General features: G+C 33.2%; 4 protein-coding genes across 7 annotated transcripts in view; 3 read left to right on the top strand and 1 right to left on the bottom strand.

Moving 5' to 3' along the window:
* LOC143057188 (uncharacterized) overlaps window positions 1–2,987 on the top strand; it is a 5,381-nt gene extending 2,394 nt beyond the window's left edge. Inside the window, exons 2-3 of one of the 2 annotated variants that reach the window (XR_012972662.1) lie at window positions 1–2,727; window positions 2,939–2,987. The exon at window positions 1–2,727 is cut by the window's left edge and continues 1,948 nt beyond it. Coding sequence is in view for 1 of the 2 variants with exons in the window: in XM_076230445.1 (XP_076086560.1) it covers window positions 1–2,303 (2,303 nt within the window). In the remaining variant the exon portion in view is untranslated. The other variant, XM_076230445.1, reaches the window with a different exon arrangement.
* Window positions 2,988–15,953: 12,966 nt separating this feature from the next.
* On the top strand, window positions 15,954–49,602 carry LOC143056699 (basic phospholipase A2 S6-45-like). Of its 3 annotated transcripts, none has more exons than XM_076229844.1 (5): window positions 15,954–16,045; window positions 22,784–22,850; window positions 23,598–23,739; window positions 25,264–25,367; window positions 25,712–26,710. In XM_076229844.1, the coding sequence occupies exons 1-5, from the start codon at window positions 16,043–16,045 to the stop codon at window positions 25,828–25,830; spliced, it is 435 nt and encodes a 144-aa protein (XP_076085959.1). In that variant the 5' UTR covers window positions 15,954–16,042; the 3' UTR covers window positions 25,831–26,710. The 3 variants fall into 3 exon arrangements, with proteins under 3 accessions (XP_076085959.1, XP_076085960.1, XP_076085961.1); XM_076229845.1 differs by lacking the exon at window positions 15,954–16,045 and adding an exon at window positions 16,066–16,090; XM_076229846.1 differs by lacking the exons at window positions 15,954–16,045; window positions 22,784–22,850; window positions 23,598–23,739; window positions 25,264–25,367; window positions 25,712–26,710 and adding exons at window positions 44,698–44,844; window positions 47,815–47,918; window positions 48,386–49,602.
* A 2,872-nt stretch (window positions 49,603–52,474) lies between these two features.
* LOC143057063 (acetylcholine receptor subunit alpha-1-A-like) lies at window positions 52,475–54,154 on the bottom strand. Its single transcript, XM_076230293.1, has one exon. The coding sequence runs from the start codon at window positions 53,865–53,867 to the stop codon at window positions 52,497–52,499; it is 1,371 nt and encodes a 456-aa protein (XP_076086408.1). The 5' UTR covers window positions 53,868–54,154; the 3' UTR covers window positions 52,475–52,496.
* A 3,019-nt stretch (window positions 54,155–57,173) lies between these two features.
* Window positions 57,174–59,199, top strand: LOC143056765 (acetylcholine receptor subunit alpha-1-B-like). The gene has a single exon (XM_076229914.1). It carries the CDS (start codon window positions 57,250–57,252, stop codon window positions 58,657–58,659), a length of 1,410 nt encoding a protein of 469 aa, XP_076086029.1. The 5' UTR covers window positions 57,174–57,249; the 3' UTR covers window positions 58,660–59,199.
* Window positions 59,200–72,089: the final 12,890 nt, after the last annotated feature.

The following is a 72,089-nucleotide window of genomic DNA, read 5'->3' as shown; positions in this document are numbered from 1 at the left end:
ACGTCATAGACGAACTACAAGTTTCAGACTCGGAACAGATAGACCTACTTATTAAATGGCTTGGACCAGAGTCTAGTAAACATGCCATGAGTATAAGGGCATCAAATGCCAACAACCCAACAAGAGGCCTACACAGACTATGGGAAAGACTGGACGATCGATATGGTGCTCCAATAATGTTACAGACGTCTCTCGTCAACAAACTTGACAACTTTCCAACACTAACAAATAAAGACAACTCACTCCTTTACGATTTGTCAGACATCATCTCAGAAATAGAATATCACAAAGAAAATCCCAAGCTGGGATGTTTGCTAGCTTACTTCGACTCTTCGAAGGGGGTAAATCCTATTGTGGAAAAACTGCCATACGGACTCCAAGAAAAGTGGATAACAAGGGCTTCAAGATACAAGTCCAAATATGAAGTTGCATTTCCACCCTTCACAGAATTCTCTGCCTTCATCAGGGAAATCAGCAAAATAAAGAACGATCCTGGGTTCATCTTTGGGTCAAAAGTCACGCCTAATACAAAAGGCTCTACGCCAAGGTTCACACCTCAGACGTACTCTAAAGTCAACGTCCATAAGATGGCTGTTGAACAGCAAACTGAAGACAGCAGTCAACAGCAAAATCAGTGTATCCTACACAAGACAAAGCATACCTTGAATGAATGCCGAGCATTCCGAGCTAAACCAATCGAGGAACGCAAGGAACTGTTAAGACAAAACAATGTGTGCTACAAGTGTTGTGAGTCAACCACACACAGAAGTCGGGACTGCAACGCAAGTATCAGTTGTAACGAGTGTGGAAGTGAACGACATAACACAGCACTTCACATCACTAGACCACAACAATCTGAAACTTCCCAGTTTAGCTCACCCAGACAAGCCTACGGCGGGGAGCAGACAGAGTCAGCTGAAACAAAGTTAACCTCTGTAAGTTCGATCTGCACAGAGATCTACAAAGATCATAAGAGCGAGAAATCTTATGCCAAGATATTACCTGTGGACGTGTACCACAAGGACAAGACAGACAAAATTATCAGGATGTACGCCATTATTGACGACCAAAGCAACCGGTCTCTTGCCTCGCCTGAATTCTTCAGTCTGTTCAACGTTCGGGAGAAACCTGAAAACTACTCTCTTACGACATGCTCCGGCAGAGTAGCTACTTCCGGGAAAAGAGGAAAAGATTTCGTCATAAAATCTGTACATAGTGACGTACAATTTGATCTGCCTACATTAATTGAATGTAATAATATTCCCAATAATCGAGACGAAATTCCTACTCCTGAAGTTGCAATGCATCATCCTCATCTGACAGAACTCAGAGGAAGTATTACACCACTAGAGGAACGTTGTCAAATTCTACTCCTAATTGGAAGGGACCTTATAGAGGCACACCACGTCCTTGAACAACGCCTAGGACCATCCCGAACTCCATTTGCCCAAAAGTTGAGACTTGGTTGGGTCATAATTGGAAATACATACATTGACAAGCAAACTGTTCCTATTGAAGTCAACACAAAGATAACTTACGTTTCAATCACGGAATCAAAACAACGTCTTGCCTCAAGACCGGAAATAGCCGTTAAGGACAATAATCCAATTGTTGTTCAGTCTAACAACAAAAACTTTCATTCGAATGCCAAGGTCGCTAAATCGCATTCAATACAATCCCTTGAATGTACAGGACCTAGTACCAAGCCTGGTAAACGCACAAATTCATCTAAAGGGACATCACTCGCGTCACTAAAAGCAAAATCTGTAACTTCTATAGAAAAATCTATAGATAAAGAAAGTTTCAATCCGAAATCAACAGAACCTAAAGTTCATGGAGAGGAAATCAATAGTATTCACAAACCTATTCCGAAAGAAGGACCTATTGCCAAATCTGACTTGAATATAAGTGAAAAGGAACCAGTAGTCTTATCTGGACATCATCACAAAGTAACACCTATTCTTGGACATTACTACAACAAAATCAAACATAGAGGACCCCACTTCACAGATAAAACTGCAAGATCAGCAGGATTGAACATTAAGACGAAACGCTTAATTTCGCCTGATACTAAAGAAGATGGAGCTTTTCGCCAAACCGGAAGAGGATCAAATGTTAACTCTCGTCATACCCATCGGAGGACCACCTTTAACCGTCGTCGCCGTCTCACAACGTTGGAGAAAACAGTTCCTACTATCTCAACAACAGCTATAGAACATTCTACAAATCACAGCGATCTCATTGGAGAGATCCTTCTTCATAGGACAAGAAACTGTGCCAAACCCAGTTTTGCGTGGAATTAATCTATTCTGGAAACTTTATAGTGAAATGTCGTAAGTTGAGACGTGATAGTTCTCACACGACCAATAGTGGACATTTCACCTGTATATATTCAATTCATATTGGGATTAATTCATTTGTGTAAATCTTGCATATTCGAAAAATTTATGGAATAGTGATATCAGATAGACATCAGACGGGGAGTATTCTGTTACACCGTTCTGTAATTTATATAGTTCGTTTGATTATATTCTTAATCTGTTTATGTGTTCCAGTCTAGGAGGATTATTCATCTTTAACCTTATAAGAACATTTAAACATTGTATCATCGCTACCTTTCCCCTGCTCACACGGATCTCAAACCGAACATTGCAAGGTCATACCAGTTCTGGAGAACTTTTCAAAGGACAAACGTCATCTAGGACACAATTCGTGGCTAACCACAGAGTGAGTTAATTCTACAACATTGTATTTGAACCCTTCAAATTGCTCTCTACATATTTGAACCTTTTCTCCGTGAAATACCTGGAATTTATCTGTTCTTGAAAGTACAACATTTTCTCGCATTCAACAGACTGCTATCAATTACCTTTGACATTTCGTTATAATAACATTAATTGAACATATTGTAAAATTGTATTTTATTTATATTTTTCAGCTTTTTACCATATGTCAGATTGGTTCATAATTAAAGTATCAGCACCTGATAGTCTTTTCTCCTTGAGCCCAATCGTCGGTTATACTTAATGGTCAGGCCATTACAACAGCAAATATATCAGGTCATCTACCAAAACCAGAATTCACAAAAAAAGAATACAAACAAAGTAAAAAGGAGCATCACGTGAATCGGCTAACTTAAAAACAACATGTGTTCCGGATAACCCGAAATAACACGTGGCCCTCCCTAACTAAAACAACACGAAGTCCGGATAACCTGGAACAACGCGTGGTCCGGATAACAAAGAACAGCGCGTAATCCGAAAAACCCGGAACAACACGTGATCAAGATATCCTGGAACAACACATGATCTAGCTTTAGATAACCTAGAACAACACGTAGCCCTGATAAGTCGGAACAAAACGTGACCCGGATAACCCGGAACAACACATTGTCCAGATAACTTGAAAAAACACGTTGTCCGAATAACCTCGAAGAACACATTTCTGGATAACCTGGATCAATGTTCTCTAACGAAATTTGTTTTTACGCTTAAATTTGAATTATTTTTTCAATTAAATTTTCAAGCTATGAGAGATCACATCCAATTTTGCTTGTATTTAGTATTCCATAGGGATGAACACTTAAATACACTGGAAGTATCCGTCATTGATGTTGAGCTTTGTTTATACTAACTTCTTTAACTACTAATTGTGTATTGATTATAACAAATGTTCAATCTAAATACAGTTTCAGTGGCGGATCCAGGGGGGGGGGGGGGGGGGGGGGGTCCGGGGGTGCGCACCCCCCCCTTTATTTTTGCCGATCAATGCATTTGTATCGGGACATATGTTTTGCACCCCCCTTTGCCCTGGGTGCCCTGGGTTAGCACCCCCCCTTTCGAAAATTCCTGCATCCGCCCCTGAGTTTAACATAGAATATGAAGATCTGGTACATAAATGATAGAACTAATCATCAGAGACCCAATGACAACTCATACATGTTATTAACTTTCTTCATATGAATGCCATTTGCTTTCTACTTATATATTCCTTAAACATTTAGAAAAAATAAGTCAAACTTAAAGAATTCAGAAAAATGAAACATTAAAGTATAAAGAACAGAGAATAATTTGCAATTTTTTTATTTTTATAAAGAACAGAAAAATGCGGCTTAAAACGGAAAGAATTCAGTATTGATCGACCTTCAATCAGACCTTCTTATATATGTATATATAACATGTAATTTGCAAGTGTGAATATATGTTACGAACTATATTTAAACTGTCCTATATCTTGGCTTGATCGCTTTACAAATATAACATTTATACTGTATATAGTTGAACAAGAAAGACGATCGATTTAAAAATAAACTCAATAGTACTAGTTTATCATAAAACTCCCTCTTTGCATCTCCCACGCTTAATGCTTAAAGGCATAAATGGTTGCTTAATTTTAAATTTGAGAGAGAGAAGTCAAAATATTAATAGATACGGATTATAGTCTTCTCGAAAATTATGATGGCATGAAACTAAACCATTACGGAAGGCGTTGTGCTTGATTTTCCTATGTGAAAGACACAGAAGGTCTCCAGCTGGGATGTTAAGTATCAATCATTTGTAATTTTGCTTATAGTTTCTTCTGTAAACTATTCAGATCTTACTACAATTAAACTGAGTTTTACTGAGCACTACATTCTTTTTATAAATCACATTGGCTAGAGATATAAGAGAGGGTTTTAGATCTCACAAAACGTGGTTGACCGACCTCCGCATTTTTGCCCCTGTTTTAATCATGAAACTGAAGCCTGTGTTAGTCGTGTGCGTGTTTTTTTTTTTTTTTTTTTTTTTTATTTAGGTTCATTTATATGCTTAGGAGTTGAGTAATGCTTCCATTTCACTGATTTGTAATACATTATTGCTTAGAGGGCAGATATGGAGCCTGACTCCAGGTGCGGCCGGGATTTTCTCACTGTTTGAAGAACCATTAGTGGCTTTTAGTTGTTTCTTTTCTTTACAGACGGGTATTGTGTCAATGTCATATTCGAAATTTCCATTCTCTATTCTATTGTTAGTAATAGGGATACAAATCTATCTTAACCTTTTTATTTCATAGTATATGATTTGATAAAATGAAAAAGATACAATTATCCCCGATATACATATACATTGTAGTAATAGTAATAGCTACCTATTAAACAGTAATAAAAGGTATAAGCTATGATATTTTGATACGCAAGACGCGTTATATTTACTTACATATCATATCAAATATACGGTCAATATTGAAAGGTCTTGCAAACATAAACATTCAAAATAGTTATACACACTCTGTCCTTACCTAAGGTTATCAATAAAAACTAGAAATAAATGTTGTCAAAAATCTTACGTTTATTTTTGATTATCTCCCTTTGGTCAGTGGTTTGCATTATTTACAACCTCGTTGTTGTTCTCATGTTTTATACGAGTTGGCTTTCATTGTGTATTTTAAAGTAAAAACACACATTATACATGGTATATGCGTAAACGTTTAAAAACGTACTGATTTTGGAGAGAGACAAAATCGTTCCTAGAAAAAAAACTTGTATCTGTTTTGTGCCTGATATTATCTTTTTTTTCAGAAAAGTTTAACAAAGATTCCCGCCAAATTGTAAATGGCAAAGGGAAACATTCCGGAAATAAACAATAAAAAAACCTTAAAATGAAAATAAAACAATATTATTGTTATCCGAATGGCAAGTTTGTGAAATGAGTTGTTTTCAGATATTTTATTTTTCAAGACGTCATCATACACAAAACTAGAAATAAAACGGGAAATTGAATGTGTATTTTAGCGTAAACATTTATTTCCATGAAACCTTTTATTACGATCGGATAAATGGAGTTATGGTGTTTTCTTTAAAGAGTTATTTAGCCACGATAATAGTTTTGCTACCTTTATATTTTCCCATTGAAAAAGTAAAGAATGAGTTGTTCTTGAGTAAAAAAAAATTGACACTGAATACGGTGCAACAGTATCCTTCTAGTAAGAGCATTTTTATTTTGAATTTCTTTGCATTTTATGGAAGGATGTGTCTATTGATTGGCTGCTGGAATATTCATGCATTTATTATTAACGTTTTCAATCAGCCTTTTTTTGTGTATGTTCAGAGTAGCACGTTCACAAATCCGACTAAAAGTGTCTTTCTAATACAGCACACTCAGGGTACATATAACGTGTTGTCGTTCTCATATGCACATAATGTTTGTCACTGGACGTTAATCCTAATTCGTCAGAATCATCCAACTGATTCTTTTCTTCTATTACTTAATCATATGTTGTTTAAAAATCATTCTAAAGAAGTAAATGGAAAGGAGCGAATGCAGCTATACATAAGGTTATCCTAAGTTTTAACTCATTTCATTCCATTTCTAGTTCCTTTCTACATAAGTGCAGAAGAGAACTACACATGTAAACTTCTAGAGCATTTGTCACCAATATGAGTACATCACAATCCGTTACTGTTTCAACACTCAGGGGTTTCATATCTGTACTCTTAAAAAAAATATTATTTGTTCTATCTTTTTTAGCAATGCATCAGCCTCTACTGTTCTTATCTATTATTCTATATTCTGCGTCTCTATCCAGATTCTCGTGTATACCACGAGGGTCCGGATCGGGGTGTTGTTTATTTCTGTGCTATTTAAATTGTTATGTCACGTTTCTTTAAATTTTATTGATCTTACTCATTATTCTTTCTCTATTCTTTATATTTTAGCATCTCAATATATGTAACTTACTGGTGTTGAGTTACATTACGACGTTTATCTCTGATTTATATACTAGTTACCAATGTAGATGACAAATTGGTCGCATTCATGACAATTAAACACAATCCACATGATATATGCGATCATTTTTGAATGAAATTAATATTAATACAATATTACACTTTTTGAAACCATTTTTATCAATTTTCATTTTCCATTGTCTTAATTGTTCATGATTGTTCATGTGTTGTTTCCGTATATTTTATGTTTCATTGCCCATGTGCTGTTTCCGTATATTTTAGCCGCTCGTCTTGAGCCTACCCATTTGATTCGATCACACCCAATATAGCAATAAAATTATACTTTATTGCAATTCATTACTCTTAACAGACCGGGTTTTATACATCCGACCCATTAACAGACCAGGTTTTAAATAAAGATTGATTTATGTTACGAAAATACAGATTTTCGTGTAGATTTTTCACACAATGATATCAATATGGTTAACAAACATAATGCCTGTCTTTTTTCGATGTTCAAATTATTGCATGTAAGTAAGTTCAACCAACGTGTCATTTTGTGTACCTTATGTGTGTGTAAAATGTGTATAAATTTATTGATGAGTAACCCGCCTTTTCATTTTATAGATCGTACATTGAAGCTAGAAAAATAATAATTACACCACTGCATTTAGCACATTGAATTGTTTTGTTAGACATGAATAATTTTTATGATAACAATATATTTAAAAAGTTATACAATGAAACATGCTGAACTTTCAATGATTTTCTCGATAACACCTGATTAACAGACCAACCGCCGATATAGCCGCATACTCAATTTAGATTAACCGACCAATCTCTAGGTTAGCCGAGTGTCGGCCGTGTATTCGACTCGAATAAAAAGAATTCGTTATCAAATGTCCTGATTATTGCATGAGGAGAAATTGTGACTTTTGTACAAAACACTAGTCTAATAATTATTCACTTACGACATGGGGATAAGTATAATGTAGTATAACGAAATCGGAGAGAGAGATCTATTTTATATAAATTGAAAAACTTTGCAGTTTACACCCATAGCAGGAATACAGATACATTGTACCATAATGATTACAGTTGTTTTGTATCTTACTTTTAGATTAAAAAAAAAAGTAGGAAAAATCTTTATTCTTTTTATTCGAGTCGAATAGCAATGTCCTACATTTTGTCCACTTCAAGCCATCTGAAAAAGTGCATTTTAATTAATGATCATGATCGGTACTAAGGTGATATTAAATAAATCAAGAATTAAAAAATTATACTATTAGCTGGAAGAACATTTAGTTAAGGATCAAAATAAGCTAAAAATATTGATGGTTATGGAGCTCCTTTTCGGGATATTTGAATTTTCGAATATGTCGGGAAAAGGCTGACTCGGACTTTCACCAACCCATGGTATTATTTGGGTCTCTACAATCAAAAGAAAGAAAATCAAGAAATCATGAATCTGCTTTATTTGTGCTAAATGACATTTTATGAGCTATGAAAAAAATGGGTGTAATGTACATTGTATCGTAGCGAAAAACACCAAGGAGGTCTACGCACAAAAAAAAATAAAAACATTTAATAATTTTATGAACGTTTTTCGTCGATTATATGTGTTTCCTATACAAAATGTTTATCTCTTATGAAAGAGTTCAAACTGTAATATTTCAGAAAATAAAAGAGATAAAGGCATTTTTTTCAGTTTTTTCGGATGGAAGTCAACGAGCAATTTTTTTTTATAGTTTTAGCGAGCTACCATTTGATTTTTTCACTCTATTCGGTCCTGCCTTATTTTTATTAGTTTATCCTGACTTTTTTTACCTAAATTGTCATCCTACCTATTTTTTTGCAAAGTGTCTCATCCTGCCTTTTTTTTTTACTCAAAACTCCTGTCCTGCCTATTTTTTTTCAAATTTCATCCTAGCCCCCCCCCCCTAAAAAATCAAATGGTAGCTCCCTTATGCAAAATTTTCCCAAAATCTATGATATGGCTTATTTCCTATTCTTAAATGTCATAGTAGCTATTTAGCAGAATATTACAGCTAATATTAGTATAATACTATATATTGAGAGTACTTTATTTACTACCATTTACATAATCATTCAAACATTCATTCATACTTTCATTCATTCACTTACTGACTTTCAGCTTGAAAAGACTTCAGTCTATGTTCTACTCTGCACGAATTTATAATGCTTGCAAACCCGCCTTTTTTGGTACTATATATACGATGTACTCGTGTTAATGTGAGATTGACACTTTCACTGGGGTAAAGCTGATGACCGTAACTGCATTCACGGTCATCCCAAGATGTCGGATGAAAAATTGGGTCAGTTTCTGTATTGTCTGTTAAAGTGTTTCTATATCATTTTCTTTACAAATCATACATCGAAACGATGTAAATTTATAAAAGAATCAGTGGCGGATTCAGAGGGGGGCGTAGAGGGCGTACGCCCCCCCTTTGCGCGGACTTTTTTTTTTTTTTTGGGAAAATTATTAATCAGACTAGACTTAGTGAACTTTGCCATTTCCCGAGTATTTAATTTTTATACGACAATTCTTTATTATCAATATATTTTTCGCTGGTATTTACTGATTGTCAAAGTCATGTGATTTGCGTTGAAAAAACGGCACACGGTCATTTTGAAATTCAAATTACAGTAATACACATTGCTTAGGCTGAGGATGTCATGACAATCAGGAAATCTTCAAAGCGTCACAGGATTGAGCAAGAACGTATTGACTTCTATTTCACTATTCTACCAAACAGAAAGTAATATTAAATACTCTATAGACTATTACACTTTCATGAAAAAGAAGTTCCACAAAATTATTTACCTACGAAAACATGTTTAACCCCAAATGCCCCAGCTTATTTTAGAAATAAAAAAGTTGAATAATGATCCCCAGTCACCCCGCTGCATTTTTGCGCCTGTTCCAAGTCAGGAGCCTCTGGCCTCTGTTACTCTTGTATTATTTTATTTTTAGTTTCTTGTGTACAATTTGGAAATTAGCATGGCGTTCATTATCACTGAACTAGTATATATTTGTTTAAGGGCCACGGAAGGACGCCTCCGGGTGCGGGAGTTTCTCGCTACATTGAAGACCTGTTTGTGACCTTCTGCTGTTGTTTTTTCTATGGTCGGGTTGTTGTCTCTTTGACACATTCCCAATTTCCATTCTCAATTTTAGTATAAGCTCTAGAAAAATTTCAAGTCTCAGGTACGAAATCATTTGATTTGAGGAGGCATTCTGAGATATTTGAGAGAGAAAAAATTGACTCTGATTCTTGCCTAAAACAAAAATTCTGGCCGTATCTGGATTGAAAACAATAGTCTTATCCACTTTTTTCCTATTAAAAACGAAAATTTCCGACAAAATTATTAAGCATGAAATGAACATGATCAATAAAAACGGACGTAGTTTTTTTTTGGCCGGGGTTTGCATGTCTTACTGGAATGTCTGTTTCACCGGACTGATATATATTGCATACTTTTTCAAGACCAGACTGTAACCTGCCTACTGGGTGTGACCTTTATGTCTCCATTTGTGGACCGTCATTCTAACTTCGTTGTCATTTCAGACACTTTCGTTATCTTTTGTGGATTTGGAACCCCTCACTTCGGTTCTCTATGTTATGTTGGGTGAAACATATCAATCAAACATTTGGATAAAAACTGCTTGTTTGTCTTTTTTAACTCGTGTCGGTCGTATTGTAAATTGAGTCGAATTTTTTACTGACAAGTCCTACATCAAATATATCAGTACATAGCTTTGGATTTATACTATCATTTTATGATAGGCAATTAATAGGGAGAATACAGCATAAAAAATGTCAAATCCTTACACTTTACAGCAACTATAAAATATACATGCCCCAAGCACTTATTTTATGTTTTTTAGCCCAAAAAGAGTCCCAAAAATTTTTCGCCTCGCTCCGCTCGGCGATCTTTTAAATCTTCGCCCCCCCTTTCCAAAATCCTGGATCCGCCCCTGCAGAATCACTCGGAAATCACTAATTACTTCTGAGAAATGTGCATGAAACGGGAAATTCGATTTGAAAAAATCGCCAAGATGACCGTAAATCACAATCGAGATGACCGTAACAGAATCAGCGATTCATAACAAGGCTGACCGTAACTGCTTTTAAGATGACCGTAATTTGTAAATGATGACCGTAACTTTTAAAGGATGACCCTCAATTCTAAGAAATATCCGTAATTATATAACTATCTTTTTGTATCAAATGATTGCCAAAAGACATGCAAATGAACAGGAAGGGAAAACACGCCACAAAAGCGCGATAAAATGACACCTTACAAGCATAATAAAAAAAAATGGGGTGCACAGCCTTCAACTGCTCGACAAAAGATTTTTGTTTGTTTCTGGGATTCCTTTTAATGACATATAATAAATACACATTTTTAAAAATGCCAAAAAATTGCATGTACACCCATTGATATTATATCGTCTTTCATTTTGTCGTGCAAATAAAATAACAGAAATATTTTGAAAATATCATTCGAATAAACTAGTGAAGGTGAGCTCCAGCAAAGTAGATCCTTAAAATAGTATTGTACGAAAAGCGTATCACAAGGCGGAACGTTGTCAATTTGTATATATACAGAAATGTTATTCATACAGTCAGGATTCTACTTCTTCAAAATTATCTCCCCATTACGCAAGTTCATGCTCACAATCGTAGAAATGGAAGCCATTGTAGGGATGACGCTCTGCCAATTTTGCTCTTGAAAACTGATAAATTTATCCACATAGCACCATTACGATCGGTCGTTATATGTCAGTTATATTTTAAAAGACAAATGTATCTACTAGCTAATGAGCATTAGTTAATGATCTTGTCTGCATTGATTCAACTTAAAAATATTGTCTGTTCGGATGTCAGATGGAATTTTTGAAAATTCTTAAGCATTTAAAAAAATTCTAATTAAATATTTCGTGGAAGGGCAGACTAAACATTTTCAGTGGTTGAAGATTATAAACCCTAGTTATCACACACAAGAAAATCATATTTTTTCGAAGATATCCATTTTCATCATCCAAATTAAAAGACTGTCGTCAAGTACTTTTAGAAAAAACAGCTATTCGAACACACCTACTCTGTTTTTGTAATTCATTAGATAGGTATCTCACTTGACCCATATATTTCATCTTTTCGTACTGTCATTTTTTTACGTTATAAAGTCAACCTGTAGCTTTGATATATAATAATGATAGAATCTGAACACACCTACTCTGTTTTTGTAATTCATTAGATAGGTATCTCACTTGACCCATATATTTCATCTTTTCGTACTGTCATTTTTTTACGTTATAAAGTCAACCTGTAGCTTTGATATATAATAATGATAGAATCTGAAGCGAGATGCTATATAAAATACTCTTGCTTTGTACGTTTTAAAGACAAAATATACACCCCAAACATGCCCTCGATTTTTCTCTTTTCGATACAATCGTTACCTGTTTTGGGGCATTTTTTCTTGATCCACATAATGGAAGGGCAGACACGAAAATTTCTGAACTAAAAGATTGATATGTTCTCCGTCCGTGATAAAAAAAAATCAGAGGTTATGCATTTTCTACATCCAACTTTAGATACTACATATAAAAAAGAAGATGTGGTATTATTGCCAATGAGACAACTATCCAGAAAAGACCAAAATGACACAAACATTAACAACTATAGGTAACCGTAAGGCCTTCAACAATGAGCAAAGCCCATACCGCATAGTCAGCTATAAAAGGCCCCGATAAGAACCATGTCGTCGACTTGATATCTTATTGTTTTGCATTACTATGTAATAGATACATTGAAAACTTATACAAATGGTGTTTTTAAAATAAGAAAATTGTCGTTTTATTTGTTTCTATTAACTTTTTAAAATTTTGTTACTATATCAAACATTACAGTTAACATTTATCGCTTTCTCGATAAACACAGAGCTTCGATTCTTTTGTTCTATTTGAATTTTCAAAAGTGTTTCCGCCTGCATATATCAAGACAAATTAAGATTTTAATCTGCTTCCTCTGGAAACATACACATGGGCTCGATTACCAAATATTCGTATGTATTATTAATGTTTTTAATGCTCCATTTATTGGCATTATGTTTTTCTGGTCTGTGCGTACGTTCGTCCGTTCGTCTGTTTGTTTGTCCGTTTGTCCAGCTTCAAGTTAAATAAAATTGAAACTTAGTACACATTTTCCCTATGGTATGATCTTTTTAATTCTAAAGCCAAATTACAGTTTTATCCCATTTTCATAGTCCACTAAAAATAGAAAATGATAGTGTAGATGGGGCATCCGTGTACTAGGGATACATTCATGTTTCTTCAAATTTTCGTCGTATCGCTGTCAATTTGTGTTAAAATTTTAACGTCGATATCAATAAATATTTCGTTGTTTACGAGAAATATGCAATTTACTATCATTTTTATAAATCCTAAATATGGCCAATTATATTATAGTTCAAAACAAGAGGCTGTCACAACGACAGCAAACCGGATTTAATAATATTTATTTGTGTCCTGGCAATATCACAAGAACCATTACTGATGAATGGTGAAAGTGAAAATCGTCAATATCAAATTTAACCTCCATTTTGTCATCAGTATCAACATCTTAAAATTTGAAAAGCTTAGATTGAATGGTTCATGAGTAAATGCAACAACGTGAATGGAAACGCCATTTCACAATCTTTCAAGAACCATAGCTCCTGAACGGTAAAAGTCAAAATCGTCATTATTGAACTTGACCTCTGATTTGCCATCAGTAACAACATATAAAAATTTCAAAAGCTTTGGTTGAATGGTTCATGAGAAAATGCACGGACACGACTGGAAACACCATTTTTTCAATCTTTCAAGAACCATAACTCCTGAACGGTAAAAGTCAAAATCGTCATTATTGAACTTGACCTCCATTTTGTCATCAGTAACAACATATTAAAATTTGGGAAGCTAAGGTAGAACATTTCATGCGTAAATGCACGGACACGACTGGAAACTCCATTTTTCAATCTTTCAAGAACCATAACTCCTGAACGGTAAAAGTCAAAATCGCCATTATTGATCTTGACCTCCATTTTGTCATCAGTAACAACATATTAAAATTTGGGAAGCTTAAGTAGAACAGTGCATGCGTAAATGCACGGACACGACTGGAAACTCCATTTTTCAATCTTTCAAGAACCATAACTCCTGAACGGTAAAAGTCAAAATCGCCATTATTGAACTTGACCTTCATTTAGTTGTTAGTAACAACATATTAAAATTTTAAAAGCTTTGGTAGAACGGTTCATGAGTTAATGCACGGACAACATTTGATTGCCGCCCGCCCGCCCGCCCGCCCGCCCGCCGTACATCCCCAAATCAATTACCGACATTTTTGTCACAAAAATCCGGTTAAAAAGAAATTTATGAAACATATTTATATCCGCTAACCGAGCCCTTATTGAGATCGACAAACTCAACAAAAAAGCTTTGAATACAATACGGATATTTCTTAGAATTGATGGTCATCCTATAAAAGTTACGGTCGTCCTATATAAATTACAGTCAGTCTTTACAAATTACGGTCATCCTTTACAAGTTACGGTCATCTTTTTACCAATCACGGTCATCCTTGTTTTATGTTACGGTCATCTTGAAAATATTTTGATTATGATTTACGGTCATCTTAACGATTTTTTCAAATCGAATTTCCCGTTTCATGCACATTTCTCGGAAGTAATTAGTGATTTTCGAGTGATTCTTTTATAAATTTACATCGTTTTAATGTATGATTTGTAAAGAAAATATATAGAAACACTTTAACAGACAATACAGAAACTGACCTAATTTTTCATCCGACATCTTGGGATGACCGTGAATGCAGTTACGGTCATCAGCTTTACCCCAGTGACTTGAACACGCACGAGCTACATGGGATATATAACCTTTTCCCTATTTTCAGGTAAGAACATTTACTTTTGTAGGCCTTATAATGCATGTACTTCTTTCAAATTCACATTTCATTTGAAAAGTAAACCCCAAGTTAACATTTGAAATTACAGCCGACTGCATTGAGTGTGTAGCTAAAGGTAATATCTTTGGTTAGCTTGCTTGCTAGCTGGACAATGAAGTTTTTATTAAGTTAGATAAACATTACTACCCTCCTTTAAGAGTAGATTAATTCGACAGGTTACCAATCTGTCTGTCTGTGGGACTAGCTAGGCCACTTCGAAAGGAGAGTAGTATACCTTACCTAATAATGACTTCACGGTTCAGCTAGTAATTCAAACAAGCTAACCACAGATATTACCTTCAGCTACACACTCAATGCAATCAGCTGTAATGTTTATTATTATAATATATATAGTCCGTGACATAAATCGTTTGCTACTGTTTTTTCGTCGCTGTATATCATCTACAAGAAACCAAGTGGTCAGTTAACCAGTGACAAATGGCCTTAAAGTGTCGTTTTTTTAACATGTAGCCAATCTGTTACCTAGTGAAAAAGATTTAACATTGTCATGATTGTGTTGTTGGTCTTTTGAACATAAAACACTGCTTTCAATGAAGCATAAAATAAAAAAATAAAAAAAGTCAGTAACTATAATTCGGCGTTTAAGAATCTAATGAATTATGGGAAATAATTTCACAAATGTACGACACTGGCTAAAACGATGTGATTGGCTTACAACGTTCTAAACAAAGAGAATATAACAAATGATGTAACTTAGTTAACGTCTATTTCTTCTGGAACTCAAACATTTCCAAACTTGTTTCAAAAAGAAGGGATAATGTGACATGGCATATGTACTCTTTTATTAAGGGGACCTCGGTGGTAAAGTTCTAATATACCATATTTTTACTCTATGCATGTTTACAATCAACGTGAATCTCGACTATATGTAGTGTCTATGAGTAAGCCAAACATTACGGACTTTTAACTGTTTTTGAGGTAAAGTCACATGTCGAACATTACGGATCTTAGTTAAAAGACTAATGACATTGTCTCCTTTTTTTTGGCAATGAAACAGATTCCATCCCTACATTGTACATGTGTTTTTTAAATGTTGTTCATTTTTCTACTTGGTTTTCAAATAATATGCATTTACATGGTTATTAAATATAATTATTATGTTCCAGTTTAAAAAAATAAGATCAAAGAATTTAAATGTTCATTACAAAATTTTATTTCTGTAAAGTGATTTCAGGGTTTTCAAAATATTTTTAGAATGTAAACAAACTAGCTGCAATAAACCCGTCAGCAGTAAACCAGTCAGCAGACATTTGTAATTAATAGTAACTTGCTGTACACCAAAATGGTAAGATATATACGTTATACATGTTGTAATTGAAACACCAAAATGGTAAGATATATACGTTATACATGTTGTAATTGAAACGCACTTTTCTACGTGTACATAATTTCAAACTTAACTATGTATATCATACTTATTACTGGTAGTTCCAGTTTAAAAAAAATAAGATCAAAGAATTATTTTTGTCATGGCGTCCATAAAATAAACTTGCAATTGTTATGTTGTGACCAAACCGGTTCTTGGGGTGAACACTCAATTTTCAAAAAAAATATGGAGGCCTGCGAGACGACTTAATTTGTTTAAAATTGGTATGAACGAATACTGTTATATCTTATGCAGGGCAAGCTCATGTTAATTATTCAGAAAATGTATTATTTTTCGAGTTTCAGTTAATTTCATGTATCTAGGTGAACGAATATCGAAGGTACCATACAGAAATTGGACAAATATGCCATTAAAACATATGTATGTGACAATACACATATCCTCAGTGATTGATATAATCTTGCATCCAGTTCATGTTAAGTTATGGGCATAGAAAACTCTAGAGGAAAGAACCGAATACAAGATAATATCTATACGTTTCAGAAACCAAAATGTGGACTACTATGCACAATGCAATGCACAAGAGCTCACTGGATAAAGTGCGCAGTTGTTTCTTATACAACTACTCTGGAGCTCATAAACTTAAGCATTATAATCAACATTATTATCATCCGAGATATATAATCTTATTTTTACCATTGTAATGAAAAAGTAAGCACAGACATACCAATACACTTGATTGTTATACGATGATGATTGATGTACCCATATTTTGACTTTTATTTATTGTGTCTGTTTAGTTTACGCATCAATGTAAATATAACGGAATTTGATGAGACTGTCATCAAAGTGGGAGGGTTAGCGCTATAAAACCAGGTTTAATCCACCATTTTTTACAATTGAAAATGCCTGTACTAAGTCAGGAATATGACAGTTCTTGTCCATTCGTTTTTGATGCGTTTTTATTTGATTTTGCTATGTGATTATGGACTTGCCGAATTGATTTTCCTCTAAGTTCGGTATTTTTGTGATCTTACTTTTTGACCTATTTGACCTTTCCCTTAAAAATCGATAAAGCGAAGGAGTGTTCCATCAACATGATCCCATGGTAATGCTTATGGTTTTTTTTTAATGTTTTCTCGTACTCATCAACCCAAAATGCATACATGTAATACCAATATTAAAATATGAATATAAAAAACAAATCCACATTTTGGTACTTATGGGTGGGAGAGGGGGGGAACTTATCAAGATTCTCATCAACCCAAACAGGCAATAGGCAATATGTATTGCCTGACCAAACATAGCCCTTAAACCAACCACCACTTGGCAATGAGGTTATACACATATCCTCAGTGATTGATATAATCTTGCATCCAGTTCATGTTAAGTTATGGGCATATAAAACTCTATAGTCCATACAGCATATTTGCAGGCCAATCTCAAATTACACCACTAGCAAGGCTTTCCCCGAAGTAATAGTATTCCCAATACTCAAAACAAAAATATCTTTTAACACTTTTATTAAATACTATTCCTTAATTACTTTAAAACACTTCTAAAAATTTCAAGATACATGTACACAGTTCTGTATAAATACTTCATAATCCAATAAATTCTCATGAATTTGACCACATAGACTTATAAAGTTCGAGTTAAGGCAATGAAATCATATCAAAATGAACATTGTCATTTTTAATAACATCTTCGGCATATGGAAAGCTTGTAAGCAAAGGGACTTCACCTCCAAGTGTAACCTATGCTGGCTTGTCTCTTTCTTTACTGCTGTTGAATCAAACACACATTTTACTTCCTAATCAGGAACATTGACAATTGTATTTCCACTTGATTCTTCACAACTCTGCTGAAAATATATTAACCAATAACAAGCTGTTTATTTGTACTTAAGACAGCATTAGTCACACTTCGAAAAGGAAAAATCCCTTTGCCTACAATCCACGTGGAAAAACCACTAGGGAATCAGTGTCCCTCGAACTGTAGACAAAGAAATTTAAATTAAAAAATTTAACCATAAATAAAATTTCAGTATACATTTGTACTAGTATACAAAATCATTCAACATATATATTTATTAAACAAAACAAAAAATAGTACAATCATTATTTAATCTGCCAAGACAACAGATTTATGTGACACATTTTAACACATCAATGCAATTATATACCACATCCACATGAAATTACGGACAAATTATTAGAATTACTTAAAAGGTTCATTTGACCATAAAGCTGCTTCCATCAATTATTATTATTATTATTATTTTTTTTAATACCGTGCCATATTGACTTCTTTTGCCTTTCTCAACACAGACATACATAATTTAGTGTTAATATATCCGTATTTTTCCCATTCATTCTAATCAATTTTATGAACAAACAAACAGACCGCTGAACGCGGACCTCGACGAAGACACCTCAATTCAATACACATCACTCCGGTAAATAACAATACACATCACTCCGGTAAATAACAATATCAAGTGACATGTCACACTAAATTATTTCACTTTCTCAATATTACTTTTCTTTTCTAACAAAGTCTTTAAAGAGCATTTTTATCAGTATGTACGATGTAATTATCAATGAAAAGTGCACAACACTCAAAAGAAACAAAAGAAACTATTTACGCTATCAACAATTTATTATTCTCCTTTCAATTACAGGTTCCCAAAATGGCCAGAACCCCCACTTCCACATATATTTTATATAGCGATAGCACTTTGTCCTGCGTTTACGGCATAACAAATATCTGACCACCTGGGTTGATAATAACTACCGGCCAAGGTCCAAATCCCAAAACATTTTGCCACCAAGGTCAAACATTACTATCTAGTTCTATCAAGAAGCCGTCAAGACAAATATAAATGACCACCAAGGTCTTGACGCCCCAAAGGCTAGTATTTTTAATTTAATATTGGCATCAAGGCAAATGTAAAAAATTATAAAAATGACCACCTAGGTCTATTGCCACAAAGGCATATAAAAATGACCACCTAGGTCTATTGCCACCAAGGCATTTATAAATGACCACCTAGGTCTCTTGCCACCAAGGCATATATAAATGACCACCAAGGTCTTAAAGCCACCAAGGCTATATTGCCACCAAGGCAAATGAAAGTAAAAGTTAAAGAATATAGTTACTTTGCCGACAACACGTGGAGCACGACCTTCCCACAGCTTGGATATTGAAAGAATGAGGATGTATCACATGTACTTCCGCCAATGATATCAACCAATGAGGTTAATCAACATGAGCTTGCCCTGCATTACATGTAACAGTATTCGTCCATACCAATTTTAAGCAAATTAGGTCGTCTCGCAGGCCTCCAGATTTTTTTGAAAATTTAGTGTTCACCCCAAGAACCGGTTTGGCCACAACATAACAATTTCAAGTTTATTTACAATTTACAAAGTGTGTATATGTTAACTTAGGCCTATATGTTAAGTATGTTTAAATGAACATATGTTCTCCTGGTTTAGGACTTTATTCATAATAGGTTGAAAAATACAGGAAAAGTTTAGAGGTTTATGAAATGTCCTATATTTTGACTTTAGTGGAACCTTAATTTAGTAAAGAGAATTACGATAGGTGATCAATCCATCAATCAATTGAAGTATGTGTGTATTTGATATGACCCAATAAAAAGTTGCATAACGAACTTGTAAAATATTTACATTAGCTTAGAGTTTAAAAGGTTATTGACAAAATAATCTTACATGTTTCAGATGTAAACAAATATTTCGGACATGTAAATTCATAGCAAATTTGGAGATCATTATTAGATCATTATTAGTATTGAATAAATTGAATATGCCTGCTGCATACGAAATGTACATAATAGAAATCAATATAATTAGACGGTTTGAAATATAAAATTTAGTGCCAAAATAACGTGTGACACTTCTTTCAAATTAACTCCAAGTTAACATTTGAAATTACATCCGATTGCATTGAGTGTGTAGCTAAAGGTAATATCTTTGATTAGCTTGCTTGCTAGCTGGACCATGAAGTCATTATTGGGTTAGATAAACTACCCTCCTGTAAGAGTAGACTAATTCGACAGGTTACCAATCTATCGTCTGTGGGACTAGCTAGGCCACTTCGAAAGGAGGGTAGTATACCTTACCTAATAATGACTTCAAGGTTCAGCTAGCAATGTAAACAAGCTAACGACAGATATTACCTTCAGCTTCACACTCAATGCAATCAGCTGTAATGTTTATTATTATAATATATATAGTCCGTGCCATAAATCGTTTGCTACTGTTTTTTCGTCGCTGTATATCATCTATAAGAAACCAAGTGGTTGGTTAACCAGTGACAAATGGCCGTTTTTTTTAAACATGTAGCCAATCTGTTACCTAGTGAAAAAGATTTAACATTGTCATGATTGTGTTGTTGGTCTTTTGAACATAAAACACTGCTTTCAATTAAGCATAAAATAAAAAAAAAAAGAATTAGTAACTACAATTCGGCGTTTAAGTATCTAATGAATTATGGGAAATAATTTCACAAATGTACGACACTGGCTAAAACACCCTAAAACGATGTGATTGGCTTACAACGTTCTAAACAAAGAGAATATAACAAATGATGTAACTTAGTTAACGTCTATTTCTTCTGGAACTCAAACATTTCCAAACTTGTTTCAAAAAGAAGGGATTATGTGACAGGGCATATGTACTCTTATTAAGGGGACCTCGGTGGCAAAGTGCTCTTAGTAGTTCTACTTCTGTAAATACAAGCCAGTCAACACAGTCGTTGCGAGTTCGAACCCGGTTGCATTCGACTCCAATCTTTATTTACTAGGGTTGTCAGTTTTACTATCGAAGTTCGCTGGTTTTCCCCCGTGTACTCCAGATTAGCCCAAACGTAGTGCTTAAGGTTCACCATAAGTAATTAAAAAATACGCCCGTTTACACCATGAAATTTACTATCAGTACCATAGGTGCTCGAGGACAGGATCCTGTTTTGAGCCCCTCTCCCCTTTTAGTCACTCCCCTAATTATCATAAATCGCAGAATTTTCAATATTTATCGCTTATTTGTAACCATATATAAACCATATTTTTACTCTAATTATGCATGTTTACAATCAACGTGAATCTCGACTATACAGTGTCTATGAGTAAACCAAACATTACGGATTTTTAACTGATTTTGAGGTAAAGTCACATGTCGAACATTACGGATCTTAGTTAAAAGACTAATAACATTGTCTCCTTTTTTTGGCAATGAAACAGATTCTATCCCTACATTGTATATATGTGTTTTTGAAATGCTGTTAATTTTTCTACTTGGTTTACAAATAACAATGTATGCATTTACATGGTTATTAAATATAATTATTATGTTCTATGGGGCTATGGTTTTTTTTACTGTACAAACTTTTTTTTTTCGCCTGCGGCGAAAAACAAACTATTTTTTTCGCGACGAGTCGAAAACAATTTTTTTCTTTCAATTTTTAGCATTACATATAGTGGCAGCTGAGGCAGACTTTTCTTTTCTTTTTTGTTTAGTTTTTAATTTATCATTTTTGTTAATTTACCGGTGTATTTGGACTAGGTAGATAGACTTCCTTTTTTTTTACTCTCAAAAACGGTTTTTATTTATGTATATCAAATCCTATTTTATAATTCCAATATTCTTTACTTTCTTGTTAAGCCCGCGGTGTTTGAGAGTTAGAGAAAAATCAGGATCGCAGTGCCAGTAATGTGTATATTAAGTAGGGTGACATGTCTAGTAAATGCAGGGTTCATACATCATCTTGACGTGAAAGTGCTCTTCTCCTGATATGTAAGTAATATGTGTCACTGACCGGTTACCAATCACCGTCATCTAATATTCAGAAAATCTCCATATGCTGTGAAGTATGTATTCAGATTAGGGTGAAGTTTGGTACTTATTAATTGTTTGCACCTGTCCTAAGTCAGGAATCGGATGTTCAGTGGTTGTCGTCTGTTTAAGTGGTTCATACATGTAAGTGTTTCTCGTAGATAAGATCGTTGGGTTACCGCTTTGAATGGTTTTACACTAGTAATTTTAAGGCCCTTTATAGCTTGCTAATTGGTGTCAGCCAACTTGAAGGCTCATTGTTGAAGACTGTACATTGACCTATAATGGTTTACGTTTATAAATTGTAATTTGGATGGAGAGTTGTCTCAGGCACTCATGCTACACTTTCTTATATCTATTAGAGTACTTGTATTTCTTATTACAAAGTAGATAGCAATTCTTGATTTGAGCATCGTCAAGCGTTCTATTAAGCGATTTTATCATTTGTTATTTACCTTGTATTAGTGGGTATTTTTTTAAACATGATACGGGCATCATATAGTTATATATATATGTAAAAGAGGGGCGAAAGATATCAGAGGGACAGTCACACTCATAGATCGAAAATAAACAGACAACGCAATGGTTATAAATGAAATAGACAAACAAAGAAAAGTACATATGAATAAACATAGAAAACTAAAGACTATGCAAAACAAACCCAAACAAATACTGGGGGGTGATCTTAGGTGCTCCGGAAGGGTAAGCAGATCCTGCTCCACATGGGGCACCCGTTGTGTTTGTATAAATGAGCAAACCGTATCTTCCTTTGGCAAGATAACAAAATTAATATATACTGTTCATCAAAATATTGAAAATAATTGTTTTATTTTTTTTACAGGATTGTTATACAAAATCGGTTATAATTTCAGTCATTGTACTTTCCTTGATATGCCCATCGCAATCACGTAAGCATGATTTAAAAATTTAAGTTTGATATAATGTATGAAATATTCATAGAAATTAAAAAAAAAATTTACATAAAATTTTGAATGGAAATTGGGAATGTGTCAAAGAGACAACAACCCGACCATAGTCAATAGAGCAGACAACAGCCGAAGGCCACCAATGGGATCTAATGCAGCGATAAACTCCTGTAAATACTTATCAATTATGGACCTTTAGACAAAGTCAATACGTTAAATATGGACTACTGATCAGATTATAGTGACCTAAGACAAAGTCCGAGTTTCAATATATTTTAACAGGTCCATATAACGCATTGACTAAGTAAAAGGCTTGAATTTTTATATGAAATATGCAAATAATGTATTAGAGATGAACTTCAATGTTCTTTCTGCGTATCTGTAAGTTAACTACGTAAACAAGAAAACAACGTCCTAGCTACATGTACGAAAAAAAAAAACAATACACAAAAAATAAAAATCTGACAGACAACAACCAACAATTAGCACTGACCATATGCCTAATACTTAGACAAGGCACGCACATAATCTGGTGGGGTCAAACATATTTGCTTGCACTCAACCATCCTAACGTTTTTATGTAAAAACGTTCTTTTTTGTGATTATGACACACAATAAATACAGCAAGTAATTATAATTTTTAGACCAAACATTTTAAATTAAAAAAAAAAGGTGAAATTCATGTACATGTACATGTATGTTATCATTACAGAATACTATTTTCTTTAGGTAACGTTATGAAACGAAATTTAGGGCAGTTCGCTTATGAAATGGTACATTACTGTGGATGGGTACAGGGTTATGAACTAATGGATTATGGATGTTATTGTGGTAAAGGTGGCTATGGAGAACCTATGGACAACTTAGATAGGTAAATGGTATAGAACAACTGTTTACAAACACGATTAAAAGAAATCAACTGTATTAGTTTTAAAAACAGTTGTTATTGCCTCCTTTTTAAATCATATTGCATGGTTTCTGTTTTTTTCTTCTTAAATCACTAATTTTGAATAAGAATAACGGGTTTAAGGTTACATGTATACGTTTACTAGACACTAACACCAGGAACCCACCAAGCAAGTTATCAGGGATCAGCGTAAGATAGATCAAACCACTAGCTATTTGAGTTATTATTTCAGGTTTATACAAAACTTTCATTGTAATGTAACAACACTTCTAATGTATGACTAATGTTATTACATCTCTCATGTATGACCAATGTTATTAAATCTCTATAGTATGACTAATGTTATCACACCTTACACGTATGGGTTATTTATTCACACCTCTTATGTATGATTAATGTTGTCACACCTTTTATATATGACTAATTTTATCACCTCCCTCATGTATGACTAATGTTATCACACCTCTTATATATGACTAATTTTATCACATCCTTCATATATGACTTATGTTATCACACCTCTAATGTATGACTGATATTACCACATCTCTCAGGAATGTCTAATGTTATAACACCTCTTATATATGACTATTGTTATAACACCTCTCATATATGACTAATGTTTCTACACACCTAATGTATGACCACTGTTATCACATCGCTCATGTATAACTAGTTTTATCATATCATGAATGACTAACGTTATCCATCTCATATGTAGGACTAATGTTATCCTACCTCACATGTATGTGTAATGTTATCACACCTCTTATGTATGACTAATGTTATAACCCTTCTAAAGATGGACTTATGGTATCACCTGTGATGTGTGACTACTGTTATCGCATCTCTCATGTATAACTAATGTTATCACACTTCTCATGTATGACTAATGTTATCACACCTCTCATGTTTGACTAATGTTATCACACCCCTCATGTATGTCTAATGTTATCATACCTCTCATGTATGCCTAATGTTATCACACCTCTCATGTATGACTAATGTTATCACACCACTCATGTATGACTAATATTGTTACACCTCTCATGTATGACTAATGTCATAACACCTCTCATGTACATGTATGACTTATGTTATCACATCTCTCCTGTATGACTAATGTTTCCACACACCTAATGTATGATTAATGTTATCTCACTTCTCCTGTATGACCTAATGTTATCACACCTCTCATATATGCCTTATTTTGGTACACACCTCGTACATGACTACTGTTATCACACCTCTCATGTGTAACATGTTATCACACCTCACATGTATGACTGAGGTTAATACACCTATCATGTACTAATGTTATCACATCTCTCATATATGACCAATGCATGTTGTTACACACCTCATGTATGACGAATGTTATCACACCTCTCATGTATGACTATTGTTATCACATCTTTCATGTATGACTAATGTAATCACACAAAGAGTCATTTTATTCTAAAGGAAGGGTTCCTCTTTATTTTAAAGGTGTTGTAAAGCCCATGATGACTGTTATGGTGAATTGGAATCAAAACATTATTATGCTGATTGGTACAAGTATAAGTTTAAGAAGAATACTATAGAATGTGATGGTGAGTTCATCATTTATAAAAACAACCTCAGCGACATTAACAAGTATAAATATGTAATGATCAACATCCAACTCCTATCCCGCTGAAACACGATTTACAAATTAACAAAACATGTTTTTTTCCCGGGATAAATATTTAATTTTCAAGATTTATTTCAAAGTCATATTTTTGTTTACTTAATGTTAATGACAACCTTTCCATTACCTTTCAGACACAAATATCTATTATAAGTTTCTGCAAAAATTGTAAAAACGTGTAAAATTCTTCATTCGATTACAATACTTCCTAAGAGCCTTTAATTGAAAGTTCTCAATGTAACTAACTTTTGATGTCTTTTATTTCAGATGATTTTGGAACAGACCACAGAAAGTTGTGCGAGTGTGATAAGATTATACTTGAATGTGTTCTACGGAGTGAATACCATAGTGAGAATCACAAAAACTGCTCAGCGGACAAAAAGTAAATACCATAGTGAGAATCACAAGAACTGCTCAGCGGACAAAAAGTAAATACCATAGTGAAAATCACAAACTGCTCAGCGGACAAAAAGTAAATACCATAGTGAGAATCGCAAAAACTGCTCAGCGGACAAAAAGTAAAATGATATAAATTTTGACAAAATTGTTATTTACATTTAATCTATTACTTGTATTCCTTTTTCATGTAGGCTATATATGGGTTATTTGATATATGATATGCAAATAGTAATCGCATATCTTTGTGTTATATTTTACTGTTAGTTTTGGTTTGACAAGACCTATTTATGTTTAAGAATTGACATTTTTTTCTTTGTAAAATACTCGGATTGTATCAAACATTTGTCTGAAATCTCAATGCATGTACATTAAAATAATGTGTTAATTTTTAATTCCTTGGCTACTGTAGCGATATGTAGACGTGTTTTTTACTAGACTGTAGGCTTCAAAATAGGTTCCAGCTCTTTTCTCTTCTTTGAAACACATTCATTTTTAATATTCAATTGACCTTCATGTCATTTGGAAAACTTTGGTATAAACAATGCGATATGCCTGTTCCAGTTTGAACAAATATTGTGTACCTTTATTACGCTAGGAATAAATGCTGTATTTTTTGTTCTTGTGTAAATAATAAATGAGAATATGTTTTCCACATGGACTTTTGAAGGAACTTTTCAGGACATCAGGACAAATGTGTACCATAATGGACAATTACTATTGAAAGTCTAACAGTGTCAATATTTTTTTCATTATGTATACATTTGATGATTTATGCTGTAATATATCTTGTCTGTATGTTGTGTGTTTTAATGTTGTGTTTATGTTATTTTATATTCGGTAAACAACTCGTAAGAGCTTATGTTTGTATTGTTATATGTGAACTGAATCAAAATAAAACGTTCGTATTCGTATTCGTATGCTTTCCAATTGTCATCTTCTAATTTTGCAACATACCCCGTCCTATCGTAGGGCGTTTATATGCATATTTCTCTAATTTTCATCCTATTTTCACCTTTCCTGACCGGTGTGAGAAAAATATTTCTAATCTCTAGTGAAAAATTTGTTCTCAGCAAATGATTGGTCGATATTTTATTGTGACGTTAAATTTTCTTTGTTTCTTCTGAATTTTCCTATTGTGACGTCATGAAAAAAGGCGACCATGCCTGATGACGTCACATAAAAAGTACACAACTTTCTTCAAATCTTTGAAAAAGAAGGATAAAAATCATTAGAAAAACAGATTCCACCACTATAACTCGTGTATTATGATATGTGCTCTTTACTAAAAAATGTCCCCAACAATAGTTTGAGAAAGACGGATCGAAATGAACGTTACATACATACAGTCCACCAAAAGTTATGCGCCACATATTTTATTGAAATGAAAAAAGAATTAGTTACTCCTCTAAAAGATTTAGCGAACATATACCATAAACAAACCACAAACCTTAGTTTTGTCACTTATGCAGGTTCTATGAATTTAAATTTTGCGTTCATAGTAGTAGTGACGTTGCGCACGATATTGGTGTCACTTTGGAAATATGGGTTAGAAGGCGGGTTATTCAAATCCAAGCTCTTATCCTATACAATAAATATCCATGTTATGCATAATCATTCGAAAGGAAATAAACCACAGAAATCAATAACATAGATGATTTTGTGCTTTGTCTATTTTTTAATGAAAAACTTTGCTCATTTCGATGCCTATAACGTCATTTCAAGGGTGTCCCGCTGTTACAATTTTGTTTTATGTGAGTCTTTAAAATCCCAGTGCGGATTCATTAGTAAGTAGAATGGTTAAAAATTTTGCAATTGTTTTGTATACATTTAACCTAAAATGAAGTAACAGACGTTTTTGATTTTAAGAGAAGGAAGGTCGTCAAAAGAGTTTAAATAAAAAAGAGAAAAAATGTCGCAATTAGCTGCTCAACCGGTAAATTTTTTTTCTGTCTTCACTTTCATAAGATATTATGGACGAAAATGGATTTTAATAATATCAGAAAAATTATACATGTCCCGAAGAAGCTATCTGAAGTCATCATTTAATTTAAGTAACTGCGGTCTTATTTTAAAAACATTGTCATTTTTCCCGTGTCCAATAAAATGTCCCGATGGACAAAATAACACAAAGAATAATTCAGAGGCTTTTATCAAACGAAATTCTACTATATCTCAATTTTTTAACACCTGTTTACTGATATGAATGGAAAATACATTTAATTTCCTTTAAAATGATATGATATTTACTTTTGTTTGAGTTGCTGTTAGAAAATCCGAAACGATCTAAGATGTCCAATGAAATGTCCCCGTAACCGTAATTTGACGTTCGCGTTATAATAACGTTAAACTGTATACGAATTTTCTTGCATATTTGGCTATTATAACATAATTTCATGATATTGTATGATCTATATAAAATAAAGTTCTCGTTTAATATGCATTAAAATATAGACCTGCATTGTTTCAAGGATATAAGATGTCGAAATATTTAACTCGGATACGTCATAAAGACAAGGCCCCGGAGGTATAACAAAGAGATAACTTACTAATGACCACACTCCCACTTTATAAAAGCAAGATACATTGAAAAAGAAAATGCGATCAAAAGTGAAATCCTCCTAAGCCAGATAGTATCTGTAATTCGAAGCTATACACATGAATGAAAATTCTCACAAAAATTGTATGAGAAAAAGTACACCTTAGTCGTGAACATTTCAGTAAAACGTGCAATAATTTTTTTTGTCACATCGACTCATTTAACAAAACGTTTTATCAGAGAAATACTTGTATGTGATAAACATTTCAGAATAGCTAACGATAATTTTTTATCTACTGTGAGTAGAACAATTCCTAGTCATCTACCTAGCAATATGTGTTTGAAAAATAAGGTTATTACGCTTAGGAGTAGTGTGGCAGAATGAAGATTATTTTCTCGAATCTCCAACAAAATTGTCTGGTACATAGGCATGTGATGAAACTACATTGTAGTATATTGAAATTTGAAACTTTTCTTTTACCATGATTTGAGAAAGAACGAAAGAGAGAGAGAGTGAGAGAGTAGTTGTCCGACATATATGATGGATGGCACAGAAACATGTAGCAGCTAGCTCCAAGGTATTAATTTACAGACACTCCCAACTCATTCTAGAAAAAAAATCAACCAATCAATCTGCGGTGTAAAGTAGATCTTTTTTTTATCTTCGCAGAACGCCACAAAACATAGCTTGAATTTTAATTTTTACATCGCGATGACCGTGAGGGCATTCCGATGTATTGTTGACATAGAGATTTGACTTTCGTTTTTGACTGGTAACCGATCGTATAAATACGCGGATATCACCGAGTGCAAAATAACATTTCTTATCGCTTGTTATAAATTCACTTCTTCAATGAATACTCATAAGAACAGAAATTTATAATACGAAAATATTATGTCTTTACAAATATTTATATGCATTAAAAAATGCACACGTACAGAAAAATTGTGTTAACTCATGCGGAAGAATATCAGAAAAAAGTTTTTTTGGAAAAATATGAATGTCTACTCAAATCCAATCTATTGGAAAAATCGAATTGTTATAGAAGAGTGAGTGTCCACCATGCACTTGTACTGCACTTTTATTAGAATCGTAGAATACAACATTTGATATACAATTGGATGAAAATTATACATACATGTAACTGCTATATACAATTATAAATATAATATATAACAACAAACCAGAGTATACGTATTTGTATCGCCACAATATAATAGATATTAAAGCAGTGAAGTTGAATTCCTTGTCATTTATTCATCATCCACGCACGAACTTGTCTCAGAAAAAATATATCTCTGTACATAAGCCTCCGTTTTCCGGTATAGAAATGTGACTTTTTTCTGAGACAAGTGCTTGTGACCATCCACAAGAACTTCCGGTCATCCGAGGTTCAGTACTTCAGTACTTTGATTATACTTTTAAAACAATGTAAAAACGAAACCAAAAAGATTGAAACCAAAAAGATTGAAACCGAAAACATAAAAATAATCAGATGAATGTCAAAGAAGATTTTTAGTAAACCGATACTCAGTTATATGTTGAAAATGGAAGCGCGGAACCAAAAATATTGTTGAGTATAAAAAATGCATGAAATGCATTCCTGACGGTCCATAGTTGTTCGCTTGAGAAAACACTGAACTATGTAAACATGCACATATAGCAGTTGCTTAAAAAAAATCACATCTAGTTAAAAAAATAATTGTATTATTCAAAATCGGATGTCGACCTGCTGGTAATCTGTGATGTAGGTATTGGTCTGTGTAAAAGTTTTCCATACTTTGCCAAATTCTATAATTTCAAATATTAAAAAAAAAGTATTGATTGACGACCCTTTTTTGAAGCTTGAGTTTGTGAAAAAATATCAGATGAAAGGATAGCTTGCTAAATATGTTTCCGAAAGCAAAAACAAAACAATACAGAATCACGGTTCTCATTTTCACAATTAGGTAGAAGATGCGGCCGTGTAAGACCAATTAATAATTTCTATATGCAAACAACAATGAGCAAAACCCTTACCTGATAGTCAGCTATGAAAAGCCCCGAAATGACAAATGTAAAACAATTCAAACGAGAAAACTAACGGCCTGATTTATGTGCAAAATGTGTAAATTCCTACATAACATGAATTTTCTTAATTATTTGCCTGGTAAAACAATTCTGATTTAAAAAAAATTAATCAATGAAAACGTTTTCTTTTCAAAAAAAATAATCTAGACCCCGACCAACTTTAAATCATTGAAAGTTGGCAACGGCAACATAAGAGCACGTATTTCTTTTTCAAACATGATGCACATTTTGTAAAGTTTTTTTGTTAGAGATTTTTGAAATAATGATATAGTAAACATTTTCCATAAAATCGGGATTGATGTTAAGATTGTGGACTTACTTATACGTAAAAATAAATAATATGAATTGTAATGTAATTATAAGTCACTGTTTAAGAAAAAATAAATAAAACCAAATTCTTGGAATTTTATATTAACGTTAGTATAATAGTCTCAGGATTAAAGTGTTGATAAAATAAGATTATGAAAAGAAAAATAGCTTGCGATATACTACCTACATCTTTCACATAATCAAAAACAAATCAAGAAGCATTTGAATATTTATTGAGGGAGCGAAATTACCAAATTACAACAAACATATGCAAACGTGTAATTGGGGAAAATAGACAGAAACAAGAAACGAAATATTTACAATTTCACTAGCAAAGATAGGAGACGTCTTCTGGCATAGAGAGCATTGTTTAATTTTAAGAAATAGAAGAAACTGATTGTTGAAGGCCGTATGTAGTGACCTATAGTTGTTAATTTCTGTGTCATTTTGATCTCTTCTTTTTATATATTTAAATCATTTTACAAGACATCAAATTGTCATTTTGTGCTATTGTTGCAGACAATTCTTCGCAAAAATAAAAAAATGTTCATGTATCTAAAATTTTGTTTTAATTCAATGGAATTTTGCATTTGCACCGGCTTGAAAAAATAAAACCATATAAAGAAGCAACTTCGGACATCTCTTTACTTTAAGTGGCATTTTCAAATGAGTAGAATATAAGGTCAACGTTTGAAACTTTCCGTGTAACAACGTCAAAATCGTCGTTTTATTAGGAACGTCGTGTAACGCTGAGTGGCACCAATACCGTGCGTAACGTCAGTGCAAATTACACAAATATTAACAGGATTGAAGCTTCACTGTGATTTTTTTCAACAATTAATTGCCCAATATCTTTAAAGTTTTCTACAAATTATCTTTGAAATGTTCGGCAACTTTACAGTCAATATTTGAGTCAATTGGATGTGTAATCACATCTCTTCCGGTACTGTTCTATAACACGGCGTTTCTTACTGTGGCAATCATACCACTTTTTATATTGTACAATGAGACAAATCTCCACAAGAGACCAAAATGACAAAGAAATTAACAACTATTGGTCACCGTGCGGCCTTCAACAATGAGCAAAGCCCAAACCATATAGTTAGCCCCGAAATGACAACGTTAAACTAACGGAATAATTTATGTACAAAAAATGAACGTATAACAAAATATGTCACACATAAAAAAAAACGACAACCACTTGAATAACAGGCTCCTGACGTGGGACAGGCACATACATACAGAATGTGGTGGGTTTAAAGCCTTCTGAACTTTAGTTGAGGAAATATTTTCAATTCATCAACAATAGCAACTCTTAAATCAGCAAGATTTTGATAACTAAAGGTGGATCTCTGCGATTGAGATTTCTAATAATAACAAACCAAAAATGTCCAATAGGGTTCATGTCTGGAGATATAGAAGGCAAAAATATAGTGTCAATAGCTTCTTACTCTTTGTCCTCGGTTACAATCCGTGCCCTTTGCGATCCAGCGTTGTCGTCTATGTACAAGGGACTTGATGCAAATGAAAGAGGGTCGAAAGATACCAGAGGAACGTTAAACTCGGAGATCGTAAATAAAACTGACAGCGCCATGGCTAAAAAATAAAAAGACAAACACAAAAAATAGTACAAAAGACACAACATAGAAACCTAAAATTACGAAGGGTTTGATTCAACTTCACCATTTGGAACTCTTGGTTGAATATCTTCCTTGTGAGCAGCAACCCTCTATCAAGGAAATCATGATGGGAAATACAAGCCCTGGAACATCGTATCCATTGGGAGATATACACTCCGTATGCAGGCGCTGCTGGAATGTTGCTACATAGTAATTGAAAGTTCACAATTGTGAAGCTGAAATCATATTTTTTGTCGTATAGTTTTGTTTTCAACCTATCCTCATTTTTGATTTCTAGATATAAGTCAAGATAGGAAGCAGACTTAACTGTAAATGAGGGATTATCAAAATGAGGCACTCCAATATTTCTAAACACCAAATGCCTGTTTGCCTGTCCGTGCATGTTACCCTGCAAAATATGCGTACACAGCTTTCAACGGTATGAGAAGCAACCCTATACCGAATGCAGTCGTTGGGCAAATGTTGTTTTGGTCATGGCAAACAGTTTTATTTTCCAGCCAAATTTGTATTCTGCCGTTTACTAGTCGTAACAGAAACCGGCTCTCATCTGACCAATGCTTTTGCAAGCTTCTCATGTTCCAGCCGGTCGACGGCCATTAGCCCTTTTTTACAGTGTCTGGCTGGTAGGGGAGATCTCTTGACAACACAACGTGCTCTTAGGTTGCCTCTGTGAAGTAAACGGACCAATGTTCGTACAAATACTCGACCACATGGAGACCAGTGGTGTCTAAGCTGTGGCGTACGAGTAAATAGACTTGGCTTTAGAACGACGAAAACGCAGTCTAACTTTACGAAGAGTTGTTTAACGGTTTCTTCCAGACCTCAATCTATCATTCACAGTTATTGAAAAAGATATCTCTTTGAATATATTATACAAAAAGTAATAAAATATATAGGCTAGGTTTATATTTTGATTCGCCAAAAGTGTTATTTTTACTTAAACAAATATCAAATCAGGTATACGCCCAATCAATAGCAAAAGTGAAAGGCCTTGAAAATTAACATTCAAAATTATAATACACAGTATGTTCTTATCTAACTAAAGGTTGATATCTTATCAATAAAAAAAACTCGAAATAAATGTTATCAACAAAACTTCCTTTATGATGTTTGATAATCTCCCTTTGGTCAGTGATTTGCATTATTTGGTGTTGTGATTTTTTTATTTGTTTTTATTAGTTAAATTTGTATCATTAGTGAATTTATAAAGTTGTGAAATGTACCTATAACCCTATGTGATTATCATATATATTTTGCAGATCGAGATGCATTCTTTGACAATAGTAAGATTTTTATTGGTATAATTTGCATTATTAGTTGATTTTGTTTAAAATCTCTGATTATATGAATTTCGAAAAATCAGTGTTTTTTTGTTCTCATTTCAAAACTGGATTGAGTTTTTGTTTTTCAAGCCAATCAGAAGATGGTTACATTTTTGGGAAAGTTTTTTAAGCATTATTTTTTTGGCATTGTTCTTTTTTAAACGACTTCTCTTTCATTGTATATTTTGAAGTGAAACACACAGTATACAAATGTTCATGATGGTATATGCATGCTAACATAATAATTTGTGAGAGAGACAAATTAGTTTCTAAAAAAAATCTTTTGTCTTTTTTATTTTGCGGGCAATCTTATCTTTCTTTCGACAAAGTTAAACGACGATTCCGCCAAATTGTAAATGCCATGGCAAAGGGTAACATTTCCGAAAATAAACAATAAATTGACAACAACAGAACCTTGTCTTTTTATTTATAAGTGAAAATATAGTATTGTTATTTATCCGAATGACAAGTTAAGAAATAAAACGGGAAAATAAATGTCTGTTATTGCGTAAGCATTAATTTCCCTGAAACCTTTTATTTCTATCGACGAATTCCACTGTTAAACATTGATAAATGGAAGTGTGGTGTATAGTCTTCTACAAGAAACAAAAACCCAACGACACTACAGTTTATGCATCCTACGTCTCAAGGTAAGAATATTTTTTCTCTCTTTCATTTTTTATCTAAAGGTAAGATACAAAACAATTGTAATGGTATCTGTATTACTGCTATGGATGGTAATGGTTTTACGCAAAACTTTATCAAAGTCTGTGACATCGCTTATTTTAGGTATACCCTTATTTTACCTGTAGCCAACGACGTATATGTTAGTTTTACGTAGCCAAGGACGACGTACATGTTAGTTATACGTCCTTGATACGTCATTGATATAGCCAATCTGTTACCTACACAGCTACTTTTTCATAGGTACTATTTCTGTACTAAAAATATGTAGTACTGGAAATTTACTTTTAATATTCAATACTATTTTGTTACTCTAAAATTATTGTAATATTTAGGTACCTGTATTTTACAGTACTTTATTTGTACTTGAAATTTAGGTACTACCGATTTTTGGTTACTACCGTTACATTTTCAGCATTTTGAAAGTTTTTCTATTTTAAATCTCTTAAAGTTATGATTTTCTAACATGGAATATTGTATTATTTCTGTACCAAAACATTTAGTACAAATCAAGTACTGTAAAATACAAGTACCTAAATATTACAATAGTTTTAAAGTAAAGAAATAGTACTAAAAATTAAAAGTAAATTTTTTAGTACTGCATTTTTTTAGTACAGAAATAGTACCTATGCAAAAGTAGCTGTGTAGTGAAAAACATTTAACATTGACATGTTGTTGTTTCTTCAACATAATCACTACTTTGAATGATGAATACAATAAAAAAAATGAAGTCTGTAACTATAATTAGCCGTTTTAGAATCTAATGAATTCTGGGAAATAATTTCACAATCGTACACTAAAACAAGGTGATTGGCTTACAATGTTTCTAAAGAAAGAAAATCTAACCAATGACGTGACATAGCCAATTTCATTCTTTTCATAACTTTTTTTATATATCATCATGGTATTTCTGATGAGTTTTTGTATGTATCTATTTGGTTTTTTATTATATTTAAAGTAAGCCAATTTGAAATATTATGCATTTTATACCGATTTTGAGATAAAGTCACATGTCGAATATTCCTACCTAGAAAGGGTCGTAGTCAAGACTGATAATTACATTGTCTCTCTTTCTTTCTTTTTTTTTTTTGCAATGCAACAATTTTTCTATTCTGATGTGGTATTTTTTTTTTAAATGCAATGATCTAATCTTACTCGTTTTCAAATCACAACTTATGAATTCACATGCATATTGAATATATTTAACTATGATGAATATATACTTATAATTATGACGAGTTTAAAATTCAGTAACTTATTGTTGGCAGTTCCAGTTTAACAAATAAGAACAAAGAATTTAAATGTTCATTACAAAACTTTATTTCTGTAGTGATTCCTTCAGGGTTTTCCAAATATTTTTAGAATGTATGCAACTAGCAGTAGCAAACCAGTAACCCGAATTTTGTAATAAGCAACTTACAGTACCATTACATCAAAATGGTAAGATAATCATTATACATGTACTAGTATACGTTATTTAGTATGTTATGATATTGTAATTATTATGTTTATTTATGTTGGCCTAATTTGTGTTGTATGGCCTGATAGTTGTTTACCAAATAATCTTATAACTGTGCAGTTTAGGAATCACTGGAACAATCACAGAATGATTGGAACTTTCTAGAATGATCCTTATAAAAGATGCGTAATTTAAACTTCTACGTTATTCCAGAAACTTCCGTTGTAACTTTCCAGGATTTTCCACAATGTTCCATTATAGAGTGTTCCAGAATTTTCCATGACAACACTATATATACAGACACTAAAGTTAAACTCTCATAATTAAACTTGGACATAGACATTGATAGACATTAGTATTCACAGCATTTGGATTGACACTTTTGTTCTACAAACAACATCATACTGGATTGTGACATTAGTAGTGATCGTAATATTCAAATTGGATTCCGAAAGATTTCCGGATACAGATAAAGATAACAGATTGGACTCATATTTTGACAGTTAAGTTAACAGTAATATTTGTGTAATACCTTTTGTAAACATTTGTATAATAAATCTTGTTAATTTTTATAATTGATTTGTGTCTTTTGTTGGCTACAATTTAAAGGCGATTTCTGGCCGTAACAGAAATTGGGGGCTCGTCCGGGATACTGAAAATATATTATTCAAAATTTTTTCAATATTTTTTATTATAACCAGCCAACAAAATTCTACAAAATGGCATTTGATGCCGGTAAATTTTTGAAAACGCCAGACCTGGAGAGTTTTGATAATTTAAAGAAAGACGAATTAGTGTTGCTTGCTAAACATCTGCAGTTAAATTTTAAAGTATCTATGAGAAAACAAATTATAAAAAATTTGGTTATAGACAAATTAGTTGACGCAGAAATTTTAGGTGAAGAGGCTCTTGAACTTAAGGTCGAAAATGTAGATGCCTTTAAATTAAAACAGCTTGAATTAGAACATGAATTTAAATTAAAACAAGCAGAACTGGAAATGAAGGAAAGGTTAGAAATGGAAAAGAAAGAAAAAGAAGATGAATTTAAATTAAAAGAACTGGAAATGAAGGAGAGGGAGAAAATAAAAGAACTTGAAATGAGAGAAAGGCTAGAGATGGAAAAACTGAAAATTGAAATAATTAAAGAAGAAAGCAACTCTAAAGTCCTATCAAAATCAGATTATTTTGATGCAGCAAAAAATATACGTTTGGTTCCCAGATTTTGTGAAAAAACAGTTGATAAATATTTTCCACAGTTTGAGAAAATTGCTCGTAATTTGAATTGGCCAAAGCCGTATTGGACTACAATGCTACAAAGTGTTTTCGAGGGTAAAGCCGCTGAAATATACTCTGCACTTCCATCAGAAAAAAGTTCCGATTATGACACGGTGAAACAGGAAGTTTTGAAAGCTTATGAGCTAGTACCAGAAGCATATAGACAGAAATTTAGATCTTATAAAAAGTTTGATTCACAAACCTATGTGGAATTTGCTCAGGAAAAAGAAGATCTATTTGATAAATGGCTTACTTCAAAGAAAACAGATAACAATTTTGATAACCTAAGACAATTGATGTTATTAGAAGAGTTCAAACAATGTGTTCATTTAGACTTAAAAACACATTTAGACGACAAAACTGTTGGGACAATACATGATGCAGCTGTAATTTCAGATAATTATACTCTTTCACATAAAAGAAGTTTCAAGGGTCAAAATGTTAATACTTCCAGTGGAAATTACAAAAATCAAAGCACTGAGCATACTGATAGTAAGCCTGTTCCACAGAATAAGAGTCAGTCCAGTTATAATATGTCTAGTCCAAAATTTGATACTTTTGAGAAGAAGTCACTGACTTGTGCTTATTGTAAGAAGATTGGTCACCTGATGGCTGATTGTTTTAGACTCCAGAAGAAGAATGAACGAGATAATAAGCCGAAGTCCAGTGCGTGTACGACACCTTATATTACCAGTACGTTGGAATGTCCTGCGAGTCAGGCTTTTAAGTCCAGTTTTTGTGATTACATGGAGGAATATAAACCCTTTATGTCTGATGGGTTTATTTCTATTGTTGATGATACCACTCTTCAGCCTATTAAGATTTTACGGGACACGGGAGCTTCTCAGTCTTTATTGTTAGAAGGTGTGTTGCCTTTGTCCGAGAAGACTTCTGTTGGTGCCTCCGTTTTGTTACAAGGTGTAGAGTTAGGTTGTATAGATGTTCCTCTCCATCGTATTTATCTGAAGTCAGATTTGATAACTGGACCAGTTATTGTGGGTGTTCGTCCTAATCTCCCCGTTGAGGGTGTTACATTATTGCTAGGAAATGATCTAGCTAGGAACAAAGTGGTTGCTGAACCAATTGTTACCAGTGAACCAGTGGTGGATGTTAAATCACCTGAAGATGATGCTGAATTGTATCCAGCTTGTGTTGTAACTAGGGCAATGGCTAGAAAACAACAAGATGAGGATTTGCAAGAGAACCAGTTTGATTACATGGACCTTTCTGACACTTTCCTAGCCGACATTGAAGGTCCTGGTAGCTCAGAAAAGGCCATAATAAGACCACCTAATGTTAATAAGAATGTAATTATGCCATGGCCAGACGTAAACAGCCATTCATTAAACAGAAAGAACCTTTTGGAAGAACAAAATAAAGACCCTGAGGTTCTTCAGCTCAACCAGCGGGCTCAACCACAGGAGGAAGCAGACAAAGTGGCCGAATGCTATTACCATCAGGACGGCATTTTAATGAGGAAGTGGAGGCCTCCTGATGCTACCCCAGAAGAGGAATGGAGAGTGGTACACCAAGTGGTGGTGCCTAAAGTTTATAGGCAAGAAATTATTGGTCTTGCCCATGACACCCCCTTGGCTGGACACTTAGGTATAAGAAAGACTTGCCGTAAGATCTTGCAGCATTTCTACTGGCCAAGACTTAGAAATGATGTTGCAGAATACTGCAAATCCTGTCATATATGCCAGGTTGTTGGTAAGCCTAACCAGAAAATACCACCAGCACCACTTCTGCCTATTCCAGCCTTTGACGAACCTTTCAGCAGAGTTCTAATTGACTGCGTTGGACCTTTACCAAAGACCAAAACTGGAAATGCGTATTTATTGACAATCATGTGTACATCCACTCGCTTTCCTGAGGCTATTCCGCTAAGAAATATCAAGACACCTACTATTGTCAAAGCACTTATCAAATTTTTCACATTAGTAGGACTTCCTAAGTCTATACAGTCCGACCAGGGATCAAATTTCATGTCAGGTTTATTTCAGCAAGTCGTGTACCAGCTAGGAATTGCTCAGTATAGATCAAGTGCGTACCATCCAGAATCTCAAGGTGCCTTAGAACGTTTTCATCAAACATTGAAGAACATGATTAGAACTTTTTGTCTTCAATTTGACAGAGACTGGGATGATGGAGTTCACTTTCTACTTTTTGCAGTCCGAGAGGCTGTTCAAGAATCCCTTGGATTTAGTCCCTTTGAGTTGGTATTTGGCCATACTGTAAGGGGACCGTTAAAATTGATTAAGGAAAAGTGGCTTACTGAACATACTGACTTGAATCTTTTAGACTATGTATCTAGATTTAAAGAAAAATTGTATACTGCTTGTCAAATTGCTCAGAAAAACTTAAAAAATGTACAGAACAAGATGAAAATATGGTATGATAAAGATGCCAGGGACAGAGTTTTTGAGCCTGGTGATAGGGTACTTGTATTTTTGCCAGTCCCTGGACATCCTTTACAGGCTAAATATTGTGGTCCTTATACAATAGAGAGTAAAATTAATGATTTGAATTATATTGTAAAAACTCCAGGTCGGCGCAAACAAAATAGAGTGTGTCATATTAATATGTTAAAACCATATTTTGAGCGTACTAATGTTCTATGTGATAGTAAACCAGTTGCCAATTTAGGCATGGTTAAATTTGAGAACAATCATGACAAACCAGATGTAATTGAACCACCTTTTAGTTCTAAAACTTTGGAAGAGACAGTTAGATTGAAAAATTCAGAAATTTTGTCAAATTTAGACTCAAAACTTGCACATCTGTCTTTTGATCATAGAGAAGAAATAAAAACTTTGGTATTTTCTTTTAAAAATCTTTTTCCAGATGTGCCAAACAAAACCACTGCTGTTTGTCATGATGTTGATGTAGGAGATGCTTCTCCAATTAAGCAACATCCTTACAGGCTCAATCCACTCAAACTTGAAGTTATGAGAAAAGAAATTAAATATATGCTTGACAATGATATTATTGAGCCGAGTAACAGTGAATGGAGCTCTCCTTGTCTCCTTGTGCCAAAACCAGATAAAACTTTTCGTTTCGTGACTGATTTCAGAAAAGTAAATTCAGTCTCAAAATCTGATTCCTATCCGATTCCAAGGATAGACGATTGTATTGACAATATTGGTCAAGCAAAATTTGTGAGCAAATTTGATTTATTGAAAGGTTATTGGCAAGTTCCATTGACACAGAGAGCTCGTGAAATATCAGCTTTTGTTACACCAGATGGCTTATTTCAATATACTGTAATGCCATTTGGCATGAAAAGTGCTCCAGCTACATTTCAAAGAATGATCAATAATGTTATAAAAGATTTAGACTGTTGTTATGCTTATATTGATGATCTTATTGTATGTAGTGATAGCTGGGAACAGCATTTAACACATTTGTATGATACTTTTGATAGATTGTCACATTCAAATTTGACTGTTAATCTTGGTAAAAGTGAATTTTGTCAGGCCACTGTTGATTATTTAGGGCATACAGTTGGCCAAGGTCAAGTAAAACCTATTATGGCTAAAGTGGAAGCTATTTCCAAATTTCCACCTCCTACAAATAGAAAACAACTTATGAGATATTTAGGCATGATAGGATTTTACAGGAAATTCTGTTCAAATTTTGCTACTGTTGTTCAACCATTGACTCATCTTTTACGAAAAGATTCTAAATTTATCTGGAGTGAAAATTGTCAAAAAGCTTTTGAAAATAGCAAATCACTTTTAATTAATAGTCCAGTTCTGATTACTCCAGACTTTGAAAAACAATTTAAACTTGCCGTTGATGCAAGCGATGTAGGAATTGGAGCTGTTTTGTATCAAGAGACAGATGATAATGTTGAAAAACCTATATCATATTTTTCTAAGAAATTAGATAAACATCAGAAAAATTATTCAACTATTGAAAAAGAGTGTTTTGCAATGTTGTCAGCACTTCAACATTTTGATGTATATTTGAATCCCACTGTATATCCTATTCTTGTTTATACTGATCATAATCCTCTCACCTTCATGCATAAAATGAGAAACAAGAATCAGAGGTTGACTAGGTGGAGTTTATTGTTTCAGGAATATGATGTAATTATAAAACATATTAAGGGTAAAGATAATGTAATAGCTGATGCTTTATCTAGAGCTTATTAAATCACTTTGTATATATTATGTATTTTTGTTCATATTATTCATGATAAGTTTTTGTTACACTAAAACTTCTTTTAAGGGGGGAGGTGTTATGATATTGTAATTATTATGTTTATTTATGTTGGCCTAATTTGTGTTGTATGGCCTGATAGTTGTTTACCAAATAATCTTATAACTGTGCAGTTTAGGAATCACTGGAACAATCACAGAATGATTGGAACTTTCTAGAATGATCCTTATAAAAGATGCGTAATTTAAACTTCTACGTTATTCCAGAAACTTCCGTTGTAACTTTCCAGGATTTTCCACAATGTTCCATTATAGAGTGTTCCAGAATTTTCCATGACAACACTATATATACAGACACTAAAGTTAAACTCTCATAATTAAACTTGGACATAGACATTGATAGACATTAGTATTCACAGCATTTGGATTGACACTTTTGTTCTACAAACAACATCATACTGGATTGTGACATTAGTAGTGAACGTAATATTCAAATTGGATTCCGAAAGATTTCCGGATACAGATAAAGATAACAGATTGGACTCATATTTTGACAGTTAAGTTAACAGTAATATTTGTGTAATACCTTTTGTAAACATTTGTATAATAAATCTTGTTAATTTTTATAATTGATTTGTGTCTTTTGTTGGCTACAATTTAAAGGCGATTTCTGGCCGTAACAAGTAAATGAAATGCACTAATCTTTGTGATTCTCAATTTGTTAATTTACATATAGAATGAAATTCAAAACAGTGAGGCTGTGGCCATTGATTGACACATTAAATTCATCCATTGACTGGGACAATTTACGTGAACGTTTGTCTGTAACGACCACTTTTCACGACGTACCTACGATAGACATTTAAACTGTGGGGTCACCAAGGTTTCTTAACGCCTTTTATTATAAAATAATTCGAAAAATTAATCAGAAATAACCTTTATGTTTTGATTTATATAATTGATATAAATCAAAACGTCGTGTTATTTCTGATTAATTTTTTCGAATTACTTTATTAGAGTGTTGAAAATCTTTGGTGACCCCATAGTTTAAGTGTCTTTAAAAAGTACACAGTGAGCAATGGTCGTTACATACAAACGTTCACCTAAATTGTCCCAGTCAATGGATGAATTTAATTTGTCAATCAATGGCCACAGCCACACTGTTTTGAATTTCATTCTTTCTACATTTTGTATCATAATGCTTTAAATATTCTGACATGGTAGATTCGCTTCTTTTTTTTAATTCTTTATTTTTGTTTTTATGTATATATCAAATTACATTTTATAACTTCCATTTTCATGAACCGCTGCTCTGATAAGCGCGTGATCCAATGGATAAAATCTGTTGTAAAGTCGTCACTGGTTCAGACGTACATGTACTTATATATGTATATATATAATCATATACGTCTAAGCAACTCTAAGGCAGATGCATGGGTGATACACGACTGAAAACACAATTTATAACTACTCTAAATCAATTTATTGGAAATTATTGTAACAGTTGTTTTCTTTTTTTCTTTCACAGGTTAGAAATGCAGCACCAATAATAATTTCAGTCATTGTACTTATCTTGATATGCCCATCGCATGTATGTTCGGGTGAGTATGGTTTTAGTCTCAGCAATCATTTATTGATCTACCATAATATCTTCTGATTTTATAAAACGAAAAAACATTATGGGTTAAATTTCATCGAAAGGGGAGTTAACAACACAAGTTTACAAAAGAGTAAAAGAGTTCTAAAGGTCACATAGGAGCTTTGTAACGCATTAGGTGCAATGAGATAAAAACTGAAATGTTAAATTAAAAAAAACTATTTTGGAATATATCGGCTTTTTTTTTATTATAGTTAAACAAACTTAAGTACCAATATCTTCTACATTTTCTTAAGTTTTACCAAGTTATGCTTTACAACAGAGGTTACGATATACTAGAAGTATTTGATAAAATCGTGTATAGATATTTAGGCTTAAAGATTAAAACATGCAGTATGAATAAAGACGAGTCAAAAATGTGTGGTGACATAACTTTTTATCATGCATCCAATCAGATAAAAGAAACCAGTTATTTTACACTAGATCTTTAAAATTTTATGGATTTATGATTTATTTTCCTAAACAAAATATTTCAGCTCATACGTAAATAAAATTCATGGTTCAATGAATCTTAGATGTGTAGGTGCTTTTGTGATGTACAGAAAACCTGTACATTTGGGTATCTACAGTATGGAGATTTAAAAATTTATAAATAGATTGCAAATAAAGCAGAAAATGATGCTCTGATATCAATGATACTTCTCACCTTCAGAATCTTGTTAAAGTCAGACAATATTTTTTGTCAAATTACATGAGAAAAATAATATTTAATGAATAAGTCTTAGAGTCTTGTCCGCACCTATTTTAACCTTCAAATCTAGAGACTTTTTGTTTATATAAAAAATAATTCCCCAACTTTGATTGGATGAAATCAAGAAAGTAGATCTGAATTTGGACTTCTGATTTGGCCCATATGTGAAGGAAATTCCTTACCATTGTATTATCTACTTACTTATTTTACAGTAGTACAATACCCTAGAATTTACATTTATTTGTTTTTACGGTCATCGTAATGCAATCTTCTAGTACACCAAAACTGGTACATGTATACCTGCTATCACAATAGCTGCACCTACCGTAATTAGCTCTCTGTAGTACCAAGACTACCCCTACCTTAGCAAATTTCCTGAAGAAGCGAGCATTCATTTTCAAATTATTTACCGTTTTCTATTTTTATTTTCGTGTTAACATCTGCTCAATTGCGCACTATTTTGACCTAGCACCAATTCCGACTGTTTTCATGGTGTGCCATTCATTTTGCTTATTTTTATTTAAAGAGAGACTTTTTTAGGAGTAGTCGGTTGTTGATGTCTGATGAAGTTTGTTGCACTGTGCGATGATCTACATCGTCAGACATGGAACAGGCACACACATTGTACGGTGTGGTTAAAAATGTTTGCTTGGCTGCGCTGTTAAGACATCCCCACATTTTTATTTAAACAGCATTGCATACAATAGAGAAGTTTTTTTTTTAAACCGAGATTAGATAACAAAAATATTTGCTGTTTTTATGCCCCATTTATGGGCATTATGTTTTCTGGTCTCTGCCTCCGTTCGTCCGTTCGTCCCGCTTCAGGTTAAAGTTTTTGGTCGAGGTAGTGTTTGATGAAGTTGAAGTCTAATCAACTTGAAACTTAGTACACATGTTCCCTATGATATGATCTTTCTAATTTGTATGCCATATTAGAGGTTTTCCCCCATTTTCACGGACAACTGAACATAGAAAATGATAGTCCGTGTACTGGGGACACATTCTTGTGCGAGCATGTTTTATTTACAGAATTACATTTTCTTTAGGTAAACATACAATTGTGAAACGGAATTTAGGGCAGTTAACGTATGAAATAATACATTATTGTGGATGGGTTCAAGGTTATGAACTGATGGATTATGGGTGTTATTGTGGACAAGGTGGCTATGGAGAACCTATGGACAACTTAGATAGGTAAATGGTATAGAACTACTGTTTACACACATGATTAAAAGAAATCAACTGAATAAGTTTAAAAAAATAGTGGTTATTGCTTCCTTTTTAAATAATATTACATGGTTTCTGTTTTTTTTCTTCTTAAATCACTAATTTTGAATAAGAATAAGAACAATATAGCCCTATATGTTACATGTATACGTTTACGAGACACAAACACCAGAAACCCACCAAACAAGTAACCATGGGGTTAGCATAAGATATTGGACAAAGCACAAGTGTACGTGGTATACATCAAGCCTAGCTATTTGAGTTATTATTACTTAAACAGAAACAACAAAAAATATGCAGTCAACTATAACTTACGATTTAAATTTAGGATATACATTCGATATTAAGAAAAAATAATAATTCATATCGCACTATGCTGTATTTTCGGCAACTGTCTGGTTTTACTCTTATATATGACCAATGTTATTACACCTCTCATGTTTGACTAATGTTATCACACCTCTCATGTTTGACTAATGTTATCACACCTCTCATGCATTACTAATGTTATCACATCTCCCATGTATGACTAATGTTATCACACCTCTCATGTATGACTAATGTTATCACATCTCTCATATATGACCAATGTTATAACACCTCTCTTGTTTGACTAATGTTATCACATCTCTCATGTATGACTGATGTTATCACACCTCTCATGTATGACTAATGTCATAACACCTTTCATGTATGACTAATGTTATCACACCTCTCATGTATGACTAATGTTATCATACCTCTCATGTATGACTAATGTTACTACATCTCTCATATATGACTAATATTGTAACATCTCTCATGTATGACTATTGTTATTACACCTCTTATGTATGACTAATGTTATCACACACCTCATATATATGACTTATGTTGTTACACCTCTCATGTTTGACTAATGTCATCACACCTCTCATGTATGACTAATGTTATCACATCTCTCATGTATGACCAATGTCATAACACCTCTCATGTATGACTAATATTATCACAACTCTCATGTATGACTAATGTTATCATACCTCTCATGTATGACTAATGTTATAACATTTCTCATATATGACTAATGTTATAACATTTCTCATATATGACTAATGTTGTAACATCTCCCATGTATGACTATTGTTATGACACCTCTTATTTATGACTAATGTTATCAAACCTCTCATATATATGACTTATGTTGTTACACAGTTCATGTTTGACTAGTGTTATCACACCTTTCATGTATGACTAATGTTATCACATCTCTCATGTATGACAAATGTTATCACACCTCTCCTGTATGACAAATTTTAGCACATCTCTCACATCTGACTAATGTTGTCACACATCTCATTAATGACTAGTGTTATCATTCCTGTCATGTGTGACTAATGTTATCACACACCTCATGTATGACTAATGCTATCATACCTCTCATGTTTGATTAATGTTTTCATACCTATTATGTATGACTAATGCTATCTTACCTCTCATGTATGGCTTATGTATTACACACCTCATGTATGACTAATGTTATTATACCTCTCATATATGACTCATGTTATCACACCTCTCATGTATGACTTTTGTCATAACACCTCTGATGTATAACTAATGTTATCATACCTCTCATGTATGACTAATGTTATCACACCTCTCGTGTAGGTCTAATGTTATCATACCTCTCATGTATGACTAATGTTATCACATCTCTCATATATGACTAATGTTTTCACATCTCTTATGTATGACTATTGTTATTACAACTCTTATGTATGACTAATGTTATCACACACCTCATATATGACTTATGTTATCACATCTCTCATGTATGACAAATGTTATTACACTTCTTATGTATGACTTATCTTATCACACCTCTCATGTATGACTAGTGTTATCATACCTGTCATGTGTGACTAATGTTATCACACACCTCATGTATAACTAATGCTATCATACCTCTCATGTTTGACTAATGTTTTCATACCTCTCATGTATGACTAATGCTATCTTACCTCTCATGTATGACTAATGTTATCACACACCTCATATATGACTTATGTTTTCATACCTCTCATGTATGCCTAATGTTAATACACCTTACATGTATGACTAATGTTATCACACCTCTCATGTATGATTATCTTATCACATCTCTCATGTTTGGCTAATGTTTTTACACCAAGAGTCGTTTTTCAAAAGGAAATGTTTCATTTTTTTAAGGTGTTGTAAAGCCCATGATAACTGTTATGGTGAATTGAAACAACCTCTCATGTATGACTAGTGTTATCATACCTCTCATGTTTGACTAATGTGTTCATACCTCTCATGTATGACTAATGCTATCTTACCTCTCATGTATGACTAATGTTATCACACACCTCATGTATGACTAATGTTGTTAAACCTTTCATGTATGACTAATTCTATTATACCTCTCATGTATGACTAATTCTATTATACCTCTCATGTATGACTAATATTGTCACACACCTCATGTATGACTAATGTTATCATACCTCTGATGTATGAGTAATGTTATCATACCTCTAATGTTTGACTTATGTAATAACACTTCATAAATGACTAATGTTATCATACTTCTCATGTATGACTAATTTTATCATACTTCTTATGTATTAGTAATGTTATCACACCTCTCATGTATGAATAATGTTATCACATCTCTCATGTATGATTATCGTATCACACCTCTCATGTTTGAGTAATGTTATCACACCTGTCATGTTTGACTTATGTTATCACAAGTCTCATGTATGACTAATGTTATCACACCTCTCATGTATGCCTAATGTTAACACACCTTACATGTATGACTAATGTTATCACACCTCTCATGTATGATTATCTTATCACATCTCTCATGTTTGACTATTGTTATTACATCAAGAGTCGTTTTTCAAAAAGGAAATGTTTCATTTGTTTAAGGTGTTGTAAAGCCCATGATAACTGTTATGGTGAATTGGAGCAACAAAATTATTATACTAATTGGTATGATTACAAGTTAAAGAGAACTACTATAGAATGTGATGGTGAGTTTATCATTTATAAAAGAGAGACAACTCAGCGGCAACAAAAAGTTTCGATGTAATTATAAATATCAAAGAGCATAGTAATAACTTGATCACATATCAGTCGAAGAAATATAACCAAAATGAGATTTAAGGTAAACGATAATAAAAAAAACTAACACAAAACTGACGAAAGACATCTATCGCTCACCATTTGCCCTTTTGGAGAAAAAAAAATGCAAAAAATTAGTAAACATTGTCTTTCAGGGGCAATAACTCCTTTAAGTGATTTGACTAGTTCGACAATGTTGATTTATTTGTAGATTTCAATTTTATTAACACTTTGATATTTACAGTTCTCTCTATCTATTCTAATTTCTCCAAAAAATGTTAAAATGAGTAAACAACGTCTTTCAATTCCAATACTTCCTAATTGCCGTCAATTGAAACTTCTCCATGATACTGTCATTTGATGTCTTCTATTTCAGGTGCCTATCACAGAAAGTTGTGCGAGTGTGATAAGATTTTACTGGAATGTGTTCTACGGAGTGAATACCATAGTGAGCACTACAATTACTGCTCAGCGTACAAAAAGTAAATACCATAGTGAGAACTATAATTAATATTACTGCTCAGCGGACAAAAAGTAAAAGATCAACTCTTGGATAAAATTGTTATTTACATTAGTCTTTGTATTCCATGTTCTATAAACTTGAAGGCTCTTTTTAATTATGTATTTGATATGCAAGTCGAAGTTGCTTGTCTTTGTGTTACATTTTAATGCTGTTTTGTTTTGGTTTGACAAGACATAAATATGTTGCAGAAAGGAAAATTTATATTTTGTTAAAAAATCTCGTAACTTGTAACAAACATTTTATCTGAAATATCACATACATATTATAATAAGATAATGACTGATCTTCTACAGTGATATATAGACGATGTGTTTTTCACTATACAGGCGGTGTTCATATGGGTTCTAACTGTTTTCTTCTTCTTGCAAACACATTCCATTATTCAAGTCCCCCTAAAAAAGACATGAACATTCTTTTTATTCCAAAAAAATACCTAGTATAATGACGATCAAATTGCAATGCCATGATATATGTTCCAGTTGACCTTTATTACGCTCGGAATACATACTATTATATTTTTTCAAGTGGTCAAAACATACCAAATAAAAACCTTTGTATGAGGTCAATACGAAGTTATATCGACATAAGAGAAAGAATCATATTGACAAAGGATTAAGTCCGAGGTCGATATAATATTGTTTTGACCTCAACCAAAGGCTACAATTGTTATACTATCAATCGACTAATATTTCATGATAATATATAATTGGGGATTTTAAAAATATATTTTTTGAAACACGCTGTATGTCCTGAGCAATATGCTGTTTTGACCCACGAAAAGCTAAACACAACAGTTTTGGCGTGCAAACTGCGTAAATACAAATGTACATGTGATCAAGTTTAAACGAACTTAAATTCTTAAAAAGATTCAATAAATAGTTTATTAGAATATTTAATCTTCGAACTTGTACTTTGCTGGAACTTTTATTTCATTGAAATGGATACTCTACTGGAAAATTACTATTGTAAGCGTGTCATTGTATATCGATCATATATTCATTAATCTCTTGTAGCACGTAAGCATTTTATATTACTTATTTATTTTATATAAGAGTCTGAAATCTTAAACTTTTCTTGTTTTATGGTTTTCATGATTTTCTCATGAATTTGCTTCAAATATTTATTTTAATATCAACTAACTGCTTTAAGCTATCCAATACTCAATTTTCCATTTTGCAGCAGCAGCATTCTTTCTTTCCATCGTTATTCGTTTACATACCACAAATTATACATTTTGCTCGTGGATGTCAACATTACATAGGCTTCATTAGACTGTGTTCCTTCACAATGACTGTCCCGTCTTGAGAAAAGACGATAGAAACCAATGTTACATATGCTTCATTAACCAAAGTGACTGTGTTCCTACACAATAATTGTCCAGTCTTGAGCAAGGACGATAGAAACCAACGTTACATAGGCTTCATTAACCAGAATGACTGTTCCTACACAATAACTGTCCCGTCTTGAGCAAGGACGATAGAAATCAACGTTACATAGGCTTCATTAACCAAAGTTACTGTGTTCCTACACAATAACTGTCCCGTCCTGAGCAAGGACGATAGAAATCAACGTTACATAGGCTTCATTAACCAAAGTGACTGTGTTCCTACACAATAACTGTCCCGTCCTGAGCAAGGACGACAGAAACCAACGTTACATAGGCTTCATTAACCAGAGTGACTGTTCCTACACAATAACTGCCCCGTCTTGAGAAAGGACGACAGAAACCAACGTTACATAGGCTTCATTAACTAGAGTGACTGACTGTGTTCCTACACAATAACTGTCCCGTCTTGAGAAGGACGACAGAAACCAACGTTACATAGGTTTTATTAACCAGAGTGACAGTGTTCCTACACAATAACTGTCCTGTCTTGAGAAAGGACGACAAAAACCAACGTTACATAGACTTCATTAACCAGATTGACTGTGTTCCTACACAATAACTGTCCCGTCTTGAGAATGGACGATAGAAACCAACGTTACATAGGCTTCATTAACCAGAGTGACTGTGTTCCTACACAATAACTGTCCCGTCTTGAGCAAGGACGATACTAAGAAACGTTACCTACTAGGTTCAACGATAACATCAGTTATAAAATTGTCTGACCGATACGATAAATCTGAATCTCAACTCGATAGCAAAATGCTTTCGTTATTTTTTCTGTTCTCATTAAATGTTGTGTAATATTTTCTGCAACTTTTAAAAGTGCACTTAATGGAGAAGGAACAAAGGACAAGGTTGAAATTTCAAGTGAAATTGTATAAATGTGACCCTACATCACAATGTGATGGACCCAGCCATGAACGTTGTTAATGGTTGTTATTTGTTATTTTTCAAGATTATTTTGTGACATGTGATTTAGAACATTACATATCGCATGAATTAATCATACATTTGTTTTTATCTTATTTAAATAGTAAAAATAAACTCGCCATAGGCTCGTTAATTATTATTTTTGAATTAAATAACTCGAGTTGATATCAACCTATATTCCATTCTCACTCGTTGATAAAACTTTAAATATAGAAAGTTCATAGAATCGTCGAAAAAAACGTTACTAAATTTGTCTAAAAATCAATAAATCTATAATTTTAAATCCAGAGATTAAAATAAATCTTACATGTTGAAGATACGTAGAAATCCGGGGCCGTGTCAATGAAAGTATCCTAGGATATGTCCTAAGATATGTCTTAGGAAATTTTTTAGGATGGTCTTATAACGTGTCTGAGACATGTCTTAGGACAGTCCTAACTACGATGGTCCCAAGACCATCCTAACACATTTATTTAATTGAAAAAGATATGTAGAGATTTCTTTGACATAGATTTTATTTTATTTTAGTATCTATATATGTAAAGAGAGGGAGGATGATTTTTATATGGAAAACAATTAACGCAAAATTAAAGTTAAAGATTTAACGTAATACTAATGAATACGTTATTAAAAAATATGACAAAAGATATAAATGATTTAAATACAAATGTATGAAAACAAAAGTAAATAGTCGGAAAACTTTGTTAAATGCGATATTGGTGCTGCAACTTAAGTACATAAACTAGTTCTGTTCTTAGGTCCACTCGATTTCATTACATGTATATATCGAATGAGGATATTAAATTAAAAAAGAAGACATTTTTTACCATATTCAAATTGATATTGCACCGTTTTGGTTAGTCGCAAAAATGTTGCTTTAATGATAGTATTTTTAGGCTTCAAAAAAGGCAGCACGAAATAATTTAATGTAATACAATTGAATCTTTAACAAAAAATTAAAAAAAAAATGTTTTTAGTAATTTGATTCTTATAACAGTATGATAGTTCAATACTGTATCAGTGTTTTTAGTATTGAGTTTATACCATATTTGTTGTTTTTATTACGTTTTAGGACAGTGTAACCTTTAGGACCATCCTAAGACACCTATTTGTATGTCCTAACTTTAGGACCAAATTTAGGACATGTCTTATTTTAGGAGACTTTCGTTAACCTGACTTAGGACTAAGACGTGTCCTAAGACCATCCTAAGACATGTCCTAGTCCTAGGACTGCTTCGTTGACACGGCCCCAGTTTTACTCGTAAAATTCAAACGAGAAAACTTATGGCGAAATTTATAAAACAAAATTATGAAAAACAAATATTAAGACCTGAATCAAAGTTAACCACTGAATGTTTTGTCATTTGATTTTACCATGTGATTATGGACTTTCTGATAAGATTTTCCTCTGAGCTCAGTATTTTTGTGACTTTACTTTTTACTGTAACAGGCTCCTGATTCGGGACCGACACAAGTTTGATGACTCTTCTATAATTTTACTTCATTAAAACGGATATGTCTATATCAACTACATTCATTTTTAAAGAATATTAAAAAATGATAAGGAGTAATAATTTGAAGAGAAAATACACACAATTACCAAAGAAAAAAGCAAGAAATATTCGAAAGTTTTTACTAAACATATTCTCAACTGGCTATAATAACAAAGAAAATAAAAATAACTAAAATCATTGTCACATAGGAAACTATCATACATAGAACATCCATGCCTTCCACAACGTCTTGCCAGGAAACAGTATCACGGAGTTGTTTTTCAGCTGATTTGGTTTTCATCTCTGTTGTCTCTTTTGTGAACAGTCGATCTGCCATGTCCGTCCAACTTTCTTTCGGCCTATTATTTTCTTTCTCTTCATATAAGGGTCGTATATCAGGTGGTGTAATGTTTGATTTTGGTTTTGGCTGTATGTTTGGCAAAGCTCGAGATGTGTTTTTGTCTGTTTGAAGTGGCTTAATTTTACTTTTATGTATCCAAAGCAACCGTGTTCCTATGAATATCCAAACTGCATTCATCTCCCTTGAATTATCTCTATGATGCAAAGCTGAAATTACAATCACTGACGTCACAATAAGTCCACTTACAATTATTATTACCACCATCATTATCAACAAGACGCACATAGGATTAGACGATGCCGGAATCTCGGCGGAGACGAGTGTTAGAAATATTGCATAAGACAGCAGTATCGTTATTGAAAGTCCAATTCGTTCACCTGATTCAACTGGTAGAAGATAAACTAACGGATTCAGCAATCCAAAAAGCAATGTAGGGCAGACAACCAGCAATGTGAAATATAATGGTTCACGTTTTATTGTCAACTCTACTAACAATACATTATATCCTATATTAAAATCGGCAACGGTATTAGCCCGGTACGATTCTAACTTCCAATTTGCATTAGGTGTGTAAAATGATAAGTCTAGAGGCTCTCCATAAGGAGAAGTTACGAGGATAACATCTTCGGTACCTAATCCCCATGTTCCGAACCTTAGTACGCATGTCTGAGTGTCAAATGGAAATTTGGATATGTCAACAGTACATTTTGCATTTAAAACACCCCCTGGTCCCCATACCACAGTTCCATTCCATTGCAATGTGGCCATAAATTCGTAATCCCCTTCAAAAGGTCTTAGTTCGTCAATGCTGTTAAGTAGCATAATTGGTGGTGTCCAGATGTTCCCTTGTTTTAATTTCAAACGCCTTTTGTTTCCATAATTAACAGGTTGCCAGGATATTCCTCCGTCTTTCCATTTCAGTTCTATAGCGGCTATTATACTGATAGTCTCCGATATTTCCTCAAACAATGCAATGTTGACAAGATAAAAACGAGTTTCGATGGTCAATGGTTGTGACTGGTCAGTTGCTGGTACTACGTCCTTATCATAACTGGACAGTATGTCATTACGAAGTTGATAAACGTCCGATAAATTTTGTCCATGAATCAATCCTGTGATACACAATAATACAATCAAGACGAGGAGTTCTGTGAAGAAGTCCATAACACCTCTTGTAATGTGTTGTTGAACAGGCAACTTCTCATAGAATACAATGTTGTCTATGTACTTTACTATTGGTAGCAAATGTGTTGAATGTTTCGCGATCTTCTCAAAAATAGGAAATATTTATCATAAGGAGTCGTGTGAAGAGGTCTATCGCGCTTCTTGTCATATACTAGTATTGTCGATCTGACAACTTTATTTAGAAACAATTTTGTGTATAATGTGTTTTAACTCTTCGTAACTAGCGACTTGAATGATTCACGAATCTTCTCAATAATAGGAAATATTGATCATCATGAAAGTGAAATAGTATAATATATGTTAAATATTTAAACAGTTCTCTATTCTTTAATGTAAATTAAAGATTAAAACGTGAAACAATATGTCCGAAATAGGACATTATTTACTGTGGAGTTTTACCACTGGTCTTGTATAGATTTTAAATGAAAATAATTAAAACTAGATTCAGTTATGCAAAAATCAATTTTGAAACGTGTACATACGTTATACCAATTTTGCTCTTAAAATCTACAGTAAAATGTTGTTTTTTGTGTTTAAATCTAAACGATCGCATTGCTTTCTACGGAAGCACATTTTGGACCTCCAAAAATATAATTGAAATCTTTAATAATCAGGAATTTAAAAAATAATATTAACCACGGATTAAAATCATAATCGCGAATTTCATCATTCGCTATCACTGATTAAATTCAAGATATCAAATAATATTATATAGTCGAATACTAGTAATTTATAACAGATATTTTGTATGTCTTCATAACGATTTGAATCAGCTATTATAATCACAGATTGTTTTAATTCGTTTTGTAATATATATAAATTGCATCTTTTAAAGAAATAATTTGCATAAAAGGTGTGTAAGTGGAAAACCATTGTTTATTGTCGGCAACTTGATGGTATATCCTACATAGATTAATAAACATGAAACCCAAGTAGAATCAAAGATGAAAGTAGGCAGAACGTATACCCATAGTAGATCATATAATAACTCGGTATAATGTATAACCATATGAACGCAAATAATGGACTTGTCTCTTTGAGGCATGAGTTTTTATTAGTTGTTAGTGGCTTTGACTAGATGTCAGTAACTGCGATTACTTTTAGATCTGTACGTAATGAAGAACGAAAACCACTGAACATCAGGTTCCTGACCAGGACAAGTACAAACAAATGCAGCGGGTTTTAATTTTTTAACAGGCGCCAACCTTCATCTTAACCTGAAGCAGAGGTGTAACATTACAATATAGGAAGATACATGCACTATAAAATATCAATTGAAATTGCTTAAATTAATCAAAAACACATATTAACAAAAACAAGTAAACATACACTCAATAAATTCTGTATGTCCAAAGTCATGAACCTATAATTCACAGGTTATCGTTTGGTGTTGTATAACATATTTATTTTCGTTTATTATTTTGTACATAAATAAGGCATATTAACAAAAACATGTAAACATACACTCAACAAATAAATAAAAAACTAGGGTTTACACTAGTAATTGTGGGGCCCTTTATAGCTTGTTGTTCGGTGTGAGCCAAGGCTCCGTGTTGAAGGCCGTGCATTGACCTATAATGGTTTACTTTTATAAATTGTTATTTGGATGGAGAGCTGCCTCATTGGCACTCATACCACATCTTCCTATATCTATTATGACTGTTTATGACGTCTTTACACTATATCCATTGGATGTTGGATCTGTACTGACTGATAATTTTATCTTACAAGCATGATTGTTTTCATCAGTTGGTATTTGATTTGACTTAGCTGTAACTGCTAGCTAGTACTCTCAAATCTGTACCTAAGTGTCTTTTCGTTGTTGGGATGACTAGAACCTATCCACGTCTACTCTGTGTTTTTGTTAGATGTATTTCTGTTTGAAACCATCTGATGAGTTTCAACTGATATTTATAGTTTGTTGTTATGTCGTACTGTTACACTGCTGTTTAAGATTAGGAGGCGACCGCAAATGTGTTTAATCACCCACATTCTGTATGTGTCTGTCCAAAGTGATAAAGAACCTATAATTCACAGGTTGTCGTTTGGTGTTGTATAACATATTTCTTTTCGTTCATTATTTTGTACATAAATTAGGCTGTTAGTTTTCTTGTTTGTTTTGTTTTACATTTGTCATTTCGGGGTCCATTTTCGCTGACTATACTGCATGGGCTTTATTCATTTTTGAAGGCCGTACGGTGATCTATAATTGTTAATTTCTGTGTCATTTAGGTTCTTGTGCAGAGTTGTCTCATTGGCAATCATACTACATCTTCTGTTTATATACATATATAACACATACAGCTAAAATACACAACCAGTTTTTTTTTATATCAATAATATGCAATTGTCTGTCGCCATCTAGTTTGTTTGTTTCGTGATTTAACATAATAAAACAAATCTGATAAAAAATGCATTTTCCGGACGAGAATAAATTAACTGCAAACAGAGTCGACCGGGAATCTATTCGGTCCTGCTTTTCTTTTTTAACTCTATTCGGTTCTGTCTTTTTAAAATCTCTTCGGTCCTGCCTTTTTTATTAGTTTATCCTGATTTTTTTTACATAAATTGTCATCCTGCTTTTTTTGTCGAGTTGCTCATCCTGCCTTTTTTTTTACTCAAAACACTTGTCCTGCCTTTTTTCAACTTTCATCCTAGCATCCCCCGCCCCCTTAAAAATCAAATATTTATTTAGCTCCTTTAGTATTTTTTTTTTGGTCTTTATTCATTCAGTTTTTATTATGCTTGTACTGTATTTAAAGTAATAGTGCAAAAGATACTAACATAAAATCTTCAAAATTAGCGGGTGTGTGGAGTTAACCACATCTGCACTGATTCGGAAAACAATCACAAAAACATGGAAAACAGTCATGAGTTAGTGTAAACAATTGTATATAATCAATTAATATTTAAATGATTCTTTATTCTTACGAATACATACCATTAAAATAATGTTTATTCTTCATTATTATAGTAAACAATTTTACGAAAATATTTGAAAATTTGTTAAAAGGAATACTTAGCACATATTACAAATTTAAGAAATTGCTATTCTTAAGTACTTAAAGTAAAGCATGTTCTCAAAATTGTCACTAAGCTATGGCGTAATAGACTATTCATTATGGGTTAGAGTAGAATATATATTGTCAAACACCTTTGTTATAAAATCAAATATTTTTAATCTGCCATTCCCTTAATAATTAAACAAACACCATCACCTTTAAATCAAACAACTTCAGTAAGCATATTAAGTCAATATATCATTTACAAAGATATATCAAGCATGATCTCGAAAAAAATAAGGCAATATATGTCATAGTCTTAACTGCGAATAACCTTATTTTAAAAATCTTACGTTGAAATGGCCATTTTCAAAATTTTATTTGTTGCTAGTTTTCTAATCGTTGCTGTTCAAGGACAAACTTTGGCCAATGTGTACCAGCTGCATTCCGATGTATTTGCTAATTATAACAAGGAGGTTATACCAAATGCCAACCGATCTAATCCGATGGATATTCAAATAGGATTCTTCTTATTGACGATTACAAAATTCGAAGAAATTGACGAAACCATTGAGGTAAATGCTGGATTATTTACCAGTTGGAACGATGGCGGAATATCATGGGATCCGACACAATACGGCGGGAAGTCCTCACTTTCTATACTACAAAGCAATATATGGACTCCGCCTTTGGTTTTAGTTAATAATGTAGAAGACCTGAAACCTATCGAAGGAGAATTCCAATTCATGTCAACAGTATTATATAACGGTTTAACATTTTGGGCACCAGGGGGAGTTATGAAGGCAAAGTGTACCACAGACATATCGAAGTTTCCATTTGATTCACAAACGTGCACATTACAGTTTGTTACATGGGGACTTACCCAAGCTGATGTAACGCTATCTCTTGCTCCTACAAATTCTTTTGATCTGACATTTTTCGTTCCAAATTCAAACTGGAAGTTGACTGGTAATCGGCCGTATACATATAGTCTTGGTGGTTATAGTGGATATAATGTGGACATCACAATACAACGTGAACCTTTGTATTTTCTTTTGATGGTTGTTTGTCCAACCTTGTTGTTTAGTTTACTGAATCCTTTAGTGTTCCTTCTACCCGTTGAATCTGGTGAACGGATCAGCCTCGCCATGACAATATTACTCTCTTATGCAATATTTTTGACACTCGTCTCCGCCGCGATTCCATCATCGTCAAATCCTATGTGCATCTTATTGATAATGATGGTGGTAATAATTATTGTAAGTGGGATGATTGTCTTTTCTGTTATAATAATATATGCTATTTATTGTCGAGACGAAAAACAGAAAATGAACAAGTTATGGAGAGCCATTGCAACTAAATTTCCTTGGAAACGTGGAGATATCGATTCTCAGACGGCGGAGGAAACAGCGATAGAAGAAGCTACATGGAGAGATGTTTCTGAAAAGTTAGGTCTCCACAGGAATAATCTTGTACAACCTTTGTATGAAACAAAAGATTCGGGTTATACTCGGCATGTTTCGGATAATACTCGTCAAGTTTCGGATAATAGTCGACAAGTTTCGGATAATAGTCGACAAGTTTCGGACGAACCTGTTGACGAAAATAAAAAGACTAAAATCAATTTGTCGAGAAGTGATCACACTGGAAACAATACAAGCATTTCATGGAAAGACGTTGCGCATAGTTTAGATATGCTTTCTTTAATATCGTCATATGTTTTAATTATCCTTATTCTCGTGATATTTTTCATAGTTGTAAGATCTTAACATTTTTTGTTTCAAACGAAAATGTATATTCGAATTCCTGATAGAGCTTTCTTATAGTTTGACGAAAGATACGAACGAACGTAAAGAGAGCTTTTATTGCATTACCACGATATCATTAAGGGTCTTTGTTTTATCTGGGAAAACAGCATTACTTTCCTATCAAACGTATTTTAAAAATTGTAAGAATATCTCAAATAGAACTCGTTTTTATAAATTCTTATAAATTCTAAAGAACTTCTGGATAATTTTAAATCTCTGTCTGTTTCTGAAATTAGTTCTAATATGCATTGATTTTTTAACACTGTATACTACCATTTCCCATGTGAAACTATATATTTTTTGATAAAACATTGAACGGCAAAATTATTTTATACTTCTATATATGACGTTTACATTTTATGGCGTCAAACACTCGTAGCAATGCATGTGATTTTTAAATTTGATAGATGCTCTTTGTGCTTTTTTGTTAAATATTTGTTTGTTTTGAGATTGTGACAAAGTGATGACTGCTGTACCCATATTTTGACTACTAGTATTTACCTATTATGTCTGTTTTGTTCACGCATCAATGTAAATATAATGGAATTTGATGCGACTGTCATACAAGTGAGTGGTTTAGCGCTATAAAACCAGGTTTAATCCACCATTTTCTACATTTGAAAATGCCTGTACCAAGTCAGGAATATAACAGTTGTCCATTTGTTTGATGTGTTTTATCATTTGATTTTGCCATTTGATTAGGGACTTTCCGTTTTGAATTTTTCTCGGAGTTCAGTACATTTGTGATTTTACTTTTAATATCTGGAATTGACAAAAAAGTTTCAAATACACCTACGTCCGATACATTGCTTATGTTAACCACGATTGCAAACATTTAAGGGGGAAATGTTCAAAGTGTTTCACCATTAACATTTGAATGAGATTATTGAATAATGAATTGATACGCCAAATTGCACTTGGTTCAAAATTTATTTTTGTTTTTAATGAGTATGCTATCATTAAATTGACTGGATCATCGAAAGTTGCAAACCAATGGCAATTATGCTGTTATGTAAAAGTGATGGGAAATCAAATGGAGAGGGGGCAATAAACACACACACATTCTCACAAACAGTGTTGATGTGACTTCTTTTAGTTAGATAAAGTAAAAATCTCCACGAGTAACAACCAACCAACTTATATAGATGATCATCAACATCAATGGAAAGTTTGATATGGACGCTACATAGCTCACACTGTGTACAAAACAAAACCCCAAAAAACAATGAGTTACACTCAAAATAAAAAACGGAAAACTTGGGTGTTTTTAAAATTTTTAAAAACATCTCTTTCTATGGAGCAGATGTATTGATTGATTGATTGATTGTTTGTGTTTGAACGCCACTTTTAAGCGCAACTTTTGCACTATTTTGTGGAGGGCAGTTTATATGTGCGGAGGAAGCCGAGTTGCTGGAGAAAAATAAAACACTTACTTTTTGATAAGAAAACAAACAATCTTAGCAAATTAAAATTGGAGTCGAGTGCACCTCGTGAGCATATAGATGTACAGATAAGAAAAAAATGCTACGATTTGAAATAGGAGGCTAGGAATGTGTCTGCTTAGTAGAGACATCTACCCTTAAGCTCTCATTATATATAAACTCATCATATATGATTGTTAGTCGTTTTACTTCCAGTGGCAAATATTTCATGAATGTTCACGCTGAAAGAACGGTTCAATAGGTGGGCCTAACATGGGTGCATGAACACTTCACAAGGCGACATTGGGTAGTTCACAGGGAGGGGCGGGGAATCAATGCAAGATATTAATTCATAAGTGGTATGTTTTTGAGGCCAATTTTATACTTTTTATATTTTTTTATTGGGTTGCAAATTTATGAATTATCTTTTGTTATGTGTGCGGCGGACGCCAATGTGCCTTGGTGTTTTCTTATATCACATAATGCAAAAGGGGGTGGTTAAGCACAATACTTTATTCATATATTTATATTTTGACCTTCCCTACGTTTCTTAGTTTCTATATCTCACGAAAAATCTAATCACATGAAGTGCAATGGTTCTTAATAGGCAAACATTGGAGTTCATAACGCTTCGATTAAGATCAAATAAATGCAAGTATTTCAAAATAAAGGATCCGTCTTTTTATCATGATTTATACTTGAAAAGATAACATTAAATCGTATTCAATAAACAAAAGCGTCTTTAGTGTGTTCAATTCTCTTTACAATTAAAAACAAAATGAGATGGTATATGACATTTTCAAGGCACTAAGTTAACATAGATCTCGTGACTGGTTTAACATTACGATTTGATTATTTGTTACATCACGAATACTGATAACTATTGTTCTATAAGTTTAAACAAATTGGATGACTAGACTATCCAGTTTTAGAATGGTTGTTGCTTTGTGTATATTTGCGTTTCCACAAACGAAAGTTATATGAACCATGAACATCATTAAAAAATTGCATTCATTTTGAGACATAGCAGAATTATAAGACCAATAGTATTATGAGTCAACATTCGAACTTATATTGGAATTTTTGTAAGTATTTTTTTCTTTTTTATTACACCTCTAATATGCGTTGAGGAACATATTGACTATATACCTTTTGTTCTTCTATTAATTAGCTTTCGAATGAGGTATAATGTATATATGTAATTAGGGGTTGGAAGGTCGCATCAGTTCATTCCATTATTCAAGATAGGCTGTTTCTTCACTTTCACGCGTATTTTTGGCATTTAGGTCCTCCTTAACCCCTCTAATGGTCGTTGCGGCACAATTGAAATGTTATATATATAATCAAAGGTAATGTGAAAAGGAAGGAAAGAAAACATAGAGTATTTAATTGATACATATATATGTTTTGGTATTCAGGTCGTCCAAACATTGAACCAAGGAATTTCTGTTAAAAATAGTTAGGGAAACCTTCTAGTTTATCCTCCGAAACTAACTACATGTAAATAAATAAAGTTTAAAAAATCAAAAACTGTTTCAAATCAATTTGAATATTTGTTAGATAATATGAAAATGACGAATTCAGAAATACGGGATACAGTGTCATAGTAAAAAAAAATATATTTCATTATTAATTTAAAAAAGAAGATGTGGTATGATTGCCAATGAGACAACTACAAGAGACCAAAATGACACAGACACTAACAACGAAAGGTCACCATACGGCCTTCAACAATGAGCAGAGCACATACCGCATAGTCAGCTATAAAAGGCCCCGATATGACAATGTAAAACAATTCAAACGAGAAAACTAACGTCCTTATTTATATAAAAAAATTAACGAAAAACAAAAATGTAACACATAAAAAAACGACAACCACTGAATTACAGGCTCCTGACTTGGGACAGGCACATACATAAACAAGAAGTAATTGTTAACAGGATGCTGTTACGAAGTCTCCCAAACAAAGCTTCCATAACTCGCCATTCATATGGCCCAATATTCATTTGATTTGATTTTTTGTCCCATACAAGAATATATATGGCTTAGGGGTGGGGATCTCCACCATTTACAAGTATTCAAACAGGTGGGGGTGGTGGTGACCCCCTAGGGACCTCCCTTTTATTTCATTTCATTTGTTTTACTGTCCCCTACAATAATATATATGGTTTAGGGGTGGGGATCTGGACCGTTTACAAGATAAAAGCACATTCTCAAATTGAACGGGGTGGTGGTGACCCCCAAGGAACTTCCTTTTAATTTCATTTAATTTGTTTCATTGTCCCATACAAAAATATATATGGCTTAGGGGTGGGGATATCCACCATTTACAAGTATTCAAACAGGAGGGGGTGGTGGTGACCCCCTAGGGAGCTCCCTTTTATTTCATTTCATTTGTTTTACTGTCCCCTACAATAATATATATGGTTTAGGGGTGGGGATCTGGACCGTTTACAAGATAAAAGCACATTCTCAAATTGAACGGGGTGGTGGTGACCCCCAAGGAACTTCCTTTTAATTTCATTTGATTTGTTTTATTGTCCCATACAAATATATATATATGGTTTAGAGGTGAGGATGTTGACCGTTTACAAGTTTTCAAACAAGAGGGGGCCGGGCGACCCCCTAGGGACCTCCCTTTTATTTCATTTCATTTGTTTTACTGTCCCCTACAATAATATATATGGTTTAGGGGTTTGGGATGTTGACCGTTAGTTTTCAAACAAGAGGGGGTGGGGTGACCCCCTTAGGACTTCCCTTTTATTTCATTTCATTTGTTTTATTGTCCCCTACAAGAATATATATGATTAAGGGGTGGGGATGTTGACTGTTTACAAGTTTTCAAACACGAGGGGTTGGGGTGACCCCCTTAAGACTTCCCTTTAATTTCATTTGATTAGTTTTATTGTCCCATACAAGAATATATATGGTTTAGGGGTGGGGATGTTGACCGTTTACAAGTTTTCAAACAAGAGGGGGTGGGGTATCTCCCTAGGGACTTCCCTTTTATTTCATTGCATTTATTTTATTGTCCCCTACAAGAATATATATGGTTTAGGGGTGGGGATCTGGACCGTTTACAAGATAATAGCACATTCTCAAATTGAACGGAGTGGGGATGACCCCCGAGGACTTCCCTTTAATTTCATTTGATCTGTTTTATTGTCCCATTCAAGAATATATATGGTTTAGGGGTGGGAATCTGGACCGTTTACAAGATAAAAGCATATTCTCAAATTGAAGGGGGTGGGGATGACCCCCCCCGGGACTCCCCCTATATTTCATGTGACTTGTTTTATTGTCCTATAATCATTTCTGAAGACTGCATGTATCTATCAAATACAGTTTTCAAGTTATATTCATTTGAAAATTTTAGAAAATAAAATCCCATAGGATTCTATAGTAAACCCCTCCCTTTCTTCCGCCCCCCAAAAATACCCCTTAATAGACCCCAATGCACAAACAAAAGGTTGATGGCTCACCTTGACATATTAGTCTAACATTCTATGAAACCCTAAGTAAATCTGACAAGCGGTTTTGGAGAAACGCTGCGGACAGGTTCATTTTTAAAGTGACGGAAGAAGAAGAGGAAGAAGAGGAAGAAGAAGATAATAATAAGAACTGAGCAAAAACAATAAGTCTCCAAACTTTGTAATGTGGCGGGGTTAAACATGTTAGCGGGATCCCAACCCCTAACCTGGTACAGTGGTATAACAGTACAACATAAGAACGAACTATAAAAATCAGTTGAAAAAGGCTTAACTCATCATGGACAAAAATACAAGTGGACGTGGCCGGGTACTTGTACATCCCGACAACAAAAAGACACTATGAACAGATCTGAGAGCACTCGCAGTTATCTGACAGCTAGTTCAAAGCGACTAACAACTAATAAAAAAATCATGCATCTAAGACTAAACTATCAATCCGTACACATCCAACATCCAATGGATTTAGTCTAAAGACGTCATAAACAGTCAGAGAAAAACATGACCTTGTGCAATGCCAGTTACAGGTATCGACAGATTGTAGATCCATGAATGTGTATATGTATATAACATACTAATGATATTTAGTTTGCTTTTAATTTACTGATATCAAATTTAATATTTATACCAATAAAAACAATATTGATCTTATTACAGTGTTGAATTGGTAACCTTTTAGAATAAGTTTAAAGGAGCGATAAGTTTACAAGGATCAATTCTAAATTTCCGGGCACGGTTAACAACATTTCCGTAAAAATTAAATGTGCTATTATTCATCACTTAACATTGAATAGTGAACCATGAACTATTTCATTATTCATTATTGAATTTTGAATAATGAAAAATGAATAACGAACGTACTTCAGCACGGTCAAATGCTTGCATTATGTTGATATACATTGTATGTAACTGAATAATGGAAAAAAATCAAATCACGCCAAATAGTACTGCAACCAGAGTTCATTTTTTAAAACTTTAATGGTCCGGAAGAACACACACCTAAATTATATATCGATGGAAAGAGGAAAACGTGTACAATAAGAAAAGTTGGGTCGTAAAAATCCAGAGTGGTCACAATTTTGTGAAATTGAGGTCAAAGGTCAGACCTAAAAATATTAATATTTCAACCACAAGGACAAAAGGAGAAATATTTTGATATTTATTCAATGGAATGCTACAAAAACGATTCAATCATTATAAGCATATACTATGCTATAAACGATGTTAAAACGACAAATTTGACTACTTATATGAAGAGCTGCCATTACAAAATGGCGTTGATTTGAACCTTCTGATTTTTTTCCATTTAAGACATAGCGAAAGAAGAAGTGGCCTTGACCTTTTCACATCCATAAACTTTCATATTGTGTATAGTATTTCACTATAGTATATTACAGAATTATTTTCTAAAGTATAAAACACCAGTTTATCAAATTACAAATGTATTTCAATATTTTTTCTATCTTTGAAAAAAACAAAATTCAAGCGCTGAAACAGTGTTTTTAATTTTGCATCTTAAATGTTGTGTATTTTGTGAAAATTAGTATCTAGTTATAGATAAATACATATTGTGTATTTGCAAAGTCTGGACATAGCAGTTATAACACAAAATATACTATAATAGTCACCCGAGGCGAATGCGAGGTTTAAAAAAAAATGAGTGTAAAACAAAGTCAGTTTGGTGCATGAAATTTTTTTTAGTGGGATGATCCTGGTAAAAAAGTTAACTCATTATTTTTTTAAGGGAAGGATGAAAAAGTATACAATGCAATGCCAATTTTCTAATGTTGTTATTCAAAATCAGTCATGATCCTTTTATAACTTTTAAAAGCGACACACAATAGCTCAAGTATTCATAAAATAGCGACATGAATCAATCTCTTAGTCATCATATGCGGATTCAGTACGCGTATTAGCATTACAAGACACTTCCCTTTTTTATAAGAACAAGTTCGGCGCAGGACAGAGTTTGTTCAAAGCAAACACAGATTTTGAGCACAAATGCTATCTGGAGCGTAAAAACCGTCATGATTCGGTCAAACTCGTCAGATATAGTCTTAACTTTGCATAGGAAACACAAAAGAAATGTGAGCAAAAAGTTTCGATCAATGTTCGTAACCCATATTCCCATATGCATATGCATGATGTATCTGCACTGCCAATCCCAAATGTAATGGGGAGAATGTTGCTACAGAAACGATTGATTTAGTAATAGCCATACATTTAAGAATTTTTGTTATCTTTAGGGACAATATACGGTTCAGAAACGCCTTTGTGTTATTTTGCACCAATTAACTAACAAATGAACTTTTGAGCTTAGGCTCCGTGTTGAAGACCGGACCGTGACCTATAATGGTTTACTTTTATATATTGTGACTTGGATGGTGTGTTGTATCATTGGCACTCATACCACATCTTCCTATATCTATTAACAAGCTATGCGGGCATCATTTCCATAGAAATACCCAAACGAGGACATAGCTCATAAGAGCACTGGTAGTAGGGTGAAGTAATTGTTCTTCTTTTAATGTATCCTTGATATTTTCAGACACACCTTGGTGTAATTCTGAAAGTCTTAACATAGATTTCAATTTTTCTGCAGCAGATATGGCAACCCCTAAATTGAGTTCAGAGCTAAACTCTATATTTCATATCCCTTGGCACCACTGTGTCTGAATTGTAAGGTGTCACAATATCTAGTTAGTTCTGAAGTTTGGCAGTTTGGTAAGCATCAGAGACAATCTTGGGTAAAATTGATCGGTATATATAGAAAATGCGCTACATGAGAAAGGCTTTTTATTATGGAAGAACAAATCACATCACTAACAATCGTTATTGATGAACTGACAGCAAGTTCAAATTTTAATTTTTCAGTAACTGTTTTACTTAATTGCACAGGTGTTGACTTCAATAAGTACTTGGTTATGCATGGATAAATGATTACTCACATTAATAAGCACAACTTAAAAGACTGTCAACACGTTTAGAGGACTCAGTTTTGTGTAGTTTTCTGGGTTTTTTTAAAGGTTTTTCTTTTACACAAAAACCCTGTTTTCATATCAAAACTACAAGGAAGAAACTGAGTACGAGATCGTATAAAAGTGTCAGGTTGTGAGGATACATGTCGATCAGTTTGATCACATATATGGATTTCTGATTTTTTGTAATTTAAAGTTCCCTAAGGGTGACTGGGGAAACGTAATATGGTCACTTAGTCTTCTCCCGACCGGCAGTAAAACGAAGTGGGGCGTCCGTTTGGCTGTGCGGGATGTATCAAGTTCGCAGTCACGTCCGGTCAAAATGGGGTCGTTAAATCCGATGCCTCGTGTAAAGGGAGTGTCACGTTCTTTGCACGTTAAAAACCCTTGCATCAACTCTTTGAGGGGTCCGTAGGTGGCATGATGCAATGGAAAATTTCTGTCCCAATCCAATAAACCATCATTTTCCAGTATCAGTCTACATTTTCCCGATCATCATCCCGAATTGCCTCTATTATGACAAAACCTACCTATTGTTTTTATTGTTAACTTGTTCTCGTCTTGAACATGCATGAAATATTTGCCACTGGACGTTAAGTAACCAACAATCAATCAATCAATCTAATTTAAAGACGCACCAATTTTGCCTTCTGGTGCAAGTCTCATAACATCACTGATGATTCGCCCACGGAAAGCAGAATATCATGAGAAGTTGGTTTTAGCATCACCTTGTCACACACCAAATCTCTGCGAAACTTCAACATGTTCAATAGTACTTTTCCCCCCGATCACTTGCATGCATATTAATTGCTCTGAGGTTAAACATTGACATACAATGTTTTTTCACACAATGTCAACTATAGTCATTATCCGGAAAAACGTCTTATCCGAAGGATTTGGTTAACTTTTATATAAAGTCAAAATTTTTATTTACAAAAATATAACTTATTTACAGAAAATACACGAAAGAACTACTATATATATTCAAATCACTCAAACATAAATTAACTTCTCCTACAAAATCTACATAATCACATCGAAACTATCTAATTGATTGTGAAGGAAAAAATAAATGGTGGAGCTGATTGACGGACAGGAAATTTCCGTAATTAAAAAAGGTACAAATGATGTTTTTATTTTTGAGTTTTCGACAAAATTGTTTGGAATTTGCCCAACAAAATTTGCATGCAGTATCGCAATAATATGTTTTGTCCTCTCAAATGTCAAATACTGTTTTGAATCATACGTTTTCTCGTTTTCAAAGAAAAACGCGTTAAATTTCTATCTAAAAAACAGCCAACTTTAAGTTTGAAAGTTTTACTTGGAGATGGTCTTATATTTATGTCTTCATCATTCCGATGATCCTTGATGATACATGTATGTGCATAGAAAATATTTACGAAAATAGCGAGAAATTGAACCAAAAAATACATTTTTGGATTTTAAGGTAACTACTCAAAACCGTAAATTGAGGGGTACCCCCATTAAAGGGATAAAATACAAAAATGTGACCATAGAAACTTTTTACGACCCGACGGAAATTAAAATAGATATTATTCTATCATTTAAAACAATTTGCAGCCGTGTGTTATTCCGGACCATTAAACTCGTTAACTAAGCGTCTTTTTCGATGTCAGTTGCAGTACTAAAAGTTTCACAAACTAAAAAAAGACATTGTTATATTTATCCAAGAACGTATTACAAGTCTGATTTTACACATCATCGCCTGTATTACAAATCAAATATTTGAATTTATTGTGCTTGTTTGATTTAAAGATAAGAAAGTCAATAGTTAATATATTACTGTAGAAGTTTAATATGAAATTCAAGCCAAATCAAACATTAATCCTTATTCCAGCCTACGATATGGTTATAGATTAACCAAATATTAATGTCGAAGTCATTTCAACCCTCAGAATCGTCTGTACACACAGATTCAGAATCGTCTGTACACACAGATTAGACATAATATTAGATGTTAAAGTCATCTTAACATTTGTTTACATCTTTCAACGGCCATTTTCCCTGTATACTATAATACATGATTTCTAAAGTGATTATGTATGCTGATATGAACTTTTAGTCAAATCAAACATTAATTATTATTCCAGCCTACTATATGATTATTATAGATTACCCAAACGTTAATGTCAAAGTAATGTCAACCCTCAGAATCGTCTGTACACATAGATTAGACATAGATTAGATTTAAAAGTCATCTTTCAACGACCACGCGCCTAGCAAATGCAAAATGTAAAGGCAAATCTGATAAGCACACAACTAGCCGTAATCTTCAAAAGAGGAATCGGTGGTGTATTGTTACGTTTGCTTGTCACGAAAGGTTTTAACTTGCATTGTCTTTTACATGCACAATGTTTGATGCGGCAAGGGGGTTTAATTGCTCTGAGTTTAATGTTTTTATGTGTATGTATTTTGTTATTTCAATTTTGTCTTGTTATTCACACATGTCACAGTATTCTTACATCTTACCAGACCTGGTATATATATGTGTGCAGTATGTACATTATACCATTTAATGTTTTGTTTTTGTACTTTTCCTTTGTTATATTCATATGTGCTGCCATATTCTTATTAAAAACTGGTTAGTTTTAACTATAACCGAATATAAATATTACTACTAGTATATATATTACAAAGAAAATTGAGTAAATTGAGGTTATACCTAAGAAAAATATCAACCCTGGTAATATAGCTATAACCGAATATAAATATATATACTTCCAAAGTAAGCTCTCGTTTGAGAACTGTGTAAAGTAGGTTAGATTCAAACAAGCTACCCTTTGGCAATACATGTCTAGAATGAAGGTGTTTTATTAATAAAATTATGTTCTCTCCATTCCAATTGCTACCAAAGCATATTAAAAATACTTCACTATATTGAAATGAAAATTCAATGACTTTCTATCAAAGAATCTTTATCATTTTCTGAGATTTTTCATCAAAATTAAAAAATAAAATGTTTCCTTATTAATAATTTATTTTGAAGCAAAAGATCATGTTGTCTATTTGACTTCTAAGTTCCAAAATTGTATGACACCAGTTTTGATCTTTCAATTTAAATGTATGCCTATAAACTATCATCATATACTATTATTATTAATATACCTATTTTCTTGTTGAATTATATACGTTTGCGATGCACAAATCAGTCTTAATTTATGTATAATTGCACTTCCAGTATTCAATTATTCCTGGCTATGCATATTAATTTTATTATCATGATTTGGCTTTGTATGTATGTTTCATTTCTTATCTACTAGTAAATCACAACCGAAATGAATGACAGACGGACATATATACAAAACTTAATGAATAATTAAAATCATGAGGTTTGCGTTATTTCGCAAAGGTTTGCGTTAAATCGAAAATGTTTCCGTTATAAGCTTTGCGTTATATAACGCAAACATAGGAAGAAATATTAAAAAAAATTGTGTTGCGCTAATACGCTTCCGTACAAAACAGTAATCCAAACTGGCAGTAATTTTGACGGCGTCTAGGAAATACCGGTATGATATGAACTACTGTATTGATAGGGATTGTCATTTTGTATCGCATCAGGCCATCCAAGTATTGTTATAAGCCTTACGGTTACGTTAATGAGTAGAGCATGCCATCCTTCGTACAAAAAGTTATCAAAGGTACCAGAATTATAAATTAATGCGTCAGACGCGCGTTTCGTCTACATAAGACTCATCGGTGACGCTCATATCAAAATAGTTATGAAGCCAATAAGTAAAAATTTAAAGAGCATTGGGGACCAAAAATTCCAAAAAGTTGTGCCAAATACGCCTAAGGTAATCTATGCCTGGGATAAAAAAAAATCCTTGGTTTTACAAAAGATCCAAGATTCAACAGTCCTATTCAAATCAGACAAAGTTGAGTATATTTAATACATCATACACATACACATCAAAACGGACTGCTTAGGAAAGGTCCTTCAAGATAAATCTTGGGCTGAGCATACATGTACATCTATACCCATTCAACTATACAGTCAGGTGAATTGAATAGTGATCATCACAAAAAATACAACTTGTGTACAGAAATGTAGAGTTGGCTAATCCAGTTACTAACTTCTATATGAGTAAGATCATGGAAGTATTATATTGTCAATATAATACTTCCATGGTAAGATCAATACGACAGCAACACACAGTCTCTGTTGCTATTCCTTTAACATTTGTCAAATCTGGAATTATATCAGTCTAAATCGCAGAGGGATATTCCTTTGGGATGTATAATTACAAAGCCGTGGTCAATTACTTAACCTGTTTCAAATAACTTTTTAAATCATTATCAAACGGCTGAAACTTTAGAAATGTTTCAGTCCATAGCGCATATTACTATTTTGTTAGCATACATATATATATGCAGTCACTGTTGTAAATACCTAACCTAAGTCATTATTGAAATTTAAGAATTGTACAAGCGTCTGTTGTGTGCGGTTTTAATTGTATAAATTTCAAGAGTGTTATAGTTCAATCAGAATTGCTTGTTATGATTCATTATACATCCTAATCTTTCTGATAAAGGATGTCTGTTTTCCGAAATATTTATAGATACTTACATTAATTTGTTTTAATGTTTCCTTTTTTATATCGGTGTTGTTTTGTACACCTTAAGGCCTTTGGATATTATAAACACAGTATATTTGTACCACTTATCGCGTAGATTGCAAGTAAATAGCTAATATATAAGCTTGTTAGCAATGTGATAAGGGCTTCTAACTTCTTTGTTCAGGATGATCTAAATCCAATACCTTTACTTACCGATGATTAACTGCAGAAACATGAGAAATATCGATAGATTTTTAAAATAATATAATGAAAGACGAGAAATTGACCATGAATCGTTTTCGATTGGAGTTGAAGACTTAGAGGGCATTAAGAATTGGCATAATATCAAATTTCACAATAACTATTTAATGTTCGATGGAAATTAAGTCGAAATACAAAATCTTTAATGACAAATTAATATTCTAGTAATTTGTTTTTTCAAAACTATAAATATAAACATAAAAAAAGGAAAAGGAAATTGAAAATCGAGCAAACCCGACTACTGAATAGAAGTTAACACAAATTTTATAAGGATAAACAGATCCATTGCTACTGGTTGCTCACCGTACGCATCAAACTCTACTGGTTGCTCACCCGACGCATCAAACTCTACTGGTTGCTCACCCGACGCATTAAACTCTACTGGTTGCTCACCCGACGCATCAAACTCTGATGAAAATAGGATTGCTTTATATTTATAGATCTGACGGTCAAAGGCTTGTTGCCCGGTATTTTGGTTGTTTATCATTTCACATTCTTACATGTAAGTGAGTCAAATGAAGGTTTGTTTGATTCAATATTGAATTTACCTTTACTTGCATGAAAATTTAAAAGAATGTATTACCAAAAATGAAATAACATAAATCGGAAAAAATATATGAAGCAATTTACTCCGTTTAAAGAAATCTCAACATGCCTTATCAAAAA

This window comes from Mytilus galloprovincialis, chromosome 13 (genome assembly GCF_965363235.1).
Source record: "Mytilus galloprovincialis chromosome 13, xbMytGall1.hap1.1, whole genome shotgun sequence".
Classification (NCBI taxonomy): domain Eukaryota; kingdom Metazoa; phylum Mollusca; class Bivalvia; order Mytilida; family Mytilidae; genus Mytilus; species Mytilus galloprovincialis.
Note: the sequence above shows the minus strand (reverse complement) of the source record. Positions and strands in the feature narration are given on the sequence as shown.

What these genes read in the sequence shown, in the direction of transcription:
- LOC143056699 (XM_076229844.1), top strand. An exon ending in GATATGCCCATCGCAATCAC is followed by an intron (nt 22,851 to 23,597) that starts GTAAGCATGATT and finishes TATTTTCTTTAG; the next exon opens with GTAACGTTATGAAACGAAAT. An exon ending in CCTATGGACAACTTAGATAG is followed by an intron (nt 23,740 to 25,263) that starts GTAAATGGTATA and finishes TTTATTTTAAAG; the next exon opens with GTGTTGTAAAGCCCATGATG.
- LOC143057063 (XM_076230293.1), bottom strand. Translation starts at nt 53,867, where the DNA reads ATGGACTTCTTCACAGAACTCCTCGTCTTGATTGTATTATTGTGTATC.
- LOC143056765 (XM_076229914.1), top strand. Translation starts at nt 57,250, where the DNA reads ATGGCCATTTTCAAAATTTTATTTGTTGCTAGTTTTCTAATCGTTGCT.